This window comes from Cornus florida, unplaced genomic scaffold, assembly GCF_030987335.1.
Source record: "Cornus florida cultivar Cherokee Brave unplaced genomic scaffold, ASM3098733v1 CherokeeBrave_3.0.0_Hap2_Chr05, whole genome shotgun sequence".
Taxonomy (NCBI): domain Eukaryota; kingdom Viridiplantae; phylum Streptophyta; class Magnoliopsida; order Cornales; family Cornaceae; genus Cornus; species Cornus florida.
In genome coordinates, this window is record NW_026775575.1 from 1,674,352 (window position 1) to 1,746,440 (window position 72,089).

General features: G+C 36.6%; 2 protein-coding genes across 4 annotated transcripts; one reads left to right on the plus strand and one right to left on the minus strand.

The window, feature by feature from the left end:
• Positions 1 to 25,373: 25,373 nt before the first annotated feature.
• LOC132306066 (uncharacterized) lies at positions 25,374 to 41,624 on the minus strand. 3 transcript variants are annotated; one of them, XM_059803264.1, is made up of 5 exons: positions 41,197 to 41,622; positions 40,952 to 41,017; positions 40,446 to 40,652; positions 40,288 to 40,359; positions 25,374 to 25,618 (listed from the first exon to the last, which is right to left on the minus strand). In XM_059803264.1, exons 2-5 carry the CDS (start codon positions 40,994 to 40,996, stop codon positions 25,589 to 25,591), a joined length of 354 nt encoding a protein of 117 aa, XP_059659247.1. In that variant the 5' UTR covers positions 40,997 to 41,017; positions 41,197 to 41,622; the 3' UTR covers positions 25,374 to 25,588. The 3 variants fall into 3 exon arrangements, with proteins under 3 accessions (XP_059659247.1, XP_059659246.1, XP_059659245.1); XM_059803263.1 differs by lacking the exon at positions 25,374 to 25,618 and having other exon boundaries at positions 39,981 to 40,359; positions 40,952 to 41,011; positions 41,197 to 41,624; XM_059803262.1 differs by lacking the exon at positions 25,374 to 25,618 and having other exon boundaries at positions 39,981 to 40,359; positions 41,197 to 41,624.
• Positions 38,056 to 38,810, plus strand: LOC132306065 (uncharacterized). The gene has a single exon (XM_059803260.1). The coding sequence runs from the start codon at positions 38,066 to 38,068 to the stop codon at positions 38,672 to 38,674; it is 609 nt and encodes a 202-aa protein (XP_059659243.1). The 5' UTR covers positions 38,056 to 38,065; the 3' UTR covers positions 38,675 to 38,810.
• Positions 41,625 to 72,089: the final 30,465 nt, after the last annotated feature.

A 72,089-nucleotide genomic window follows, 5' to 3' on the forward strand; every position in this document is an offset into this window, starting at 1 on the left:
TCAGTTCATGGTTTCGCGTTCCTTCAATTGATCTTTAGACTTCAGGATTTGTCCTTCAGTGCGTTGTGAGTTGTCCTTTGATTTGACCTTTTGTTTGGTCATTATTCTGTTCTCTCTGGTGTGTTCCTAATTTCGGGGACGAAATTCCTTTAAGGAGGGTAGGTTGTAACGACCCGGTCATTTACCTTCCTTTCCTTTTTCTGGAAATTTTACGAATGAATTTTTTTTGTTTAATTTTCTTTTCTGAGCTCTGTTTCATGTCGCTTAGTGTCATCTCGAGTACTCAGAATTGGTTCCTGAGACTCTTTTCCGTGGATTGACAACTTTATTTAAGGACCGAGTCATTTTCACATTTTTCTTTTTTTGACACTATGCGCTATTTCGTCCTTTTCCCTATTCTGTCTTATCTCCTTTTGTCAATTTTTGGCACAACCTCACTTCTCATGCTCGAAGTTGGTTTTTGACTTCACGTGTCTTCATCTTAAGTGGTTTTCACGAAATACGTATCTTTACTTTTGCAAGAAAGTACTCTGGTTGCTCCCGGTGTCCATAGGGGCATGGATGCAAAGTTCTTTGAAATTATTTTCTTTTCTTGGGGTGTTTTTCGTAAATATCTTTTCAAGATACTTTATTTCAGGGATTTTTAAGAAAATATTTTTGGAAGATATTTTTATTTTGGGCCATAAATGCAGTTTTCACTTTTTGGAGGGGCCATTGTGCAATTAATGAAAGTTATTGCAAAATGTCTTGTTTTGAGCCTGGATCCTCATACGGGATTCATTTTCATATTTGGTTGAGTTGTGTACTCTTGGAATTTCCTCCTGATCGACGTTTTCCAGCTTCAGGGTTTCTGGCCCCGGTTTGCGCCAAACTTGTTTTGGGCATAACTTTCGGCTCAAGACTCGGTTTTTGACACTGTTTCTTCCGTTGTTCATATTTTATGATTTTGAATATTTTTTATTCACAAAGTTTTGCCATTTGAGCGCGTCTGCTCAAATTTTACTTTTTTGGACCCGACGGGGCCCGTTCGGGGCACTCTTTGTGATTTCTATAAAAGGGGGGTGAGATATTTCATTTTTCATCTTCTCCCCTCTTCTTGCATGACCTGGAGCTCCCATGGCGGCCCAAGGGGTGCTGCCATCTTCTCTCTCCTCTTTTGGTTCACTTTTCCTTGATGGAAAGTCTTCGGCCTTAACGTTTCGTGTTCCCCTCGCCGTGCTCTACCTTTCCCCCTTATTAGAATTCAGTTTTCACCATTTCTTGAGTTCGGTTTTGAGGTCAAGTAATGATTTTGATGGGGCTTTCATGGGGGTTATGTTCACGACGTTGTCCCCGACAAAACCTAGTAGTTTCGTCGGATTCGGAGCCGTTCCATTTTGGTGGGCCTTTGGGATTTTCATCTCAAATTGAGGTAGGAGATGTTCTAGGTTTAAATTCTTGTTATATAGCATGCTTGTGATGCTTATACAACTTAATTGCATGATTAAATATAAAATCTAGAGATTTTATTATTTATTTTTCTTGCACGGGATCTAATTTTCCCGGTTGCTCATGACTTGGTTTAAACATATAGTATGATTATATATTGCCCCTTGATATGCTCATTGTCGTGTATTAAAATTGGAACATTTGAATAAGTAATAAAGATTTTATTTAATATTTATCTTAGGTGAAAGATTAATTCGCATGGCCTTAACTAGCTTGAAATCAATATGTTTTAGCATATTAAATTAGGCCTTAGCATGCTCTTCAACATAGTTGAATTTGAAAGTAATTGGAGGTGTTTTGAAAATTAGTAATTATTAATTAATTTGATTAATTAATTTGCCCCGAGTGCACTATTCACTCTATTTGAATTCCGACTTGATATTCTTGATCTATATGCCATACAGCTTCACATATATTTGATTTAGAATATTCGGTGAGGTTTTGAAACCTTTCATTTAATTAATTTCCTTGTTTTAGATTTAATCCTCATGGTGATATACAACTTGGAATTGAATTGTGGCATGCTAGAAAATTAAGCTTTGGAGTGACTGTTCACATATATTAAATTGGGATTAATTGCATGAGAATTGCAACCTTTATTTTATATTTAACTTTACTGAAAGTTTAATTTACATAGGTGTAACTTGCATGAAATAAGCTTGTAATGTGATATTACATTAGTTCTTGGCATGTTCTCTAAGATATGTTAAATTGAGAGCATTTAGTTAAGTTTGAAAATCTAGAGATTTTAATTAAAAGAATTAATTAAAATCTATTTTGTGGTCCCATTAGCTGAATTAAGGTTTTAACTTATATTTGTATTGGCCATGACTTGTTTACTAGTATATATTAATTGTGGACCATTTGAAATTGTTTTAGAACCTTGGTAATTAAATTAGCATGATTTAATTAAAGTTCTACTTTGTTGTTCCAACAGCCTAATTGAGTTTTAGAATGGATATAGGTGATGAACTTGCCATGCCCTTTAACATGTATTCAATTGAGGTTAATTGAAATTGAATCGGAAATCTAGAGAATTTAATTGTGTTTATCTATTTAAAGTCTATCAATTTGGTCCATGATCTAATTGTGTTTTAGAAGTGGTTTCTATATTCAAATCATGGACTTAGACTTGTTGTATATTCATTTGGTTATGTTTTGAACATTGGATAACATAGTTGCTATATTTGTATTCATAAGAATATGTTTTCCTTATTGAATATATTGTTGCCTTGTGTAATGATTTGCACAGTTCGTGTTTAACATCTTTCATACATAGCGTGTAACGAATCGCACACTAAAGATTCGACATTCATCATATCATATTAGTTGTGGATTTAGAGCATATATTGTATAGGTTTCCAAATTTGGTTGTGCTTTGTAGATAGTTAATTATCTTGCATATTCCTGTTGATATATGTGTTGTTGCACCACTTGTTGATTTTTGAAACTTGGGGATGTCGTTGTTTGACTATGGCTAGGACGTGGTTCTAGTACGGGGATAATCCCTCTATATGGTCTAGTGCGCACATAGGGAGGTTACCCATGGGCTAGTAACCCTAAAGTAACTATGTTGTCGGTCTGATTCGGCGTGACGTCCGAGTATCCACTTTGTTTGATTTCGTATTTCATTTCAAGTTAATAACAAGATGATATTGTAACTTGTTGTTCCTTATTTGATTTCCTATTTTTAGCTTAAGATGTAGCTTTGTGAAAGCAAGCTTCATGTGTTGTATTGGAAGTTCTATTGTTGGTTAAATTGCATCGATATCATAATTTGTGTTTTGATGTTCAAATGTAGTTTAGGAATGACCTGATAGATTCATTTTGAACATAAACGTTAGGTGGCATGACCCACACTTGTTGTTTTCGTATTTTGGATTTCAAGTTGAAGACTTTGAGAATCTATACCTTGTTACCTTGTGTAACATGTTTCCATGTTGTTTGAATTGCATGAACAATGTGATTATGATATAAATGATTTAGGTAGCTTAGGATGCTCCCTAGGTCTCATCTTGACATAGACGTTAGGTGGCATGAGCCCCTTTAACATGTTTCACCATAAGGTGATAAAATTGTAAAATGCTAGGTCGATGCATGCTCATCTCCTACGAGTAGCTTTATGTTACTCAACCCTATGATACTGGGGCATATTTCAGGTACAGGACTCAGGATTTGAAGATTCCATTGCTCCTTGGATGGCTTACAGTTTCTAAGTTTCTATTTTATGCAAGTGTTAGGATAAGATGCCTCTTTGTAGCCCTATTTGTTTAAACTTGTATTCGTTGATTCATATATGTAAAGTGTACATAAGTGCACTCTTTTCAATGTATTTAACGTGTATGAGGTGAGGCCGGAGGCCAATGACATGTATCTCGTTTTCTATGCACTTTTGTTTTCAAAGTTTATTATGAAAATACTGGAAAATGTTAAGTCATTACTTTATAACTTTCGCATCGGGTGTTGGAATTTCATATCTTTTCTGCCCGGACTCAGAATCAAACGATTCTTGAGTCTAATTTTGTTCATTTTTCGTTGTCCTTCCAATGGTGTGCATGGTGGCACCCTTTTCAGTGAGAAATGACCATTTTGCCCTTAGTTCATCTCTTTTTGGGTTGGGCATTCTTGCTTCATTTGCTTCGCTCATTTGAGTTCCGTGGCTTCATGGAGAGTCATTTTGGGGCCTTAGGGATGACGTACATCTCTTGAGGTCATTTGGCTTCTTAAGCTTCCGCATTTCGGGTTCGTTATCGGGTCAACTTCTGGTTCATCACTAACGCACCGGGTTGAGAAATCCGGGTCGTTACAAGTGACCTCGCTAGTCCAAGTAAATAGGATTAAGAAGCTCTACGGTCTCTACTATGCCTATTTGTACACTACCCTATAGGGTTTCAGTCTATGCCCATTAACTTCCCATGATTCTCTACTCTTAAAATTTTGCAACTCTACCGCACTATGAGGCGCAACAGAAGTAACCATGTGTCGACCCTCCTAACGTGACCTAAGTTTTCCAGGAAAAAGTTTTAGTCGTGTATTAAACAACCGAACTCTTTGCCCAAGCTCAAAAGTTTTATGTAACATGTGCCTGTCTTGGAATGCCTTAGTCTAGGATTTATAGATCTTAGCACTCTCGTAAGCATCATTACACAATTCTTCGAGTTCAAAAAGTTGAAGCTTCCGATTAGAGCCAGTTGAGTTCAAATCAAAGTTGAGCTTTTTTATGGCCCAAAGAGCTTTGTGCTCTAATTCTACCAGAAGATGATAACCTTTACCGTAGATAAGATGATACAGTGACATGCCAATCGGAGTATTAAAAGCTATTTGGTAAGCCCACAAAGCAATGTTCAGTTTCAAGGACCAATCTTTACGATCTGGCTTAACCGTTTTCTCAAGAATGTTATTAATCTCATGATTGGATATTTCAACTTTGCCACTTGTTTGGGGATGATAAGGAGTGGTAACTTTATAAATTATGGAGTATTTGAATAACAATGTATAGAAATACCTGTCGCAGAAGTAAGCACCTCCAACACTAATAATAGTTCGTGGCATACCAAACAGACTAAAAATGTACGTTTGAATGAACTTAGCCACAACTGCCTGATCTGCGGTTTTAGTAGCCACTACCTTAACCCATTTAGAAACATAATCAACATCTGCAAAAATGTACTCATAACCATGCGAAGGAGGAAAATGACCCATGAAATCAATACCCCGGACATCAAAAACCTCAATTATTAAGATCGGAGTTAAAGGCATCATGTTCCTTTTAGAAATCAACCCTAACTGCTGAAATCGCACACACGATCTACAGAACATGTATGAATCCCTAAAGAGTGACGGCCAAAAGAAACCGCACTGAAGAACTTTTATAGTAGTTTTCTTTGCACTGAAGTGACCTCCACAAGTAAGAGTGTGACAGAAGGTCAGAATACTATGAAACTCATTCTCGGGAAAAAAACCTACGAATGATTTGGTCTGCACAATATTTAAAGAGTTAGAGGTTTTCCCAAAAGTACATTCAAATTTGGGAGAAGAATCAATCTTCATCCTGCTTTGACTAATGTGAAGGAATTTTGCCAATTACAAGATAATTCACAATATCAGCAAACCAAGGCAAATTCTTATAAGTTGCTCATCCAGAAATGAATCACGAATTGGAAGTGAAGTTGAGGTATCCTCAACTAGAATTCTAGAAATATGGTCAGCCACCACATTCTCTAACCCTTTCTTATCCCAGATTTCGTAATTAAACTTTTGAAGCAAAAGGATCCATCGAATTAGACAGGGTTTGGTTTCCTTTTTAGATAAAAGAATTTTCAAGGTAGAATGATCAGAATAGACCACTACCTTGGATCCTAATAGATAAGATCTGAATTTACCCAAGGTAAAGACAACTGTAAGCAACTCTTTCTCAGTAGTGGTGTAATTCAATTGTGCATCTAGAGTTTTGCTCACATAGTAGATAACATGAGGAAGTTTATCTACTCGTTGTCCTAGGAGAGCACCCATGGCATAATCGGATACGTCACGCACGATCTTGAATGGAAAAGCCCAGTTTGGAGGATTCATGATAGGAGCAGGAGAAAGAAGAGAACGAAGCTAATGAAAAGCTTCAAGGCACAATTCATCAAAGACAAAAAGAGTGTCCTTTGCAAGTAGATTACAATAAGGATGTGGGATTTTGCTGAAATCTTTGATGAAACGTCGATAAAACTGGGTGGGCCCAAGAAATGATCGCACTCCCCTTATGGAGGTAGAAGGAGGCAATTTAGAGATTAAATCTACTTTGGCTCTATCAACTTCAATACCTCATTCTAAAATGACATTGATAAGTGCTTAAATGTTGCACATTTTAGCCCGAAGCTAAGGTATTTTAGTCCCTTTATCTATCTTTATTTTCCCATTTTAGTTCTAATTTGTATTTTTGTCAATTTCAGGTCAATAAGGTTCAAATGGGCTAAAAACAGTCTATTATAGCCTTTTAGGAGTCAAGCAAATGCATTGAGAAAATCCAAAAAAAGACAAAAAAAATGCCAAGATGGAAGTTATGATCGATCGAAAATCTGAGCGATCGATTGTAGGCAACGTCATCGTTCGTAGCCACATCAGCAAGTGGATAGTGTTAGTCCTAAGGTTCCCTAAGCAGTGTTTCCCTATTTCATATCAAAAACCTATTTTTCAGTGGCTTCAAAGGGTTTACTGTAATGACCTGGTCATTTTCATTTCTTTCCCTTTCTTCAAATTTTGCGGATAAATTTTTTTCATCGTCTTTTCCTTTTCGGGTTCGATTTCCCGCCTCTTAGTGTCGTCTCGAGTGCTCGAAAATGGTTTCTGAGACTCTTTCCTTTGGATTGACAACTTCCTTTGAGGACCGAGTCATTTCCACATTTTTTTTTTTTTACACTATTCATTTTTTTCGTCTTTTCCTTATTTCGTCCTCTTCTCGTTTTTCACTTTTACTTGCATAACCTCATTTTTTGCGCTCAGATTTGATTCCGGTTCTGCATACGTCCATGATATTTAAATTCCATGACATCTACATTTTTACTTTTGTAGAAATGCATATTAAATGCTTACTTTCTTTGTAAAAGTCAAGAAAATAAGACTTTTTGTAATTATCCAGAACTTGAGGGGTTTTTGGGTAATTAAGTAAAGTAATTATTTTTCGTCTTAGGGACCATTTTGTAAATTAATTTGGAAGATATTTTCAAAAAGGACCTTTTGTAATTTTTGAAAAAGATGACAAGTGTCACATTCCTATAGTGCCACTTGTTGATTTTGTGGTGGAACCACTTAGAGGCTTAATCTCATGACACATGGAGGGTGGAGATTCACCCACTTGTTGTCCTAGGATTGGTGCACTTGTTGGCATGGATGGTTGACAAATGTAGGTTCAATATTAAGTCTTGAAAGTTTACATAGGATGGTGACAAGTGTAGACTTGAGATTAAGCCTAGGAATGAACCATAGATTCATGACAAGTGTAGGTTCATCATTTAGTCTTGCATTGTGTGTGTGTGAGAAGTAGTGTAGGAGCACATAGTGAGTGGAGGATTTCTAGCCCTTCCACTCACCATTTTATGCTTTATCATTTTCATTTTCACTTGTCTTCAAAAACCATAACCTAGTCACCATTGGAGAAAAGCTTGGTTAATAGCTTTCTTCTTCATTTTGGCCTCCGTCCACTCACCTTAGTGATAAGTGCTTAAATGTTGCACATTTCAGCACCTAAGCTAAGGTATTTCAGTCTTTGCATCTATCTTAATTTTATATTTTAGTCCTAATTTATGTTTATGTGTATTTCAGGGCAATAAAGTTAAAATGAGCTAAGAACAGTCCAATTAAGCCATTTTGGAGTTAAGCAAAGATTTTCAGACAATGGCACAAAGCGGTCAATTTCGGGCCTTTGATGATGTTCCCAAAGATGGAGAAGCAAACCAAATAGCCCGGGGCAAAAATGGAGCTGAATAAGGCTTAAAGGAATTTGTCAACTCTGGGGGGATCGATCCCCAGGGTGGGGGATCGATCCCCCAGGACTTAGCAACATTACAGTTTTTATTTAATTTTTGGGCTCATTTTGGGAACTGTTGGGCTTTAATGAGATTGTTACTTAAGGCCCAGTGAGCCATTAGATTAGGGTTAGTTTTAGTTTTTATTTAGGTAAAGATTATTAGAGAAAAAAAAAAAGAGAGTTATTTTATTTTTTTTTCTGTATCGTAGTATCGTTTTTTCTCTCTGGAAAAACACGCGAAGAAAGGGAAAAAGGAAGAACAGGCTAGGGTTTGGAAGAAAAGTTCAGAGAAGATGAAGCAGATGATGGGGATTGTCCTATCTTCGACTCCATCAACCATGAGTGGCTGATTCTTCTACTTAGGGTTGGATAAACCCTAAGCATGTAACCTATTCTCTCTCTCTTTTCATACTTTTTGGGGATTAATTTATGTAATTAGTGTATAGTCTTGAATATTATGAATTAAATTCTTCCAATTGATTATCTGTATTAATCTCATATTGTCTTATGTGCGGTTGATTGATAAACAAATTTTACACACGAATTCTTTGTTAATTGATTCTTGTGATGGCTATGCATGGTATTGCTTAGTTGTAATTATGTTTCAAATTGATGAAAAATGCTTACATTTGATGGATGGTACTACATGTTTAGGTTAATTTGTTGTTTAATTAGTTTTAAATTCATGTTTAATTAGTTTAATTTAAGTTTAATTAATTTAATTGCAATTCAATTATTAGGTAAGTAGACCATCCATACTTATGTTTGAATTCCATACTTTTTGTCACAATTGCATTATCTTCTAGATTAATGTGTGTTAAATTTGTAACTTGGATTGATAAATCATGCTTTGAATGGGTGAATTGCACTACACTTAGTTTAATTGTCATTAGGTAGTTGATTCATGCTTGAAATTGATGGTTTACACTTTTCATTGCTCTTGTTAGCCACATATAGATTACATAGTATTATTTCCCCAATTAGTTGAAAGTGAGTGAGTTAGGGAATGTGCTTAATGGTGAATCCTACACCCTATGTCTCTTTCCAATCTCTTAAACTCTATTTCTTTATTGCAATCATTTAGTTTAAAATTAGTTTTAATCACAAACAAAACCCTTTTGGCAATCACAGAAGCACTAAAGTATAATTCAATTCTGGAAAACCTATAATTGTTTAGATCTCTTGGGACGATCCCTGCTCACTTCATACTCCATAGTATAAGTGTTTAGTGGTTTTATAAATTTTAAAATATGGTGCCCACTTGACATTATTTCTAAACCTAAAGTGTTGTGCATTATTTTGTGCACACGCTCGGTCGCACCATAGTTTTGGCGCCGTTGCCGGGGATCTAACGGTTTTAAATAATTGAATTAGACATTAGTTCTTTGTTGATTGTTTACTTTTAAGTCATTTTAATTTTTATTTTCTCATTTAATATGCAATTAGGTATTTGATACAAGAAAGGTGAACATTGGAGCTTAAAGCAATCATTGGAATTTGAAATTGCTTAAGGACCTTTGTAAGCAATTCTTACCCTAATTGTCCATTTTTCTATGCTTGCGAGATAGTCCTTGTTGAGGCTTTCATAATGCTTAAATATTTTATCCAAGCATAGGTCCTTGTCGAGGCCATTACTTTCATTGTTATATGCATGAGCCATTGTCGAGGCAATTATTTTATGGTTTTTGGACTGTGAATGTGAATGGAGCTCTTATTTGATCCAAGTTTGGGGGAAAATTTTACCCTTTATCCTTATGCATCTCCATCATATCATGATCCTTATGAGAGTGAGTCCAATGCATTTCATGAATCATCATCATATAATGGACTTGATCACTCTTATGACTACTACCCTCCCCCACCATTTTATGAGTAACCATCTCCATTAACTTACTCTCCCGGATTTGAAAATAAAATGTTAGCTCTAATTGATGAACTTAATGAAAGGAAACAACTTATTAATTCTCATTCTCATAGGCTAGCCATACTAAAAGCTCAAGTGGAGGAAATTGCAAGTACTCTTTCTCGTCAAGAGGAAGAGGAAGAAGAGGCAAGTCAATTAATGACTAATCAAAGTGAGCAAAACATGATAATAGAAGAGGGTGAGGCAAGTAAGTTAGTGACTAATCCAATAGAGCATAAATTGAATTATGAGGACATTCCTTGTAATCTTGAACATGAGGAAATTGATACCTTAGAGAGTGAGGAGTTGTTGACCACTATAGAGGTAGGAGAGGAAAAGGAGGAACTTGTAAAAGAGAACCTTCCTTTTATTATCTCCAACGACCCTCTTGAGGCGTGCCTTTTGAAAATGTATGAAGGATGTGGTTTTGACATCGAAAACTCCACATATGAAGTGAACTTTCTAATGAACTCCATAGGTAACTTGGAAAGTGAAGAGATGGTGATCATTGAAGAAGAGAAAATGGATGAAAAGAGTGCGTTCCCTAATAATTCAATTGAGTCTTTGAAAGGCGTTGCCTTGCCAAGTTCAAGACTGCCCATTATTGATTTCATTTTCAAGACCATTGATGAAAGGAAACAAATTGCATCTTACATCATTTCTTTTCAAGTCATTCTTTTGGGAGATGAATTTGTTGTTATGAGAGAGGATCCACTTGGGAAAATAGACAAACGGATTAATGAGGATGTCTCATATCCGGTTTTTGATACTTTTGATTAGCATGTTGCCTCAACGTCTTGCTAGAGACGTTAAACATTAGTATTTTTTTGTAGAGTTTCACAACTTTATTTCTCCCTTATTTCTTTTTGTTTTTCATTTGCATTTTTATTTCTTTGTATTTTTATTTTGCTTATACATACTTTGTTGTAGTTTTTTTAAAAAAATAATAATAATAAATAAATAAATAAATAAAAATTTTGCCTATCAGGTGTCGGGCAATCATTCACCCGGCATTGGGCGGCCATCGCCCAGTGAAAAAAAAAAAAAAAAAAAAAAAAAAAAAAAAAAAATTCAAACATCAAAAATATGTTACTAATATGCCCTTATGCTTGGTGATACATGTTTCATCTTTTATCTAGGGTTTCATCTCATATCTCTTTGCAGCATGTTATATATTGTTTTGGACTGTGGGTATTGCTTATCCCATATGCTATTTGATGTGAGTTTGCTAGTATGGTTATACAACTAGGTTTTTGCATCCAAGTTTGGGGGAGACATCTTTCCTACTGGATCACTGCTGGACTTCATAATCGTTGCCATCACGGTATACTCTTTTCATCATTTTACATTGTTCCCATTGCACATTGAGGACAATGTACAGTTTAAGTTTGGGGGTAAGGTCATCATGCTTCACTCTATTTTAAGTTAAGCTTTAAATGCATGATGAGATTTGAGATGTGTTTGGCAATGATTTCGAACTTTTGAAGCATAGTGCCTTTAAAAAACAAGTTGTTAGAGTCTAATACTTCTTGTATGCTCTAGGATGCCATTTAGGGGTAAATTTTAATTTTTGACATCATGTTTGCTTTTGTGGTACACATCATCTTGTTGGTTGAAAATGCTTTGAGAGTTGATTCTAGAATTCTACATTTGCACTTGCGCACACTAGCATTCAATTTGTGGGGTACATGCTTAGTTGATTATTGTTTTGGTTTGTTCCAATTGAACTAGTATGCTTTGAAAGCTTTCATTCTTGATAAAATGACCTTGCAAAGGAAAGAAAAGAAATAAAATAAAATAAAAAAAAAAAAAAACTGCATTCTTTCAACATGTCAACTGATTAAAAAGGAAGACAAGGGAAGAATGTAAGATGTATGATTAGTTTGAGTTCGTAGCCTAGCCATTCCGAGTCATTACGCCCTTAGGAGTGTCTTTACACTTAACGCCCTAAGACCATCTGGTTTGGGAGTCGTTGGCTCAACGCTTGTTACATGGGGTGATTAGAGAGCTTAAGGAACTTGGACATTGCACATGGTCATACATAAAAATAAAAAATGAAATCAATAAAAAAAAAAAAAAAAAAAAAAAAAAAAGAATGTTTGATTAAATAACAAGGTTCATTCAATGTCTTGATGTTTGGTACTATATCTGCATGCTAGTTTGAGGGTAAGGCTATGCCATTACTTTGATTTGCTAGGATAGCAACACATTTTGATGCCGGTTCACTTAAAAGGATGATATAATTGATTCAATTTGCATGATTAATTGATTGATGCGTGGAGGACCGTTTTTGCTTACATGATGTTGAAATATTGAGAATAGCTTAGAAATGGCAGAAATTTGCATACTTGAGGTAGTCTACTTTCAACACTTGTTTAATATGTGTCGTTACTTCTCAAGTAAGAAAGAGCTGTGGATATTTGTGGGTACCATTTCTGTAAACCCTCACGAGACTTCACTCGTCCACTAGGGGTAACCTAGGGGTTTAAAAGGCTTGTTGCATATGCTAAATGCAACCGTGATCCCTACGAAAGTGGTGTTATCTTTATTTGCTTTATTAGTTCATAATCGTATATATGTTTGTTTCATTTCCATGCTGTAGTTTATTGCTAGGGACTAGCAATATCTAAGTTTGGGGGCGTGATAAGTGCTTAAATGTTGCACATTTCAGCACCTAAGCTAAGGTATTTCAGTCTTTGCATCTATCTTAATTTTATATTTTAGTCCTAATTTATGTTTATGTGTATTTCAGGGCAATAAAGTTAAAATGAGCTAAGAACAGTCCAATTAAGCCATTTTGGAGTTAAGCAAAGATTTTCAGACAATGGCACAAAGCGGTCAATTTCGGGCCTTTGATGATGTTCCCAAAGATGGAGAAGCAAACCAAATAGCCCGGGGCAAAAATGGAGCTGAATAAGGCTTAAAGGAATTTGTCAACTCTGGGGGGATCGATCCCCAGGGTGGGGGATCGATCCCCCAGGACTTAGCAACATTACAGTTTTTATTTAATTTTTGGGCTCATTTTGGGAACTGTTGGGCTTTAATGAGATTGTTACTTAAGGCCCAGTGAGCCATTAGATTAGGGTTAGTTTTAGTTTTTATTTAGGTAAAGATTATTAGAGAAAAGAAAAAAGAGAGTTATTTTATTTTTTTTTCTGTATCGTAGTATCGTTTTTTCTCTCTGGAAAAACACGCGAAGAAAGGGAAAAAGGAAGAACGGGCTAGGGTTTGGAAGAAAAGTTCAGAGAAGATGAAGCAGATGATGGGGATTGTCCTGTCTTCGACTCCATCAACCATGAGTGGCTGATTCTTCTACTTAGGGTTGGATAAACCCTAAGCATGTAACCTATTCTCTCTCTCTTTTCATACTTTTTGGGGATTAATTTATGTAATTAGTGTATAGTCTTGAATATTATGAATTAAATTCTTCCAATTGATTATCTGTATTAATCTCATATTGTCTTATGTGCGGTTGATTGATAAACAAATTTTACACACGAATTCTTTGTTAATTGATTCTTGTGATGGCTATGCATGGTATTGCTTAGTTGTAATTGTGTTTCAAATTGATGAAAAATGCTTACATTTGATGGATGGTACTACATGTTTAGGTTAATTTGTTGTTTAATTAGTTTTAAATTCATGTTTAATTAGTTTAATTTAAGTTTAATTAATTTAATTGCAATTCAATTATTAGGTAAGTAGACCATCCATACTTATGTTTGAATTCCATACTTTTTGTCACAATTGCATTATCTTCTAGATTAATGTGTGTTAAATTTGTAACTTGGATTGATAAATCATGCTTTGAATGGGTGAATTGCACTACACTTAGTTTAATTGTCATTAGGTAGTTGATTCATGCTTGAAATTGATGGTTTACACTTTTCATTGCTCTTGTTAGCCACATATAGATTACATAGTATTATTTTCCCAATTAGTTGAAAGTGAGTGAGTTAGGGAATGTGCTTAGTGGTGAATCCTACACCCTATGTCTCTTTCCAATCTCTTAAACTCTATTTCTTTCTTGCAATCATTTAGTTTAAAATTAGTTTTAATCACAAACAAAACCCTTTTGGCAATCACAGAAGCACTAAAGTATAATTCAATTCTGGAAAACCTATAATTGTTTAGATCTCTTGGGACGATCCCTGCTCACTTCATACTCCATAGTATAAGTGTTTAGTGGTTTTATAAATTTTAAAATATGGTGCCCACTTGACATTATTTCTAAACCTAAAGTGTTGTGCATTATTTTGTGCACACGCTCGGTCGCACCACTTAGACATAAAACCTTGGAAGACAAAAGCTTTCTCTCACTCCCCTCTTCATTAACCCTAAACTTGTTTTCCATTTTGAGCTTGGTTGCTTGGATTATAGAGATTCAATTCTCTATTGAGGTAGGGGGTGTTATCATTTATCTTCCAAGTGATTTTATTTGTTCCTATAGTGATATCTAAGTTATATGTTTGTCTTGTATTAAAATGAGAAATAAATGATTAATTGTAACTTGTATTTAATTCACTTTAGAATTGATAAATAACATGACCATGGCTTGATTCATAACTTATGTTAATTTGAGGTCATTTAGAGTTGTTTTAAAATCTAGTGGGATTAATGAATTAATTTAATTAATTTTTATTTATATGCTCCTATGACTTAAATCAAGTTTTGAAGTGATTTATATAATAACCATGACATGTACTACAACATATATTAAATTTGGGGCATTGGATAAGAATTGAAAATTTTATTCAATATTTATCTTTTGTGAAAGTTTTAATTCACATGGTGATAGCAAGCATGAAATAATGATGTAATGTGATATTTGGATAGGCCTTGGCATGTTCTCTAACATAGATTAAATTGAGGGCATTTGGAATTGTTTAAAAATCTAGAGGGAATTAATTAATTAGTTTGATTAATTTTGTTTTAAGTATTTTAATTACTTAACTTGTCATTTGATATTATATATGTGATGACCATGACATGTCCTTCAATATATATTAAATTGAGGTTATTTGGGGTTAACTTGGAATTTAGAGAATTTAACTATTTATGTTTAATTAAATTCTATTTTATTACTCCATGGATTTAATTGCATTTTGGAAGTTGTTTTTATATTTAAATCATGGATTTGGATTTGGTATGTGTTCACTTGATTACTTTTGAGCATTGGATAGCATAGTTGTTACTTTTATATTCATGAGAATATGTTTTTCCTTATTAAATATATTGTTGCTATGTGTAAGGAATTGCACACTTTGTATTTGACATCTTTCATGCAATAGTAGTTGTAGACTTTGAGCATGTATTGTATAAGTTTCCAAAATTGAATTGTGCTTGGTAAATAGTTGATATATTGTATATGCATGTTGATATATATACGTTGTTGCACTATTTGTTGATTTTGAAAACTTGGGGATGTCGTTGTTTGGCTACGGCTAGGACTTGGTTCTAGTACGGGGGATTGTCCCACTATATAGTCTAGTGCGCACATAGGGAGGTTACCCATGGGCTAGTAACCCTAAAGTAACCACATTGTCGGTTTGATCCGGCGTGACGTCCAAGTAACCATTTTGGTTTGATATCGCATTTAAATTCCAAGTTGTTAACTTTGAGAAATTACATCTCATTGTGTTATGTTGAAAGTTCTATTATCACTCGATAGCATGAATTAAATGGTACTGGATTATAACTTGCTACAAAGATAAACCCATGTATTCCCTACATAAACTTGTTTACTAACCCCTAAGTTAATGGGTGTTTTACATGTAAAAAAGCCTTAGTGTGGGATGCACAGCATTCTTAGACTTACTAGAGTTTTTGAAGTATTTTGATGACATAGAATATGCATATGTTAGCATATCTTATCCTACTTTTGCTTACTTTGATAAAATTGTACTTATTGTCTAAGTTATGTAATGTGCACTTAAGTGCACCTTTTGACACTCTTAAAATGTAGTTGTAATGAGGCCAAGGGCCAAAGACACTTATGTGAAATGTATGCTAACTTTGAACTTCATTGTTGCCTATGGAAGATATGTGGATTAATGCATTGAAGGGTTCTATTTTGCATATGACATGCCATGAGGCCATAGGCTATTGCAACACATCTATTTTATCACATTACATATGCTTGCATTCTCACTTTGGCAAACAACACCATCCTTGATGAAACAAAGACTCTAAGTAGCATTTTTAGGGAGTTTTACCCTATTCTGTTCTAGGGGCATTTCGGGTATTTCATAATGCATTTTTTCCATTTTTCCATACAAATCACATAGAAAACTCAATTTTGATGGGGGTTTCTTCTTTGTGTTTTTCCAGAAAATGCTATCTTGGCCCTCAAAAATCTATTTTTTTCCGAAAAATCATTGCTGCCAGGTTTTTGCCGACTTTAGTGCAAATATACTTGGTACTATTCATCGACTTTTTTTTGAAAAGCGTGACGACCGATCCGAAACTTCCGAGGGTCTTGTGGGTGTATTTTAAGATTGTATATTCATTTTAGGCAATTTAAAAACCTTCCGAAGCCCCATTTCCTTTCTTTGGGCAGTAGCTTGGAACGATTTTTGACCTCTAGACCTGATTTTCTTGAGGGTATTTTGGACATTTTACAATGCATTTTTTTTGTTTCCGTTCGCGATCGGGGTAGGAAACTTGATTTTAGGGGGGGTTTCTTCTTTGAGTTTTTCCAGAAAAGTTCGTTTAGATACCCGTTTTTACTCTCAGTTGCAGCAGTAGTAGGTTGATGACACTGTAGCTGTCACGGCCTTCGTCGGGCCACCGCGATGTCGATTTTGTTTTTGACCTTTCTTCCTCATCCGGACTCCAAATCAAGTGAATTTTTTTTTTTAAATTGATTAATTTTTCATTGTCTTTCGAACGGTGTGCTCGGTTGCGACCAGATATTTCTGGATAATTACCAGTTTACTCTTTTTGCTTTATTGCTCGTTTTTCTTTGTTTTGTCGTTTCTCCTTCGTCCGGAATCCGAATAATGAAATTCTTGAGTCCATCATGATTAGTTTTTCACTTTCTTCCCAGTGGTGTGCTCGATAGCACTTGAATCCCTTTTTTTGCAAAATGACCATTTTACCCCTAGGTTCCTTTTTGTTCGTTTTTGAAACGACACTTCCGCATTTGTTTTCCTTTGGGTTCCATGACCTCATTAAGGGTCACATTGGTGTCTTAAAGACACATTGTATCTCTAGAGACCGTTGTTTCACCTTTCTTTTCCGTATTTCGGATCTGTTATCGGGTCATCTTTTGGTCATCACTGACGCACCGGGTTTACAAAACTTGGGCCATCACAAGTGGTATCAAAGCTCCTAGGTTTGAATACCTTGGATAACGGGTTTTGGGTGCATATCATACTTGTGTTGCCATGCTCTATTTGTTTATATACTTTATGATAATATGTTTATGTGCCTAGGTGGTATATGTAGCATATCATTTGGTTAAAGCATGATTTTATTCTAGTATAAGAAGCATGACGTATGATGTATGCTAGGTTAGATTTGTATATGCATATTGTTTTGCGTATTTGATAGGACTTGGGATTAGTCACGGATGTTTGACTCGAGGTTGGGTTGTTTGGTGAGTTTGCACTTAGTGCAATGTTTGGTGTGTTTTGTTTTTGTTTAGGCACTCTTCTTAGATGTTGTTAGCAATTGTCAGTTTGGTTTCATGGTAGTTTAGGTCGTTATTGACCTAGCGTTGGCTTTGGATAGGTGGATGGTCACCTTTTGTTTAGGTTCTCGTGGGGTGAGCCATTAGGCGTAGCCGTAGTGTTGGATTTGTTGGTTTTGGGCCATAATGAAGTTGTGGACCTCTTAGGATCCTTAGTTGTTTAGGAAGTTTCCTCTAAGATTGCAATTTTCGTGGGCGAGTATGTCTGTGGGCGGGTGCTTGGCACTGTTATGCTACCGTATTAGCTAGCTACGAGTGCAATTCTGATGGGATCAACATTCGTTTTTGTTCTGATAGACGTAGACCTTTTGGTCAGTGTTTGATGGTTGTTTTAGGGACGATTCTTGAGATTGATTTCGTTGTTGATGGTATGGCTATAGTTGCCATTTACTTTGAGTTCTCCTTGCAGGATGACACTTTTATGGTCGAGTCGATTGATCAATGTTTTGGGTTAGTGAGAGCATTGCATTGTTAGTGTCACTCATAGTGTCACCTTTAGATTTAGAGATAGATTGTTAGAGTCTTACCATTGTGGTGAGGGATCACGTTTGTTTTGAGACAGGTTGTTGTCATAGTGGTTTTTGGAGTCAGATTATAGCTAGGACTTGTTTTCCTTTTACCTAGACACTCTAAGACACGATGTCCATAGGATTCATTGTTGCATCATCTTATCTTTTACAGTTTCGTTTACTACCATGTTAGTAGTATGATTTATGTTATTGTGATGCATGAGTAGGTGGAGGTCTATCCACATTTGTTTTCTTGTTGTATGACATTAGCATGCCTTATTTACATGCTTAGAGATGCCATATTGTTACTATGCTTTAATAATATGCTTTTGCGTTACTTGGAGACATGCTGCATGTACCTTTGATTTTATCTATGTGAATAGATTTGCTTACTTGGTAGTTGCATTCCTTGTCATATGCATGACTTTCATGTTTAGTTTTCCCTTTTGTTTCCTCCGGTCACACTTAGTGCGTATGTAGGTTTTTGTAATGTATCTATTGTGAGATTCCTTGTGGAGGAGTTTTCACATTTGTTTTGTTTTGAGCTGTCCGCTTCCCTAAGGTGGGAAGAACGCTCCATTTTCGTGTTCGTTGTGTTAACACTCATTGGGGGATAGGGTTCCTCCTCATTTTCTTGGTTGTCTCTTCTCTTCGTCGCCTCGTGCACAGTTTTGGGGTTGGTTGGTCTGTGAGGATCACCATGGTTGTCTTGAGTCCTTGGTGAGGGTTTGGTGGATTTTGGTCGACTTACTTCCAAGTAGGGGGTGAAGTCTTTAACCTTGTTGTCTTTTGTTTCAAAGGTGGTGTCGTGGTGTTGTCCTTCTTAGGACTAGTGGTTTTCTTTCTTTCATGTCTTCCCTTGGGGAGTTTTTACCGTGTCTGTTGATGGAGTTATGGTGCTCAGGGTGAGTTGATTTGTGTGAGATCATTTTACGAGGACTTGGGTCCATATTATTGAGGATCTTTTTGATTCATGAGGGGAGCTTGATGCTCTTTTGAGGATGTATTTTGGAGACTTGTTTTGATTTTGGAGACCTGGATGTGGTTGACCCTTAGGAGAGGTTTTGAAGGATCGCGGTTGGATTTGGCTTGTTTGTGAAGTTTTCTCGTCCTAGTTATAGCTAGGCATCATTTTAAGGAATTGTAATTCCAATGATTGGGTATGGATTGAAATTGAGGAATTTTGATTTAGCCTGTTATTGCCAAGCACGGTTTTGAGAGACTCTTTTTTTTATGACCATGGTTGTCAGAATTTTGATGTGTATGCCACGTGGTGGACTTGTTTTTCGAGGACTTAGTTATCCATGATAAGGATGTGGATCTAATGTTTGATTTCGGTGTAGTTTTGTAGTTGATCTGTTTCAGGGAGATATGTGGGACTTTCGATGAAATATCTTGTATTGAGGTTCGTTTTGATTCATGGTGGTGTTGATTTATCTGGCAGGCTTTGGATTTTTTTATTGATCTAGTTAATAGGAGTGTTTTGAGACATTGGAGTTGTTGGTTTTGTTGTATTGAGGATTTAAGACCTTAAGCATAGCGGTGCCTATGACATTGTTGTCAGAGTTTTGAGATTAGCTACCCCAACTCTCACACGATGCCTGGTTTCCGTAGTGCATTTGGTGATGATCTTTTCCCGACATTAATGTCATTTGTATCGAGAGGTTTCACGGGTAGACCTAGTGGGAGGCAGGTCATGAATTAGTACCCAGTACCGTCATGCTACCTTACTAACGAGTAAGTGTGGGCGGGTTATGGTCGCTATTCGTACTACCACATTGTCTTTGTTTTGTACCCTGATTTGATACGTGGTTATCTTGGAGTTCTTTTGGTGGTTGTTTTTAGATCGGAATGGTGGTTCATCAGGAGGAATGCTTATGGTTGTTATCTTCCGTTCCTTTGTCAAACCTTGGGTTCTTTGTGTGTGACTTTTGACTTATCGTGTGACCGTGTGGTCAATTTCCTTTTGAGAGGTTGTCCTGTCGTAAACACGTGGGTGCGAATGACATTGGTTTGTACGTTGTCTTTCAGCTTTGGGATTGCTTTTGTAGCACGTTGTGTGGGCTACTCGGGGATATACTCCGTAGTTATCCTGGTTTCACCTTTAGTTTTTTGGGGCTGGATATCGGGGACGAAATCCCTTTAGGGTGGGAAGGTTGTAATGACCCGGTCATTTTCATTTCTTTCCCTTTCTTCAAATTTTGCGGATAAATTTTTTTCATTGTCTTTTCCTTTTCGGGTTCGATTTCCCGCCTCTTAGTGTCGTCTCGAGTGCTCGAAAAAGGTTTCTGATACTCTTTCCTTTGGATTGACAACTTTCTTTGAGGACCGAGTCATTTCCACATTTTTTTATTGTTTTGACACTATTCATTTTTTTCGTTTTTTCCTTATTTCGTCCTCTTCTCGTTTTTCACTTTTACTTGCATAACCTCATTTTTTGCGCTCGGATTTGATTCTAGTTCTGTATACGTCCATGATATTTAAATTCCATGACATCTACATTTTTACTTTTGTAGAAATGCATATTAAATGCTTACTTTCTTTGTAAAAGCCATGAAAATAAGACTTTTTGTAATTATCCATAACTTGAGGGGTTTTTGGGTAATTAAGTAAAGTAATTAATTTTCGTCTTCGGGACCATTTCGTAAATTAATTTGGAAGATATTTTCAAAAAGGACCTTTTTGCAATTTTTGAAAAATGTGACAAGTGTCACATTCCTATGCTGCCACTTGTTGATTTTGTGGTGGAACCACTTGGAGGCTTAATCTCATGACACATGAAGGGTGGAGATTCACCCACTTGTTGGCATGGATGGTTAACAAATGTAGGTTCAATATTAAGTCTTAGAAGTTTTTATAGGATGGTGACAAATGTAGGCTTGAGATTAAGCCTAGGAATGAACCATAGATTCATGACAAGTGTAGGTTCACCATTTAGTCTTGCATTGTGTGTGTTTGAGAGGTAGTGTAAGAGCACATAGTGAGTGGAGGATTTCTAGCCCTTCCACTCACCATTTTATACTTTATCATTTTCATTTTCACTTGTCTTCAAGAACCAGAACCTAGTCACTATTGGAGAAAAGCTTGGTTAATAGCTTTCTTCATCATTTTGGCCTCCTTCCACTCACCTTAGACATAAAACCTTGGAAGACAAAAGCTTCCTCTCACTCCCCTCTTCATTAACCCTAAACTTGTTTTCCATTTTGAGCTTGGTTGCTTGGATTATAGAGATTCAATTCTCTATTGAGGTAGGGGGTGTTATCATTTATCTTCCAAGTGATTTTATTTGTTCCTATAGCGATATCTAAGTTATATGTTTGTCTTGTATTAAAATGAGAAATAAATGATTAATTGTAACTTGTATGTAATTCACTTTAGTGTTGATAAATAACATGACCATGGCTTGATTCATAACTTATGTTAACTTGAGGTCATTTAGAGTTGTTTTAAAATCTAGTGGGATTAATGAATTAATTTAATTAATTTTTATTTATATGCTCCTATGACTTAAATCAAGTTTTGAAGTGATTTATATAATAACCATGACATGTACTACAACATAATGCACATGGTGATAGCAAGCATGAAATCATGATGTAATGTGATATTTGGATAGGCCTAAGCATGTTCTCTAACATAGACTAAATTGAGGACATTTGGAATTGTTTAAAAATCTAGAGGGAATTAATTAATTAGTTTGATTAATTTTGTTTTAAGTGTTTTAATCACTTAACTTGTCATTTGATGTTATATATGTGATGACCATGACATGTCCTTCAATATATATTAAATTGAGGTTATTTGGGGTTAACTTGGAATTTAGAGAATTTAACTATTTATGTTTAATTAAATTCTATTTTATTACTGCATGGATTTAATTGCATTTTGGAAGTTGTTTTTATATTTAAATCATGGATTTGGATTTGGTGTATGTTCACTTGATTACTTTTAAGCATTGGATAACATAGTTGTTACTTTTATATTCATGAGAATATGTTCTTCCTTATTGAATATATTGTTACTATGTGTAAGGAATTGCACACTTTGTATTTGACATCTTTCATGCCATAGTAGTTGTAGATTTTGAGCATGTATTGTATAAGTTTCCAAAATTGGATTGTGCTTGGTAAATAGTTGATTTCGTGTATATGCATGTTGATATATATACGTTGTTACACAATTTGTTGATTTTGGAAACTTGGGGATGTCGTTGTTTGGTTACGGCTAGGAGTTGGTTCTAATACGGGGGATTGTCCCTCTATATAGTCTAGTGCGCACATAAGGAGGTTAGCCATGGGCTAGTAACCCTAAAGTAACTACATTGTTGATTTGATCCGGCGTGACGTCCAAGTAACCACTTTGGTTTGATATCGCATTTAAATTCCAAGTTGTTAACTTTGTGAAATTACATCCCATTGTGTTATGTTGAAAGTTCTATTGTATCTTGATAGCATGAATTAAATGTTATTGGATTATAACTTGGTACAAAGATAAACCCATGCATTCCCTACGAGTAAACTTGTTTACTCACCCCTAAGTTAATGGGTGTTTTGCAGGTAAAGAAGCCTTAATGTGGGATGCACAGCATTCTTAGACTTACTAGAGTTCTTGAAGTATTTTGATGACATAGAATATGCATATGTTAGCATATCTTGTCCTACTTTTGCTTACTTTGATAAAACTTATACTTATTGTCTAAGTTATGTAATATGCACTTAAGTGCACCTTTTGACACTCTTAGAATGTAGTTATAATGAGGCCAAGGGCCAAAGACACTTATATGAAATGTATACTAACTTTGAACTTCATTGTTGCCTATAGAAGATATGTGGATTAATGCATTGAAGGGTTCTATTTTGCATATGACATGCCATGAGGCCATAGGCCATTGCAACACATCTATTTTTTCACATTACATATGCTTGCATTCTCACTTTGGCAAACAACACCATCCTTGATGAAACAAAGACTCTAAGTAGCATTTTTAGGGAGTTTTACCCTATTCTGTTTTGGGGGCATTTTGGGTATTTTAAAATGCATCTTTTTTCATTTTTCCTTGCGTGTCACATAGAAAACTCAATTTTGAGAGGGGTTTCTTCTTTGTGTTTTTCCAGAAAATCTATCCTGGCACTTAAGAGCACCTTTTGACACTCTTAGAATGTAGTTGTAATGAGGCCAATGGCCAAAGACACTTATATGAAATGTATACTAACTTTGAACTTCATTGTTGCCTATGGAAGATATGTGGATTAATGTATTGAAGGGTTCTATACTTGGTACTCTTCATCGACTTTTTTTTTAAAAGCGTGACGACCGATCCAAAACTTTCGGGGGTCTTGTGGGTATATTTTAGGATTGCATTTTCAATTTAGGCAATTTAAAAACCTTCCGAAGCCCCATTTCCTTTCTTTGGGCAGTAGCTTGGAACGATTTTTGACCTCTAGACCTGATTTTCTTGAGGGTATTTTGGATATTTTACAATGCATTTTTTTGTTTCCGTTCATGAACAAGGTAGGAAACTTGATTTTAGGGGGGGTTTCTTCTTTGAGTTTTTTCAGAAAAGTCCGTTTAGATGCCTGTTTTTACTCTCAGTTACAGCAGTAGTGGGTTGATGACACTGTAGTTGTCACGGCCTTCGTCGGACCACCGCAACGTCGATTTTGTTTTTGACCTTTCTCCCTCATCCGGACTCTAAATCAAGTGAATTTTTTTTTAAAATTGATTAATTTTTCATTGTCTATCCAACGGTGTACTCGGTTACATCCAGATATTTCTGGATAATTACCACTTTACCCTTTTAGCTTTATTGCTCGTTTTTCTTTGTTTTGTCGTTTCTCCTTCGTCCGGAATCCGAATAATGAAATTCTTGAGTCCATCATGATTAGTTTTTAATTGTCTTCCCAGTGGTGTGCTCGATAGCACTTGAATCCATTTTTTTGCAAAATGACCATTTTACCCCTAGGTTCCTTTTTGTCCGTTTTTGAAACAACACTTCCGCATTTGTTTTCCTTTGGGTTCCATGACCTCATTGAGGCTCACATTGGTGTCTTAGAGACGCATTGTATCTCTAGAGACCGTTGTTTCACCTTTCTCTTCCGCATTTCGGATCCGTTATCGGGTCATTTTTTGGTCATCACTGACGCACCGGGTTTACAAAACTTGGGCCGTCACATTTACTCTTTTTCATTATTGTTTAAAATAAGATATAAAGGCAGTATGGTCATCTCCTTTCTAGCGTCATATTCTCCTCATTAGCCTTACTGTGTGTATCTCAATGTTATTACCTGTTTTAGCTAAATTTGCTGAGTTAATTATGGTTCAGTTATTGAAAAGTTACTACTAAAGAATACAGCCTCAGGTCTATCATAGTGCTGAGAAGAGTGAAATCTGTTTTGAGGGCATTATGGTCTTTTTCAGCTATACTCAAGAATATGACACATTTCAGTGGTCCTAGAGAGTTGTTATATACAAGAATATTACATTTCTTGGAGGCTAAGTCTGTTGGAAAATGCAAATTACAGCAGTGTATTGTGTGTGTATGATTTCTAGTGTGCAAGGTGACAAAATAGCTGAAGTGGCTTGCTGTGATTGGTTCTCTCTCCTGAAAATATCTGAATTATGCTCTATCAATGATAGGCTGAAGGTGACAAGTGTATGCTCTAGGTGTATGCTTCGTGTACTCAGCATTACTATAAATATGTTGTTATAAAGCTTTTAGGGTTTCAAGCCTTTTGAGAATTGTTAAAAAGTGTGCTGCAGCTAGTATTCTCTCAAGAGCATAGAATCAACTTGTTTTTCTAAGTGTTTTAATGAAGATTAATGCTAGGAAAACTCACTGATTCAAGCCTTGTTACTGTATTAGCTGTAGAGCAAGAAAAATGACTTTTTACCACGGTGGAAAAGGCTTTCTACCATGATTTTGAGTCGTGATAGAAAGTCGAGACTTTCTACCACGGTTCCGCACCGTCGTAGAAAGTCGACTTTCTACCACAGTTCCGCACCGTGGTAGAAATTATATTTTCTACCACGGTTTTTCACCATGGTAGAAAGTCTATTTTCTACCACAGTGCAAAACCGCGGTAGAAAGAAAGATTTTCTACCACGGTACAAAACCGTGGTAGAAAGTGTTATATAATTTTTTTAAAAAATAATAGTGTAGCCCTTATAAAAGCTTTTTTTTTTTTTTTTTTTTACCTACTATTAGCCTTATAAGAACCCTGTAAGCAAATCCTAAATAAATAAAAAATAACATCATAACCAAAATAATTTACAACTCAGCAATAACATCATATATATATATATATATAACCAATTCCAAATCATTGTTTTATACAAAAATTAATCATATACAAATTTCAAAGAAGTTCATGATCCACACCTTATATATTTAGTTAACCAAAATAAAACAAAAATTCTTCATATCTTCTTGCAACTTCTTCAGATGCTATACAAAAAATATAGTGGCAACAAAAAAAGTAACGTCAACCGCAACCCGCAATCCTAACATTAACCTGCAAAGATGTAATAGTTGAAGTAAGAGAATTAATGTGAAGCAAGTTATAAAGTTGCCAAAATTAAACTAAGCAAAGCAAGCATTATAATAAAGGTACTTTGAAAGATCTACTCTTCGTATTAACTCTAGTAAAGCAAGTATTAACATGGTCTTAACTCAAGCAAAGCAAGTTCAGTGTGTCAAGCTAAAACTACTACCAAGCTAAGGTTTCTTCTTCTTTATTTTTTTATTAGTATTTTTTTAAATTGACCAAAATGGCAAAATCAAAGGCTTTATATGTATCTAGAATTTCATAAGAAATTCTGTGTAATTACCATTTTGGTGTTACAAAAATGGAAGCAAAGGAAGATGCTCGTTTTATCAGCTTCATGTAGTGAGTATGTTGTTCCTAGGAAGCTTTTCTTCCAAGTGGAGTCTTTGGCACCACCTCAATTGTCTTAAGGTGGAGCTAGCCTTGTTTAGTGTACACTAGAATGTATATGTAATTTACAAGCTATTGAAATTATGACAAGGTATTCTCTCTCTTGAGTTGCTACTTAATTTTCATATATACTCTCAAAGTAATGTTTTAGCTAAGTTTATTTATCAAAATTATTTCTCCTAAATATGTTATAGGTAAGTTTAGAGATGGGCATCTTTTATGGACTATCACTACAGTGGTTATATAAGTGAAGCACTCCTTCCTTTGTGTAATGACCCGGTCATTTTCTTCATTTTCCCTTTTTCCTCAAATTTTGTGGATAAATTTTTTCCGTTGTCTTTTCTTTTCTGTGGATGGTTTTTCGTCGCTTAGTGTCATCTCGAGTGCTCAGAATTAGTTTCTGAGACTCTTTCATGTGAATTTACAACTTCCTTTAAGGACCGAGTCATCTTCGCATTTTTCGTTTTTGGACACTATGCGCTATTTCGTCTTTTCCCTATTCTGTCATTTTTCCTATTTCGTCTTATCTCCATTTGTCAGTTTTTGGCACAACCTCAATTCTTGTGCTCGGAGTTGGTTTTTGACTTCACGTATCCTTATCGTGAGTGGTTTCTACGAAATACGTATCTTTACTTTTGCAAGAAAGTACTCTGATTGCTCCCACTGCCCATAGGGGCATGGATGCATAAATCTTTGGAATTAATTTCATTTCTTGGGGTGTTTTTCATAAATATCTTTTGAAGATATTTTATTTCAGGAGCATCTAAGAAAATATCTTTTGGAAGATATTTTCATTCTAGGGCAGTTTCGCAGTTAACCCTTTTTGTAGGGGCCATTGTGCAATTAACGAAAGTTATTGCAAAATGTCTCATCTGGATCCTGGATCCTCCTACGGGATTCATTTTTACTTTTTGTTGACTTGTAAATTCATAGAATTCCGTTCTGGTCATTTTTCTCCAGTTTTAGAGTTTCTGAACCCGGTTGCTGCAGAACTTGTTCAGGACATAACTTTCTGCTCGGGACTTGGTTTTCGACGCTGTTTCTTCTGTTATTCATATTTTTTCATTTTGAATCTTTTTTGTTCACGAAATTTTTCCGTTTGAGCGCGTTTACTCAAAATTCATTTTTCCGGACCCGGCGGGGCACTTTTTGTGATTTACTATAAATAGGTGCCTTAAAAAAGAAAAATCAGATTTTCTTCTTCTTCCTCCTCTCCTTGCACAACCAAAGGCAATCATGGATGCCCATGGAGCTGCCATCTTCTCTCTCTTCCTTTAACCTACTTTTTCTAAGTGAAAATCCTTCGGCCTTTGCATTTGTTGCTCGCCTTGTCATGCTCTACCATTACCCCTTATTAGAAACCATTTCTGACCAAATTTTGAGTTTGGGATTTAGGCTAAGTTTGGATTTTCGTGGGGCTTCCTGGAGATTCATATAGATCGTGTTGTCCCCGGCAAAACCTAAGAGTTTCGTCGGATTCGGAGCCGTTTCGTTTTGATGGCTTTTGAGATTTTAATCTCAAATTGAGGTAGGGGGTGTCTTAGGATTATATTTGTGTTGTATTGAGGATTATATATGCTTATACAACTTGTATGCATGTTTTGTATAAATCTTGGAATTTAATTTTAATTGCATGAATAATGTGACTATGCTAGAAATGATCTAGGTAGCTTAGGATGATCCCTAAGTCTCACTTGACATAGACGTTAGGTGGCATGAGCCCCTTTAACATGTTTCACCCTAAGGTAATAAAACTGTAAAATGCTAGGTTGATGCATGCTCATCTCCTACGAGTAGCTTTATGTTACTCACCCCTACGTTACTAGGGTATATTTCAGGTTCAGGACTGAAGACTTGAAGATTTCATTACCTTGGATCGTTTGGTAGCTTTATGTATCAAACTTGTATTCTTTGATTCTACGTATGTAAAGTGTACATAAGTACACTCCTTTTAATGCATTTGACATGTAAGACATGAGGCCAAGGGCCAAGCAAGTTTATATTTGCACTTGTATTCAATTGGTGCCATATTTTGCTTGAAAATGTATTTTTATCAACTATGGAGGCTTTGTATGCTAAAACTTGTTAATGGAATGTAAAAAGGCTTTAGGACATGTTGGTACATCTATTTTATCATATTGCATGCACTTGCATACTCACTTTGGCAAACAACACCATCCTTAATGAAACAAAAATTCTAAGTAGCATTTTTAGGGAATTTTACCCTATTCTGTTCTAGGGGCATTTCGGGTATTTCAAAATGTGTTTTTTTCATTTTTCCTTGCGAGTCACGTAGAAAACTCAATTTTGAGTGGGTTTCTTTTTTGTGTTTTTCCAGAAAATGCTATCTTGGCCTTCAAAAATTCATATTTGTCCGAAAAATCCTTACTGCCAGGTTTTGCAGATTTTTAGTGCAAATGTACTTGGTACTATTCATCGACTTTTTTTTGAAAAGTGTGATGACCGATCCGAAACTTTCGGGGGCCTTGTGAGTGTATTTTAAAATTGCGTTTTCAATTTAGGCAATTTAAAAACCTTCCGAAGCCCTATCTCCTTTCTTTGGGCAGCAGTTCGAAGAAATTTTTACCCCCTTGACCAGATTTTCTTGGGGGCATTCTGGGCATTTTATAATGCAATTTTTTTCTTTCCGTCCGCGATTGGGGTAGGAAACTTGCTTTTAGGAGGGGTTTCTTCTTTGAGTTTTTTCAGAAAAGTCCGTTTAGATGCCCGTTTTTACTCTCAGTTACAGCAGTAGTGGGTTGACGGCACTGTAGCTGTCACGGCCTTCGTCGGGCCGCCGCGACGTCGATTTTGTTTTTGACCTTTATCCCTAATCCAGACTCCAAATCAAGTGAATTTTTTTTAAAATTGATTAATTTTTCATTGGCTATCCAATGGTGTGCTCGGTTGCACCCAGATATTTCTGGATAATTACCAGTTTACCCTTTTTAGCTTTATTACTCGTTTTTCTTTGTTCTGTCGTTTCTCTTTCGTCCGGAATCTGAATAATAAAATTCTTGAGTCCATCATGATTAGTTTTTCATTTTCTTCCCAGTGGTGTGCTCGATAGCACTTGAATCCACTTTTTGGCAAAATGACCATTTTGCCCCTAGGTTCCTTTTTATCCGTTTTTGAAACGACACTTCCGCATTTGTTTTCTTTTGGGTTCCATGACCTCCTTGAGGGTCACATTGGTGTCTTAGAGACGCATTGTATCTCTAGAGACCGTTGTTTCACCTTTTGCTTTTGCATTTCGGATCTGTTATTGGGTCATCTTTTGGTCATCACTAACACACCAGGTTTACAAAACTTGGGCAGTCACAAGTGGTATCAGAGCTCCCAGGTTTGAATACCTTGGGACGACGGGTTTTGGGTGCATATCACATTTCTGTTGCTTTGTTTTACGTACTTATATGCTTCATGATAACATGTTTTGGTTTGATAACATGTTTAGGTGCTTATGTGCTATACGTGGTATGCTATCTGTTTAACTTATTTTGATTCCAATATAAAGAGCATGACATATGATGTATGCTAGATTTGATTCGCATATACATAACTGTGTTGCATATTTCACATGACACGGGATTGGTCATTGAGGCATGAGTTGAGGTTGATGGTGATTGTAGTCACAGTTGTATTGTAGTTTAGGTTGTTGTTGGCCTAGAGTTGGTTTTGAGGTAGGTGGAGAGACACCTTTGGTTTAGGCTCTCGTGGGGTGATTCATTAGGCATAACCGTAGTACTGGATTTGTTGATTTTAGGCCATGGTTAGGTTTTGGACGTTTTGGGATCCTTGGTTGTTTTGGAAGGTTCCTCTGAGATTGTAATTTTCATGGGCGGGTACGTTGTGGGTGGGTGCATGGCACTGTCATGCTACCGTACTGGCAAGCTACAAGTACAGTTCGGATGAAATCAGCGTTGGGTTTTGTTCCGACAGGTGTAGTCATTTTGGTCAGTGATTGATGGTCATTTTGATGATGATTTTTGGAAATCATTTTGATTGTTCGATTGTATGGCTAAAGTGGCCATTTCATTTAAGTTCTCCTTGCGTGATAATACTTTTGGGATCAAGTTGATTGATTGATGTTTAGGGTTGGTAAGAGCATTGCACTGTTAGTGTCACTTAGAGTGTCACCTTTAGACTGGAAATGGATTGTTAGAGTCTTACCATCGTGGTAAGGGCTCATGTTTGTTTTGAGAAAGGTTGTTGTTGCGTTGGTTTTTGGAGACAGTTATGGCTAGGGCCGATCATTCTTTCTACCTAGACACTCTAGGACACGATGTCCATAGGGTTCATTGTTTCATCACTTTTGTTTTCTACAGTTTCATTTACTACCATGTTAGTAGTATGATTTATATTATTGCGATGCATGAGTAGGTGGAGGTCTATCCACATTTGCTTTCTTGTTATGTGGCTTTAGCATGCCTTCTTTATATACTTAGAGATGCCATGTTGTTACTGCATTTTTGTGACATGACTTTTGCGTTTACGTGGAGACGTGCCGCATGTACCTTTCGTTTTATCTATGTGAGTAGATTTATTTATTTGGTAATTGCATTCCTTGTCATATGCATGACTTCCGTGTTTGATTCTCCTTTCTGTTTCCCTCAGTCGTATGTAGTGTGTCCGATTTTGTTGTGAGATTCCTTATAGAGGAGTTGTCACATTTGTTTGGTCTTGAGCTGTCCATTTCTTTAAGGTGGGAAGTGGGAGAATGGGATTCCTCTTCTTTCTTGGTTCGTGGTTGGGACTTCACAAGGAGTGAGTCTCTTCTCTTCGTCGCCTTGTGCACAGTTTTGGGATTGGTTAGTCCGTGAGGATCATCATTGTCATTTTGAGTCTTTAGCGAGGATTTGATGGATTTTGGTCGACTTACTTTCATGTAGGGAGTGAAGTCTTTAACCTTGTTGTCATTCATTTCAAAGGTGGAGTCGTGGTGTTATCCTTCTTAGGACTGGTGGTTTCCTTTCCTTCGTGTCTTTCCATGGGGAGTTTTGCCATGGTTGTTGAAGGAGTTGTGGTGCTCAGAGTGAGTTGATTGGTGTGAGATCATTTTACGGGGACTTGCATCCATATCATTGAGGATTTATTTAATTCGTGAGGTGAACTCGCTACTCTTTTGAGAATGTCCTTTGGAGACTTGTTTGTTTTTTTTGGAGACCTAGATGTGGTTGACTCTTAGAAGAAGTTGTGAAAGATCGCCGTTGGATTTGGCTTGTTTATGGAGTTTTCTCGTCCTAGTTATGGCTAGGCATAGTTTTGAGGAATTGTAGTTCCAGTGATTGATTGTGAATTGAAATTAAAGGATTTTGATTTAGCTTGGCGATTCCAAGCACGATTTTAAGAGATTCGTTTTGTGACTTTGGTTGTCAGGACTTGATGTGTGTACCACTTAGTGGACTTGTATTTCGAGGATTTGGTCATCCGTAGTAGGGATTTTGATCCGATGTTTGATTTCAGTGTGGTTTCGTAGTTGATCGGTTTCAGGATGATATCTGGGATTTCGGAGATGATGTTTTGCTTGTTAGACTTTGGACTCTTGATTGAGGTTGTTAATAGGAGTATTTTGAGGCGTTGGAGTTGTTGGTTTTGTTATATTGAGGACTTAGAACCTTAAGTTTAGCGGTGCCTATGACATTGTTGTCAGAGTTTTGGGATTAGCTACCCCAACTCTCACAAGATGCCTGTTTCCCGTAGTGCTTTTGGTAATGATGATTCATGACATTGATGTCATTTGTATCGAGAGGTTTCATAAGTAGACCTAGTGGGGGGTAGGTTATGAATTAGTGCATTATACTGTCATGCTACCTTACTAACGAGTAAGTGTGGGCAGCTTCTGGTCGCTATTCGTACTGCCACGTTGTCCTTGTTTTGTACTTTGATTTGATCTGTGATGATCTTGGAGTTCTTTTTGGGTTGTTTTTGGATCTGTATGATGGTTCATCAGAAGAAATGCTTACAGTTGTTGTCTTCCGTTCCTTTGTCTGGCGTTACGTTCTGTGAGTGACCTTTGACTTGTCGTGTGGCCGTGCGGTCATTTTTCTTTTGAGAGGTTGTCCAGTCCTAAGCACGTGGGTGCAAATGTCATTGGCTTGAGCGTTGTCTTTCAGCCTTGGGGTTGTTTTCGTTGTATGTTGTTTGGGGTACTCGGAGATGTACTCTGTAGTTATCCTAGTTTTGCCTTTTGTTTTGTTGGGGCTGGATTTCGGACGAAATCCCTTTAAGGTGGGAAGGTTGTAATGACCCGGTCATTTTCTTTCTTTTCCCTTTTTCCTCAAATTTTGTGGATAAATTTTTTCCGTTGTCTTTTCTTTTCTGTGGATGGTTTTTCGTCGCTTAGTGTCATCTCGAGTGCTCAGAATTAGTTTCTAAGACTCTTTCATGTGAATTGACAACTTCCTTTGAAGACCAAATCATTTTCGCATTTTTCATTTTTGGACACTATGCGCTATTTCGTCTTTTCCCTATTCTGTCATTTTTCCTATTTCGTCTTATCTCCGTTTGTCAGTTTTTGGCACAACCTCACTTCTTGTGCTCGGGGTTGGTTTTTCACTTCACGTATTCTTATCGTGAGTGGTTTCCACAAAATACGTATCTTTACTTTTGCAAGAAAATACTCTGATTGCTCCCGGTGCCCATAGGCGCATGGATGCATAAATCTTTGGAATAAATTTCATTTCTTGGTGTTTTTCATAAATATCTTTTAAAGATATTTTATTTTAGGGGCATCTAAGAAAATATCTTTTGGAAGATATTTTCATTCTGGGGCAGTTTCGCAGTTAACCCTTTTTGTAGGGGCCATTGTGCAATTAAGGAAAGTTATTGCAAAATGTCACGTCTGGAGCTTGGATCCTCGTACGGTTTTCATTTTCACTTTTTGTTGACTTGTAAATTCATAAAATTCCGTTCTGGTCGTTTTTCTCCAGTTTCAAAGTTTCTGGACCCGGTTGTCGCCGAACTTGTTCGGGGCATAACTTTCTGCTCGGGACTTAGTTATCGACGTTGTTTCTTCCGTTGTTCATATTTTCTCATTTTGAATCTTTTTTTTTTCACGAAATTTTTCCGTTTGAGCACGTTTGCACAAAATGAACTTTTTCGGACCCGACGGGGCCCTTTCGGGGCACTTTTTGTGATTTACTATAAATAGGTGCCTTAAAGAAAAAAAAATCAGATTTTCTTCTTCTTCCTCCTCTCCTTGCACGACCAAAGGCAGCCATGGATGCCCATGGAGCTGCCATCTTCTCTCTCCTCTAACCTACTTTTCCTAAGTGAAAATCCTTCGGCCTTTGCATTTGTTACTCGCCTCGTCGTGCTCTACCATTACCCCTTATTAGAAACCATTTTTGACCAAATTTTGAGTTTGGGATTTAGGCCAATTTTGGATTTTCATGGGGCTTCTTGGAGATTCATATAGATCGTGTTGTCCCCAACAAAACCTAGGAGTTTCGTCGGATTCGGAGCCGTTTCGTTTTGATAGCTTTTGAGATTTTCATCTCAAATTAAGGTAGGGAGTGTCTTAGGATTATATTTGTGTTGTATTGATGATTATATATACTTATACAACTTGTATGCATGTTTTGTATAAATCTTGGAATTTAATTTTTATTAATTTCTTTGTAAAGGATTTAATACTCAAGGATATGTATGGCTTGGAATTGAATTGTAACATGTTAGGAAATTATACTTGGATATGTCGGTTAACATATATTAAATTTGGCTCATTTGATTAAAAATTACAATTTTTATTTAATATTTATCTTTAGTGAAAGTTTAATTCATATGGTTGTATCAAGCATGAAATCAAGTTGTAATGTGGTATTTAAATAGGCCTTGGCATGTTCTCTAACATAGATTAAATTGAGGACATTTGGTTTTGTTTAAAAATTTAGAGGAAATTAATTAATTAGCTTGATTAATTTTGTTTTAAGTGCTTTAATCACTTAAATTGTCATTTGATGTTATATATGTGATGACCATGACATGTCCTTCAATATATATTAAATTAAGGTTATTTGGGATTAACTTGAAATTTAGAGAATTTAACTATTTACGTCTAATTAAATTCTATTTTATTACTCCGTTGATTTAATTGCATTTTGAAAGTTGTTTTTATATTTAAATCATGGATTTGGATTTGGTGTATGTTCACTTGATTACTTTTGAGTATTGGATAACATAGTTGTTATTTTTATATTTATGAGAATATTTTTTTCCTTATTGAATATATTGTTGTTATGTGTAAGGAATTGCACACTTTGTATTTGACATCTTTCATGCCATAGTAGTTGTAGACTTTGAGCATGTATTGTATATGTTTCCAAAATTTGGGTTGTGCTTAGTAAATGGTTGATATCTTATATATACATGTTGATATATATACGTTGTTGCACAATTTGTTGATTTTAGAAACTTGAGGATGTCGTTGTTGGTTACGTCTAGGACTTGGTTCTAGTACGGGGGATTATCCCTCTATATAGTCTAGAACGCACATATGGAGGTTACCCATGGGCTAGTAACCCTAAAGTAACTATGTTGTCAGTCTAATCCGGCGTGACGTCCGTGTATCCACTTTGTTTGATTTCGTATTTCATTTCAAGTTGATAACTAGATGATATCGTAACATGTGCTTCCTTATTTGATTTCCTATTTTGAGCTTAAGATGTAACTTTGTGAAAGCATGCTTTGTGCGTTGTATTAGAAGTTTCATTGTCGGTTAAATTGCATTGATATCATGAATTGTATTTTAATGTTCAAATGTAGTTTAGGAATGTTCCTATAGATTCATTATGAATATAGACGTTAGGTGGCATGACCCACTCTTGTTGTTTTTGTATTTTGGATTTCAAGTTGAAGACTTTGAGAATCTATATCTAGTTGCTTTGTATAACATGTTTCCATGTTATTTGAATTGCATGAACAATGTGACTATGCTAGAAATGATCTAGGTAGCTTAGGATGATCCCTGAGTCTCACTTGACATAGACGTTAGGTGGCATGAGCCCCTTTAACATATTTCACCCTAAGGTGATAAAACTGTAAAACGCTAGGTCAATGCATGCTCATCTCCTACGAGTAGCTTTATGTTACTCACCCCTACGTTACTGAGGTATATTTCAGGTACAGGACTCAAGATTTGAAGATTTCATTAGCTTGGATGGTTTGGTAGCTTTATGTATCAAACTTTTATTCTTTGATTCTACGTATGTAAAGTGTATATAAGTACACTCCTTTTAATGCATTTGACATGTAACACATGAGGCCAGAGGCCAAGGGCCAAGCAAGTTTATATTTGGACTTGTATTCAATTGGTGCAATATTTTGCTTGAAAATGTACTTTTATCAACTATGGAGGCTTTGTATGCTAAAACTTGTTAATTGTATGTAAAGAAGCTTTAGGACATGTTGGTACATCTATTTTATCATATTACATGCACTTGCATACTTACTTTGGCAAACAACACTATCCTTGATGAAACAAAAACTCTAAGTAGCATTTTTAGGGAGTTTTACCATATTCTGTTCCAGGGGCATTTCGGGTATTTCAAAATGTGTTTTTTTCATTTTTCCTTGAGAGTCACATAGAAAACTCAATTTTGAGGGAGGTTTCTTCTTTGTGTTTTTCAAGAAAATGCCATCTTGGCCCTCAAAAATCCATATTTGTCCGAAAAATCCTTACTGCCAGGTTTTGCAGATTTTTAGTGCAAATGTACTTGGTACTATTTATCGACTTTTTTTTGAAAAGTGTGACGACCGATCCGAAACTTCCGGGGGTCTTGTGGGTGTATTTTAATATTGCATTTTCAATTTAGGCAATTCAAAAACCTCCCGAAACCCTATTTCCTTTCTTTGGGCAGCAGCTCGGAGAAATTTTTACCCCCTTGACCAGATTTTCTTAGGGGCATTCTGGACATTTTACAATGTATTTTTTTTTTTTATTTCTGTCCATAATTGGGGTAGGAAACTTGATTTTAGAGAGGGTTTCTTCTTCGAGTTTTTCCAGAAAAGTCCATTTAGATGCCCGTTTTTACTCTCAGTTACAACAGTAGTGGGTTGACGGCACTATAGCTGTCACGGCCTTCGTTGGGCCGCCATGACGTTGATTTTGTTTTTGACCTTTCTCCCTCATCCATACTCCAAATCAAGTGATTTTTTTTTTAAATTGATTAATTTTTCATTATCTATCCAATGGTGTGCTCGGTTGCACCCAGATATTTATGGATAATTACCAGTTTACCCCTTTTAACTTTATTGCTCGTTTTTCTTTATTTTGTCGTTTCTCCTTTGTCCGGAATCCGAATAATAAAATTCTTGAGTCCATCATGATTAGTTTTTCATTGTCTTCCCAGTGGTGTGCTCGATAGCACTTGAATCCACTTTTTTGCAAAATGACCATTTTGCCCCTAGGTTCCTTTTTGTCCGTTTTTGAAACGACACTTTCGCATTTGTTTTCCTTTGGGTTCCATGACCTCATTGAGGATCACATTGGTGTCTTAGAGACGAATTGTATCTCTGGAGACCGTTGTTTCACCTTTCGCTTCCACATTTCGTATCTGTTATCGGGTCATCTTTTGGTCATCATTGACGCACCGTATTTACAAAACTTGGGCCGTCACACTTTGCTTGCATTATCAACAGCTTTAGAATGAATGGAATCCTTTTGTCAAGGACATACTAAAGTCATAATAAGGTTGAACTGTTATTAGAATATGGAATAGGTAGCATTTGATCTAACTCTCTATGTATGTATGTATATACAAGAAAGAGGCTTGGCATGGATAATGCTCATACCTTATTTATCAGTTCCTTTAAAATTGTTTTTTGGGCAATAATCATTCACTTACATGACCCTACTACTATAAATTTTTGAAAGAAATTTTATCAGCATCATAACTGGGAGGTAACTTTGGATTGCTACATAAAAACTTGTTTACTGTAAATGAGTACAATGGATGAATTAGCAACATTTTTCTCATTTATGAATTTTACAAGCATCCTACACAGACTTCAACCATCAAACTTTTATTTTAAAAGATGAAAAGTTACCATTACTACTAGATTGCAAGATTCATATAAAGTTTTTATCTACTATGTCATAATTCGAAAGTAGTACAGATATTACTACTACCAAGGCATAATTGCTTCAGTAAAGAGATACCTTACAAAGGAAAGTGAAGTAGTAGGGAAAAATAGAAAGAAGATAAAATGGAATCTTTACCTTTTGTTCAACACTCATCTTGTTGAATGCGTCTTTTACTACCTAGTAAGCTTCTTGCTATTTTTCTTTTTTCTTTTTTTTTTGGTGCTTGTTACTTGGACAATGTTACTATATAACTAGCATTATAAAACTTTGCATATTATGTATGATTTATTTTTAATCTTTTGTGATTTATTATTGCATGATATGGGTTGCACGCGATATGTTTGAATGAATGCCCGTTTCAAAATGTTTTTTCAACTTTAACTGTTTGCCAATGTTCTTATAAATTGGGAAAGCGGCTTAGATCAAGAAGTATTTTGGGTGTTACAATTTCTTACTTTGCAATTGTCATTTGTGCTAGTTAACAATGAAAAAGAAAAAAGTGGAATTCTAGTTGATCACACCAAGACCAGAAGTGGGTTTTGTTGTATTTGTTGATGCATTAACTACTGGATAGCCAAAATTTCATTCTTGATTTTTCTTTTTTTTCCATTTCGAGAGGTTAGGAGAAGGAGTCATTGCTTGGTGCAATGATCTGGATAACAAACGATATGATGTGAAAGCAAAAAATTATGCAAAATAATTTTAACAGTTATGTTCATCTCCTAACATCTCGCGTCAGCGAGATCAGCACCAAGTAATGGCCTTTCTTGTGAGGGTTTTGGGAGGAGAGGAGTGTTGTTTATGCCTTCTTTATTCCCTTTTTCAGGTAAGATTCCTCTCAAATCATTACGGCGAAGTGAAGGAAGACCTCTCAGCTACACAGAATGCTAAAACTACATGATTAAAACGCCACTTTCTAGCCATCGTCATTTAATTACTTTATGTTCTCACTAGTGAACAAAACCATGAAGTTCATTGCACTCTTCAGAACCACTAGTGTACGTCCTACTCTTCCTGAAATAACTGGGCCTTTGCAATTCCTTTCCTTTCAACCTGACTTTGTTCCAAGAGATCCCAAGGCCAAGCCTAAAAGTTCCAAATATCCACCCGTCTATGATCCATATGGCCCTAAAACTCCACCTTCTGAAAATATAATTCTGCTTGCCGAAAGAATTGCTTCCCTACTCCCTGAAGAACGTGTTCAGATCGGTCCCACTCTCAGAGATACACTTAGGCATCCGAAGATGCAACCAATTTCAGTTGATGGCATGGACTTGGGTCCCCTGGGAGGGATAAATACTGAATCTACAAAGGCTGAAGAGAAGAAGGCTGAGAAAACTGCATTTGATATGAAGTTAGGGAAATTTGATGCTGCTGCAAAAATCAAGGTAATCAAAGAGGTCAGGGCTTTTACGAGCCTGGGATTGAAGGAAGCCAAGGACCTGGTTGAAAAGGTACCTGTTTTGCTCAAACATGGAGTGGCCAAAGAGGAGGCAAATGCTGTGATAGAGAAGATGAAGGCTGCTGGGGGAGTTGCTATGATGGAATGAAATTTGTTGCTTGTTTTGTAGTTTTTGTTTTGTTCCAACGAGTTATTTCATTGTTGGAAAGTGGTATTTCTCAATATTCTACTTCCAGACATTTGATTTAGAGTAGAGCTATTAACCAGAAAATGATGTTTGCTTCTCAACGTCTTCTTTCCAAATCTAGCCTTTTCAAAATATAAGATTGGTCTTCATATTTAGGGAATGATTTGTTAAATGTGCCAAAAAATAATAATAAGATTCAATTTGTTTGAACGTATGTATCACATTTAGCGATTATGTAGGATTTTTTTTTTTTTTTCTTTCTATCATATGAATCAAGGAATATCTTAGTTTTATTTGTGTTTTTTCATAATACAAATATATTTTTTTCGGTAGGTTAATTATACATCCCTATTTGTTTCGTTGGGGACTCGAATCCTCAACTTTTGTATTTAAAAGGAGGAGCTAAGTCTTTATATATGTTCTATTTTTTATTTATTTTTTTTATTTTAATTTTTTTTTTCACGTTAATTAGGATATGGTTATATAGTTCAAATACAATATAAAAAATTTCACACAGCTTTTTAATGATACATGTCACAAAAATGTATCATATGTCTATTGTAAGTCCATCTGTCTCTAGTATTTTTTTTTGTTTTGGTAAGGGCCATTTGTCTCTAGTTGCTAGTGCTTGTATTATTCTACTTGTTGCCATGTGTTATTGCTTGACTATAACAGATTGTGTTCCTCCCTCCTCTAATAGAGCTTGTTTGGACATGCTTTTATCTTAATACAACTTACTTAACTTACCAAAAATAAAGAAATAAACATTGTCTAATCAACATATAATGTCAACAGAAAGGAGAATCAGTAATTTAAGAAGAACAATTGCATATATGTTATGGTTCCTTAGGTTCTTTTGTTTACCATGCCTAAACGAAATGATCGGCACATGTTCTAGGTTCACTGAGAAAATTATACAATACGAGTTTTTGTGTATGATTATATAGACCTTGTGGTGGTGCTACTGATCACCACCATATCACTCTTCTGTTCGTGGTGGTGATTCCTTTGGTCCTATGTATCCCTTGCAGATTACATCTGTTAAATTGTGCATTCAGGCTATCTTACTACCATCATGTCTATTAGCATTGTTTTAGATAGCAGAAATTGTCATTTGGATCAGTTTTAAAGATGTTTTGGAGTTCAGTTTCCTTCTTTTGATTTGCATACAAATGTGACTATAGCACTCTTTTTTCAAGGTAATTAATCCACCTCTTTTTTTTCTTACATCAATCATATGCATATAATATGAATAACAACTAATACATAAAAAAAATTTAAGTTGCCAACTTGCATTAACTCCTTAAACAACATATCAACAATTTCTCCTCCACAACAATCAATCAAAACCTCCACATACGATGATCCCATACTCCCATGCTTTCAATATTTTAAAACAAGAAATAAAAATGACCTCCACACGGGCTGATGTACCAATAAGGTAATAAAGTTCAAGATACACCACAAAATTGGTCACTTAAAGGCATGTGACCCCCCTGAGTATGAATATAAAAAGCATTAAAAATGTGCAATCATAAAAGAATTTTATCAAACATAAAGACCATATAACTTACAAATTTTGATGTACTTGATAGGCCATGCAATTGATGCTCCCGTTGTTGTCTTTTCCCAGTCCTTTTGGAAGACTACATTTCAAGTACATGCAAATCAATTAAAGAAAATATAACACCAAAATAAACCCTAAGTGGAGATAATTAAATGAAAAACGAACCCTGAATTCTTCAATAGTTGAGCCCCTATACAGCTGCACAACCCAATTCACCCATTTGACATATCTCACCCTTTCAGCCTCAACAACTTCCTCGTCCATTGTCCAATATATTTCACTAATCATTTCTGGGGCATCAAAATCAAGACGAGAGTAATGTGTCCACAGATACCTCCATCGACTTGATAGGACACTAGTAGCCGTTACTTCCTTGAAGGTCAAAAAAGAAAGTATGAGAACAAGAATGCCATCTGGCATCCGGTCTTCTAAATAATAGTCACCCTAGCTTGTCACACAATTTGTACGAGGGGGAAAAAAAAATAGTTGCACAATCACCCATTCAATTTATTTCAGTATTACAAATTGATAATAAACATTATTTAAGCAGATTGGCCAACTAAATCTGTTTCTATATAAGGTATCATTTTAAACCTTTGCTTGTTTGAGAAAAGATGTATAGTAAAAATTCTAGACTTCATATAGGAAGTAGTTTAGAGTTTAAAATTCACCTTTTGTTTATCATTTTCAAGAGCAAGTTGGACCCCTTTTGTCATTGAATTTGATGATGCCTTTTGCTTTTTTGTATCCAGAATTCAATCAAATACGTACAAGCAGTCAAAAAAGGGAATGGGTTAGAACATTATACAAAATGATTTGCACTAAAAATTTCACTTAATAGGATTTAGTTTGCAAAACAAGAATTACAGAAATTTATTAATTGATTTAGAAAAAAAAAAAAAAACCCAATACATACAAGTTAGCAGTTGCAGAGAGAGGGCTTGAGAGTTGAGAGACAGCGCGCGGATCAGAGGCTGAAGCTTGCGAACGGCCAACCCAAACTGGAACAACGGGCGATGGAAGCTGAAGGATATGGGTTTTGATATTTTGAACAATCTCTTCATCGACACTACGCCACAACTCCCGCTTTTGGGTGGCCGATATGGATTCGGTTGTGCAACCTCGCCGGAGACGCTTGAGGGTTTGCGGTGGATCTGGAATTTGTGGGTGGGTGATTCAAAATCATCATCATCGTCGTTATTCAAAATCATATCTGATATGCCGATATGGGTTCTGATTCTTGTAGATTTTGTACTTTGCAGTTGTAGAGGCAGAGAGAGGGCCGAGTTGAGAATGATACTAGAGATGGAGGCGATTGGGGAGGTTGAAATGATTTTCCCTGAAATATTGTATGTGTGTGGACACGTGTGAGTAAATATATTTTTGTATATAAAATATATATTTTTAAATTTTTTTTAAGAAACTGACAGGAATAAAACCCGCGTAGGAGCGGGTGAAACTAAATTACTACCACGGTTTTCTATTAACCGTGGTAGAAAGAGGGATGGAAGGAAGTGAAATAAATTCATTTTCTACCACAGTTATTTTAGAACCGTGATAAAAAGTATTTTACCACGGTTCTAAAATAACCGTGGTAGAAAGAAGCATCTAAATTATATTAAAATAATTCACCTTTTACCATGGTTATTTTATAATCGTGGTAAAAGAATATACTTTCCACCATGGTTATTTTAGAACCGTGGTAAAAGAATATACTTTCTACCACGGTTTTTGATTAACCGTGGTAGAAAGGGCCTTGTACCACGGTTTTTTAAAAAATCGTGGTAAAAAAAGTGTGGTAAAAAACTGTTTTTCTCGTAGTGAGATGTTGTTGCTGTTATTTTTACTACTACAAGGGCTGGACTGAGTAGTGTTTTTGAGTTCCAAGGTGTTGTGGTCTATTCTAAGGGTTGACACAAGTATAATTCATCTTTTTACACTTGCTAAGTATAAAGTTTTATTGAAAACATGCTGAAATTAAATTTGGACAGTGAATTCACCTATTACGCTTATTTATTGGTTTATTCATGGATTCAAGCACTGATTGACTATACCTTGCTATTTTATGAGTTTTGAATCTACTAGCAAGTATATTTTGACGAATCAAGACCGTTAAAGTTGGCATTATGATAAAAAATTGGTTAGCTGTGATTTTCAGTATTCAAATCCTAAGACTTAAGTTGTGTTTTGCTGAAACAAAGGCTATAATGGACTTTGTGATATTCTCATGCTATACTTCATTGTTTAAAGCTATGATCATGAGTACTACAGTGAACAAATATTATATAAGGTACTGTTGAGTTGATCTCAAGAGAAAATTCCCCTTTTAACCCTCAAACCCTAACTGTAGTAGATTGAGGTTTTAAGGTTGTATCTTTGAGTTTTGAGCTGTTTAAACCATTTGAATTGTAGGAAGGACTTGTTAATATTGTTTTACATCTACTATGGTATATTTGGTGAGCTTTAAGAGCTTGTTTGGTCCAGGCAAGGTTGCCGAGGACAGGGGGGTGTGTTTACACTGTTTTGAGCTAGTGTGTGAGTAGAGTGTGTGAAAACTAGTGTCTACTTCTATGACAAGGGTGTGTGTAGAGAGTGAGACAACTGAGTGTGTAACAACTTACTTTATAACTAGTGGATGATTGAATTGGCATAAGCCAAGAACCAAGGTTTTCCCTAATTGAGAGGGTTTCCTTATAAATACTGTCGCATTGCCTATTGCTTACTTATTTTGATTGTTGTGAAGTTTATATAAGAAAAGGTTTTGACCAATTTACCCCCCTCTTGGTCTAACAATTGGAATAAGAGCTTTGGTCTGCTGTATAAGGTTCTAGTAAGCCTACAGTTGATCTTAGCAATGGATGAAAGCCAAGTTGCATACAAAGCTCCAGGGTTCAGTGGTGTGAACTATGATTTATGGAAAATCAGAATGGAAGCATTCTTAATGTCTCACTTTTTTAATGTTTGGCATGCTGCTGTGCATGGTATTGTGATTCTTAGTCATGATAATCCCTCTGAAGCTGATAAAATTGTTGTAGCTAATGATGGTAAAGCCAAACATGTCCTTTATTGTACTTTAAAGCAGCAAGAGTTTACTAGAGTCAAGAATTGCAAGACAGCTAAAGAAATGTGGGACTCTTTTTAGGCTGCTCATGAAGGAAGTACTGTTATTAAAGAAAACAAGATTCAGCTCTATAAAGTTCAATATGAAGCTTGTACGATGGAGGAAAGGGAAACTGTGGCTCAATATTTGTTTAGGATCAATGACATTGTCAATAACATGAAATCCCTTGGTGAAGACATTAAAGACTCTGATGTTTGCAAGAAGATACTTAAGTCTCTTACACCTAGATTCAATGCAAAGGTTACAATTCTTGAGGATAAAGACTTATCTTAAATAAAGATTGATGATCTACAAGCTTCTCTTACAGCCTATGAAATGAGAATTGGATTTCTAACTGTTCAAAGAAGAGAAGCTGCACTTAAAGCCAAAGAAGTTGTAGAAGAATCTGAACCAAAGTCTAAAGAAGAGGATCTTGAAGAGGATGAAGTGGCCTTTCTGTCAAAGAAGTTCAAAAAATTTAAGTTTAAGAAGAGAATTCAATCCCAAAATCTAACTTGTTATGGATGTGGCAAGCCTGGCCATTATGTCTCGAGTTGTCTAACTTCAAAAGGGCAAAACCAAAGGAAGAAAGAAGGGGGAAACTTCAAGGGAAGATTTGGAAGGAATGCTCTTATTTTAGATTGGGATTCAGTTTCAGAATAAGACAAACTTGAAGAATGAAAAGAAAATGAGTGTTTGTTTATGGTTATTCTTGAAATACCACAGACAACAACTAAAGTTGAAGAAGATAGTTAGACAGTGACTCAGAGATTGAAGAAATACTTAAAGAATGTGAGAGACTTGCTGTGAAGTGCAATTAACAAAAGTCTCAGCTGAAAGCCCTCAGTTCTGAATTGCAGAAATCCAAACAACTTCTTGTTAAACACTTCAATCTTAAGTTGTCAACCTTGTGTTCAGTTTCTCTTATCTTCTTAACTCTAATGAAGTCTCAATCCTATACTGAATGGTCTATAAAAAGATGTAGAGAAGAACTCTCATTGATTCTTAAAGAAAGGTCTATGAATATGGCTGAGATTTTGAAGTAATCTACAAAGCAAATTTAGAAGACTGGAATTGGTTACATCTGTGACACAGTAACCAAAGTTAAACAAAACCACTATGTGTTTGTTAAGGACACCACTGGTGAGGTGTATGCAAAGTTTCCAACTGTAAAACCATTGAGATTAACGTATGATATACTTAACAACACCTACAATAGCTTAAGGTTGAATGGAAGTGATTTTGTTACATAATCCATCAGAAACTTCGAAGTTACCAAGATGTATGTGAAGCAATCTTACTTGACTCAAGTTTTGAAGGTCAAAAGCAAAAGATCTCTTGTGAAGTCCAAGATGATGTGGATGCCTAAGAAGATGAATGCAGTGAGTATGTTGGTGTATATAGCCTTCAAGGCAGGTAACTCTTATAACAAATGATATGCTGACAGTGGCAGCTCTAGACACATAATAGGTGATGGTTCCAAGTTTGTTTCTCTGAAGAATTTTGAGGGTGGGAATGTGATCTTTAGAGATAATCAAAAAGCAAAAATTATAGGCATTGGCACTATAAGCAAAACTGCAGAACTGCCTGATATTAAAGAAGTTCTACTTGTTGAAGGCCTTAAACATAATCTCTTAAGTGTCAGCCAATTGTGTGACAATGGAAAGAAGGTGTGCTTTGACAAAGAAAAATGCAATGTGGTTGACATTAAATCTGAAAAGGTTCTATTCTAAGCTTGTAGATCCTCTGGAAATGAAGAAGCTACTCAATGCAATTTAACCACATTTGATGAATCTATACTATGGCACAAGAGATTAGGTCATCTTCATTCAAGAAATCTATCCAAAATCCTGAAGCTAAAAGCTGTGAAAGGCTTACCTGATCAAAACTTCAGTAACAATTATATTTGTAAAGCCTATCAATAGGGAAAACAAACTAAAGTTTCAATCCCCTCCAAATAAATCAACACTTCCAAAGCACTTGATTTGATACACATGGATCTCTGTAGCCCTACTAGAACTACTAGTATTGGTGGAAGTAAATACTTTATGCTTCTCATTAATGATTTCAGCAGAATAATGTGGGTTTACTTCTTGAAAGAAAAAGCTGAAGCTATTTCTAACTTTATCAAGTTTGTAAATCTAGGTGAAAATGAAAAGGGTTACACTGTGAAAAAGCTCAGGTGTGACCTTGGCTCTGAATTTACAATAAGAGATTTTGAAAGCTATTGTGATGTAAAGGGTATCAAGAAAGAGTTTTTAGTTGTAGCTACTCCTCAACAAAATGAGGTTGTACAAAGAAAGAATAGGTCTGTTTAGGAAATTAGGAGAAGTATGTTGCTTGAAAAGGTCTTGCTAAGGGATTTTGGGCAGAAGCTGTAAGCACTGCAGTGTAAATTATCAACAGGGTGCTTCTCAGACCAAATTCAACTAAAACTCCTTATGATTTATGGTATGGAAGGCCTGCAACAGTTCATTACTTCAAGGTGTTTGGCAGCAGTTGTTTTATTCTCAATCATATAGACAACTTGGGAAATTTGACTGCAAAAGCTGATGAAGGAATATTCTTGGGATACTTTATCAAAAGCAAGGCTTTCAGATATTACAATCTCAGATCTTCCAAAGTTGTTGAATTAATTCATGCTAAATTTGATGAAAGTCCTTAGTCCAGTATCAATGACGATTGTTGTTCTATACCAGGATCAATAGAAGCCAGCCTCTCTTCTTTAATTCAAGGTCTAAATGAAACCATTCAATCCACTTCATGGTCTGATAATGTAACGACCCGATCATTTGCCTTCCTTTCCTTTTTCCTGAAATTTTACGAATGAATTTTTTTCGTTTAATTTTCTTTTCTGAGCTCTGTTTCATGTCGCTTAGTGTCATCTCAAGTACTCAGAATTGGTTTCTGAGACTCTTTCATGTGAATTGACAACTTCCTTTGAGGACCGAGTCATTTTCGCATTTTTCGTTTTTCGGACACTATGCGCTATTTCGTCTTTTCCCTATTCTGTCATTTTCCTATTTCGTCTTATCTCCGTTTGTCAGTTTTTGGCACAACCTCACTTCTCATGCTCGGAGTTGGTTTTTGACTTCACGTGCCTTCATCTTGAGTGGTTTCCTCGAAATACGTATCTTTACTTTTGCAAGAAGGTACTCTGGTTGCTCCCGGTGTCCACAGGGGCATAGATGCACAATTCTTCAGAATCTTTTTCATTTCTTGGGGTGTTTTTCATAAATATCTTTTGAAGATATTTTATTTCAGGGGCATCTAAGAAAAAAGATATTTTCATTCTGGGGCAATTTCGCAATTAACTCTTTTTGTAGGGGCCATTGTGCAACTAACGAATGTTATTGTAAAAATGTCTCGTCTGGAGCCTGGATCCTCGTACGGGATTCATTTTCACTTTTCGTTGACTCATAAATTCATAGAATTTCCTTCTGGTCATTTTTATCCAGTTTCAGAATTTCTGGACCCGGTTGCTGCCGAACTTGTTCGGGGCATAACTTTCTGCTCGGGACTCAGTTTTTGACGCCGTTTCTTTCATTATTCATATTTTCTTATTTTAAATCTTTTTTTTCATAGAGTTTTTCCGTTTGAGCGTGTTTGCTCAAAATCAACTTTTCCGGACCTGGTGGGGCCCTTTCGGGGCTCTTTTTGCGATCTCTATAAATTTGTTGCCCTAATTTTTAAAATCAGATTTTTAGACCTTCTTCCTCCTCTTGGCTGGCAGCCATGGGAGCCCAAGTGGCTGCCTTCACTCTTTCTTCTCCTCCACTTGATTTCATTAGTAGAAATCCTTCGGCCTTAACATTTGTTGTTCGCCTCGTCGTGCTCTACCATTAACCCTTATTAGAAACCATTTTTGGCCAAGTTTTGAGTTTGGGTTTGAGGCCAAGTTTGGATTTTCATGGGGCTTCTTGGGGATTCATATAGATCGTGTTGTCCCCGACAAAACTCTTCGGTTTCGGCGGATTCGGAACACTTTTTTTTCGGTGGGCCTTTGAGGTTTTCTTCTCAAATTGAGGTAGGAGGTGTTATAGGTTTAATTCTTGTTATATAACATGCTATTGATGCTTATACAACTTGATTGCATGCTTAAATATGAAATCTAGAGATTTTATTATTTAATTTTCTTGTATTGGATTTGATTTTCCCAGTTGCTTCTGACTTGTTTTAAACATGTAGCATGGTAATATAATACTATATAATATGGTCATTGACATATATTAAATTGAGGGAATTTGAACAAGTATTAAAGATTTTATATAATATTTATCTTAGGTGAAAGATTAATTCACATGGCCTTAACTAGCTTAAAATCAATATGTGTTAGCATATTAAATTAGGCCTTAGCATGCTCTCCAACATAGTTGAATTTGAAAGAGATTGGAGGCGTTTTGAAAGTTAGTAATTATTAATTAATTTAATTAATTAATTTACCCCGAGTGCACTATTCACTCTATTTGAATTCCGACTTGATATTCTTGATTTACATGCCATATAGCTTCACATATATTTGGTTTAGAATATTCGGTTAGGTTTTGAAACCTTTTATTTAATTAAATTCCATGTTTAAGATTTAATCCTCATGGTGATATATAACTTGGAATTGTATTGTGGCGTGCTAGAAAATTAAGCTTAGGTATAGTTGTTCACATATATTAAATTGGGATTAATTGCATAAGAATTGCAAGTTTTAATTTATATTTAACTTTAGTGAAAGTTTAATTCACATGGTCTTAAATTGAATGAAATAAACTTGTAATGTGATATTACATTAGTTCTTGGTATGTTTTTCAACATAGGTTAATTTGAGAGCATTTGGTTAAGTTTGAAAATCAAGAGATTTTAATAAAAAGAATTAATTAAAATCAATTTTGTGGTCCCATTAGCTTAATTAAGGTTGTCACTTGATATTTGTATTGGCCATGACTTGTTTACTAGTATATATTAATTTGGGACTATTAGAAGTTATTTTAGAACCTTGGGATTTAAATTAACATGATTTAATTAAAGTTCTACCTTGTTGTTGTATTTAAACTTATGAGCTTATGTTTTCAATATTGAATATATTGTTATCTTGCGTAATGATTTGCACACTTCATATTTAATATCATTCATGCATAGCGTGTAACGAATCGCACACTGAAGATTCGACATTCATCCTGGCATATTAGTTGTGGACTTAGAGCATGTATTGTATAGGTTTCCAAAATTGGTTGTGCTTGGTAGATAGTTGATTATCTTGCATATTCCTGTTGATATATGCGTTGTTGCACAACTTGTTGATTTTGGAAACTTGGGGATGTCGTTGTTTGACTATGGCTAGGACATGGTTCTAATACGGGGATAGTCCCTCTATATAGTCTAGTGTGCACATAGGGAGGTTGCCCATGGGCTAGTAACCCTAAAGTAACTATGTTGTCTGTCTGATCCAGCGTGACGTCCGAGTATCCACTTTGTTTGATTTCGCATTTTATTTTCAAGTTGATAACTAGATGATGTTGTAACTTATTGCTTCTTATTTGTAGTTCCATTTTAAGTTACAGGATATTAACTTTGCGAAATTGTGCTTTATGCATTGCATTGGAAGTTACAATGTTGGTTGAATTGCATCGATATTGAAAATCGTGTTTTGAAGTTCTAATAAAGCTTAGGATTGATCCTATTGATTCATTTATAACATACACGTTAGGTGGCAAGAACCACTACTGTTATTTTGTGCTTTAGATTCTAAGTTGATGTCTTTGAGAACTTAAACCTTGTTGCATTGTAGAACATGCTTTTTTGTTGTTGAATTGCATGGATAATGTGATTCTTGTTAACTTGTATTCAAATATACTTTTGTCATGTTGTATGGATTACTCTAGACCTAGTTCAATTCTGTTGAAAATGCAATTCATATTAATCTATGTTCAAGCATTCTTCTTGTCGTCTTCTTTGGATTATCCCCACCATGATTCGTTTCATACATGTATGTATATCATGATTCTTGTTGCTTAGACACTAAGGTAGCTTAGGATGCTCCCCAAGTCTCACTTAGACATAGATGTTAGGTGGCATGAGCCCCTTTAACATGTTTCACCTTAAGGTGATAAATTTGTAAAATGCTAGGTCGATGCATGCTCATCTCCTACGAGTAGCTTTATGTTACTCACCACTACGATACTGGGGCATATTTCAGTTACGAAGACTTGGTTCGTGAAGCCTAGCATTCCTTGGATGTCGTGTAGCTTTCAAGTTTCCATTTCATGCAAATGTTAGCAGGAAATGTAATTTTGTAGACTTATATGTCAAATTTGTATTATTTGATTCCATGTATGTAATGTGTACATAAGTGCACTCCTTTCAATGTATTTGACATGTATGAGATGAGGTTAGAGGCCAATGACATGTGTATTGTATTCTATACAGCTTTTTAACTTCATGAAATATTATGAAAACCTTGAAAAATCGCAAGTCATTGTTTCACCATGGTTGCATCGGGTGTGGGAATTCCATTTTCATTCTTTCCTAGGGTCTTATTAATCTTGTATGAAGTGTGGCCAAGGGCCAAACGGTCATTTGACTCCATTTTACATTTTTAGATTCCATGTTTTCCATTCCAAGTCCATTTTTGTCTTTTTGCCCGTTGGGGGGTCGGATTTTGTATCGGCTATATTTTTAAGCCATGGACATTGTAGCGTGTCTATATAGGGAAGTTACGTTTGCGTGTAAAGTCGTTTCCGGGCAAAACCTCATCGTTTGTGTTTTGAGCCTCCTACGATTTCATTTTGTGTTTTTGTTGCATATTCTGATCTAGGGGCATTCTAGACTTTTTAATTCAGTTTTATTTCCTTTTTTCAACATGGTTGAATAGAAAACATGATTTTAGGGGTGATTTCTTTTTCGTATTTTACCAGAAAATGTCATCTTGATGCTGGAAATTGATCGCAAAGTTCAGCTTTCTGTTTTTTTTAGGAGCTTTTTGGACCTCCATGACCAGATTTCATGGAGGGGCATTTCAGGCATTCTACATTGCATTTTTTTTTTGAATTCTCTCGTAAATCACGTAGAAAGCTCAATTTTGAGGGGGGTTTCTTCTTTGTATTTTTCCAGAAAAATTTATCTACTAGCCCGTTTTTACTCTCTGTTCTGGCTATTTCTGGAAAAAAATGCTTGTAGTAGCTTTTTGGGTCTATCTTAACCTAGGTTGTTCAAGGGGCATTTGAGGGACTTTACATCATATTTTTTTGGTGCCTTCTATATAGTCGGGTAGAAAACGTGATTTTAAGGGGGGTTTCTTCTTTGTGTTTTTCCAGAAAAACTCGTTTAAGTGTCCGTTTTTTGCCTCGGTTCTGGAAAAAAAATTTAATTGGTGCTTGCTGTTAAAACACTATTCCTGCCCAGATTTCTTACCCGGAAAATAAGTCTAATTTTTTTGAGACTTTGAGGCTTCATATCTTCTTCGTCCCGACTCCAAATCAAGTGATTTTTGAGTCTAAGTTTATTAGTTTTTGCTTGTCTATCCAAAGGTATTCACGGTTGCATCCAATTCTATCTGAAAAGACTATTTTACCCTTTGTAAAGTACCCTTGCCGCACTGATTTTAAACTCAAAGGTTAGTTTTTTTGAAACTTTGACGTCTCATATCTTCTTCATCCGGACTCCGAATTAAGTGATTCTTGAGTCTGGATTTATTAATTTTTCCCGGTCTATCTAACGGTATACTCAATTGCATCCAATTTTGTCTGAAAAGACCTTTTTACCCCTTGCGAAGTACCCTTGCTGTATTAATTCCAAACCCAAAAATATGATTTTTATGAAACTTTGGAGTTTCATATCTTCTTCATCCGGACTCCGAGTTAAGTGATTCTTGGGTCTAATTTGATTAAATTTTTGTTGTCTTTCTAGTGGTGTGCTCAGTAGCACCCGATTTTATATTTTCAGAAATAACCATTTTGTCCTTGGGGGCCTGTTCGATCTTTTTCTGATCATTCGTTCCCGCATTAGTTCTTATTGAGTTCCACAACCTCATGGAAGGTCACTTTGACTTCTTAGAGTCTTGTTTTCTATTTTCGCTTCAACATTCGGATCCGTTATCAGGTCAACCTTCGGTTCATCACAGGACACACTGGCCTAAAAACCAGGGTCGTCACAGGTGGTATCAGAGCGTCCGGGTTCGAATACCTAGGACGACGGGTTTTGGGTGCATATCATACTCATGTTGTTTTGCTTTGATATGTCATTTGTATCTTGATAACATGCCTTGTTTGATAATATGTCTTGTACGATAATATGTTCATAGGCTTAGGTGTTTTGAAACATCTATTATTTGTTAAGCATACTTTATGTGTATATGTGCTTCTTGATAAAATGTTTTGATTTGATAACATGTCTGTTTGTTTATGTGGCACCTTGAGTAGATAGTCTATTGTTATGATGCATGCTAGTTGTTTACTTTTATGTCTGGTTTTGGCATTGTCTCTTAGGATTTGTCGTATCTCTTGGATGCATTCTTGTTTCACGAGTTTCCTCTTTGGATAGGGGAAATTCATTTTGTAAGGATCCATGTCGGGAACCTTCTTGTCTGTTCTGTCAATTGATGCGAGTAAGGCTCATGTGAGTGTAGAATCGCAATTCTTGTCTGGTGGAGTGAGACGTGGGCCAGGGAGGCACCGTTTCATTTCCTTTTCCTTCGTGACTTCTAGATCTAAGGCCTTAAGCGTAATGGTGCCAGTGTCATTGTTGTAAGAGTTTTGGGATTAGCTACCCCAACTCTCGCAAGTGCCTGGTTCCAGTAGTGCTTTTGGTAATGATCATTTCTGACATTGATGTTATTTGTATAAAAAATTTCCCTTCTGGGGCAGGATATGAACTAGTGCCTTATACTGTCATGCTACCTTTATTGACGAGCAAGTGTGGGCGGTTTCTGGTCGCTGTTCGTACTGTCTTATCACTCCTTTCTTCATCGCGTTTTGACGTTTCATTTTCTTGGGATTCTCTCGGTAGTTGACGTTGAGTTAACGTGCCTGTTCGTATGAGGTGTTGTCTCGGTTCATGGTTTCGCGTTCCTTCAGTTGATCTTTAGACTTCAGGATTTATCCTTCAGTGCTTATGAGCTGTCTTTTGATTTGACCTTTTGTTCGGTCATTATTCTGTTCTCTTTGGTATGTTCTTAATTTCGGGGACGAAATTCCTTTAAGGAGGGTAGGTTGTAACGACCCGGTCATTTACCTTCCTTTCCTTTTTCCTGAAATTTTACGAATGAATTTTTTTCGTTTAATTTTCTTTTCTAAGCTCTGTTTCGTGTCGCTTAGTGTCATCTCGAGTGCTCAGAATTGGTTTCTGAGATTCTTTCATGTGAATTGACGACTTCCTTTGAGGATCGAGTCATTTTCGCATTTTTCGTATTTCGGACAGTATGCGCTATTTCGTCTTTTCCCTATTCTGTCATTTTCCCTATTTCGTCTTATCTCCGTTTGTTAGTTTTTGGCACAACCTCACTTCTCATGCTCGGCGTTGGTTTTTGACTTCACGTGCCTTCATCTTGAGTGGTTTCCTCGAAATACGTATCTTTACTTTTGCAAGAAGGTACTCTGGTTGCTCCTAGTGTCCATAGGGGCATAGATGCACAATTCTTCAGAATCTTTTTCATTTCTTGGGGTGTTTTTTGTAAATATCTTTTGAAGCTATTTTATTTCAGGGGCATCTAAGAAAATATCTTTTGGAAGATATTTTCATTCTGGGGCAATTTCGCAGTTAACCCTTTTTGTAGGGACCATTGTTTAATTAACTAAAGTTATTGCAAAAATGTCTCGTCTGGAGCTTGGATCCTTGTACGGGATTCATTTTCACTTTTCATTGACTCGTAAATTCATAGAATTTCCTTCTGGTCATTTTTCTCCATTTTCAGAGTTTATGGACCCGGTTGCCGCCGAACTTGTTCGAGGCATAACTTTCTGCTCGGGACTTAGTTTTTGACGTCGTTTCTTCCGTTGTTTATATTTTCTTATTTTAAATCTTTTTTGTTCATAGAGTTTTTCCATTTGAACGCGTTTACTCAAAATTCACTTTTTCGGACCTAGCGGGGGGTCCTTTCGGGGCACTTTTTGAGATTTTTATAAATTTGTTGCCCTAATTTTTAAAATCAGATTTTCAGACCTTCTTCCTCCTCTTGGCTCGAAGCCATGGGAGCCTAAGGGGCTGCCTTCACCCTTTCTTCTCCTCCACTTGATTTCCTTGGTAGAAATCCTTCGGTCTTAGCATTTGCTGTTCGCCTCGTCGTGCTCTACCATTAACCCTTATTAGAAACCATTTTTGGCCAAGTTTTGAGTTTAGGTTTGAGGTGAACTTGTTCGGGGCATAACTTTCTGCTTGGGACTCAGTTTTTGACGCCGTTTCTTCTGTTATTCATATTTTCTTATTTTAGATCTTTTTTGTTCACAGAGTTTTGCCATTTGAGCATGTTTGCTTAAAATCCACATTTCTGGACCCGGCGGGGCCCTTTCTGGGCAGTTTTTGAGACTAACTATAAATAGGATGCCCTAAAGTGAAAAATCAGATTTTCACTCTTCTTCTCCACCTCTTGGCCGGCAGCCATGGAAACTCCTTGGCTGCCACCCTTTGACCTTCTCCTCCACTTTATTTTCTAAGTGAAATCTCTTTGGCCTTTACGTTTATCGCTCCCCTTGACGTGCTCTACCATTCCCCCTAATTAGAATCCATTTCCGACGATTTTTCGAGTTCGGGTTTGGGGTCAAGTTGAGATTTTGATGGGGCTTCTTGCGGATTCTTGTTCCCGGGGTAGTCCCCGACAAAACCTCTCAGTATTGTCGGATTCGGAGCACTTTCGTTTCGGTGGGGATTTGAGATTTTCATCTCAAATTGAGGTAGGGGATGTTCTAGGTTTAAATTCTTGTTATATAGCATGCTTGTGATGCTTATACTACTTGTTTGCATGATTAAATATAAAATCTAGAGATTTTATTAATTATTTTTCTTTTACGGGATCTAATTTTCCCGGTTGCTCATGACTTGGTTTAAACATGTAGCATGATTTTATATTGCCCCTTGATATGCTCATTGTCGTGTGTTAAAATTGGAACATTTGAATAAGTATTAAAGATTTTATTTAATATTTATCTTAGGTGAAAGATTAATTCATATGGCCTTAACTAGTTTGAAATTAATATGTGTTAACATATTATATTAGGCCTTAGCATGCTCTTCAACATAGTTGAATTTGAAAGTAATTGGAGGTGTTTTGAAAATTAGTAATTATTAATTAATTTGATTAATTAATTTGCCCTGATTGCACTATTCACTCTATTTAAATTCCGACTTGATATTCTTGACTTACATGCCATATAGCTTCACATATATTTGATTTAGAAAATTCGGTTAGGTTTTCAAACCTTTCATTTAATTAAATTCCTTGTTTAAGATTAAATCCTCATGGTGATATACAATTTGGAATTGAATTGTGGCATGCTAGAAAATTAAGCTTAGGTATAGTTGTTCACATATATTAAATTGGGATTAATTGCAACTTTTATTTTATATCTAATTTTAGTGAAAGTTTAATTTACAAAGGTGTAACTTGCATGAAATAAGCTTCTAATGTGATATTACATTAGTCCTTGGCATGTTCTCTAAGATATGTTAAATTGAGAGCATTTGGTTTAGTTTGAAAATCTAGAGATTTTAATTAAAAGAATTAATTAAAATCTATTTTGTGGTCCCATTAGCTTAATTAAGATTTTAACTTGATATTTGAATTAGCCATAACTTGTTTACTAGTATATATTAATTGTGGACCATTTGAAGTTGCTTTAGAAACTTGGTAATTAAATTAGCATTATTTAATTAGAGTTCTACTTTGTTGTTCTAATAACCTAATTGAGTTTTAGAATAGATATAGGTGATGACCATGCCATGTTCTTTAATATGTATTAATTTGAGGTTATTTGGAATTGAATTAGAATCTAGGGAATTTAATTATTTTTATTTATTTAAATTCTATCGAATTGAGCAATGGATTTAATTGTGTTTGAAAGTCGTTTCTATATCAAAATCCTGGACATGGACTTGTTGTATATTCATTTGGTTATGTTTTGAGCATTGGATAACATAGTTGCTATGAGAATATGTTTATGAGAATATGTTTTCCTTATTGAATATATTGTTGCCTTGTGGAATGATTTGCAAATTTCGTATTTAACATCATTCATGCATAGCGTGTAACGAATCACACACAGAAGATTCGACATTCATCACATCATATTAGTTATGGACTTAGAGCATGTATAATTTGGTTGTGCTTGGTAGATAGTTGATTATCTTGCATATTCCTGTTGATATATGCGTTGTTGCACAACTTGTTGATTTTGGAAACTTGGGGATGTCGTTGTTTGGCTATAGCTAGGACGTGGTTCTAGTACGTGGGATAGTCCCTCTATATAGTCTAGTGTGCACATAGGGAGGTTACCCATGGGCTAGTAACCCTAAAGTAACTATGTTGTCGGTCTGATCTGGCGTGACGTCCGAGTACCCACTTTGTTTGATTTCACATTTCATTTTCAAGTTGATAACTAGATGATATTGTAACTTGTTGTTTCTTATTTGTCATTTCATTTTAAGTTACAGGATGTTAACTTTACGAAATTGTGCTTTATGCGTTGTATTGGAAGTTCCAATGTTCGTTAAATTGCATCGATATTGAAAATCGTGTTTTGATATTCTAATAAAGCTTAGGATTGATCCTATTGATTCATTTATAACATAGACGTTAGGTGGCATGAACCACTACTGTTATTTTGTGCTTTAGATTCTAAGTTCATGGCTTTGAGAACTTAAACCTTGTTGCATTGTATAACATGCTCTTTTGTTGTTGAATTGTATGGATAATGTGATTCTTGTTAACTTGTATTCAAATATGCTTTTGTCATATTGTATGGATTACTCTAGACCTAGTTCAATTGTATTGAAAATGCAATTCATGTTAATCTATGCTCAAGCATTCTTCTTGTCGTGTTCTTTGGATTATCCCAACCATGATTCATTTCATACACGTATGTATATCATGATTCTTGTTACTTAGACTCTAAGGTAGCTTAGGATGCTCCCCGAGTCTCACTTGGACATAGACGTTAGGTGGCATGAGCCCCTTTAACATGTTTCACCTTAAGGTGATAAATTTGTAAAATGCTAGGTCGATGCATGCTCATCTCCTACGAGTAGCTTTATGTTACTCACTCCTTCGATACTGGGGCATATTTCAGGTACGAAGACTTAGTTCGTGACGCCTAGCATTCCTTGGATGTTGTGTAGCTTTCAAGTTTCCATTTCATGCAAATGTCAGCATGAAATGTCATTTTGTAGACTTATATGTCAAAATATATATATTTGATTCCATGTATGTAATGTGTACTTAAGTACACTTCTTTCAATGTATTTGATATGTGTGAGATGAGGCCGGAGGCCAATGACCATTATATTGTATTCTATGTATTTTTTAACTTCATGAAATATTGTGAAAATCTTAAAAAATCGCAAGTCATTGCTTCACAATGGTTGCATTAGGTGTGGTAATTCCATTTTCATTTATTCATAGGGTCTTATTAATCATGTTTGAAGTGTGACCAATGGCCAAACGGTTATTTGATCCCATTTTGTATTTTTGGATTCCGAGTTTTCATTCCAAGTTCCATTTTTGCCTTATTTTTAAGTCGTGGACCATTGTAGTACATCCAAATACGTAAGTTACGTTTGCGTGCATGGTTGTTTTCGGGCAAAACCTTATCGTTTGTGTTTTGAGCCTCTTGTGAATTCATTTCGCTTTTTTTTTGCATATTCTGATCTAGGGGTAGTACAGACTTTTCAAGGTGGTTTTATTTTCTTCTTTTGACATGGTCGCTTAGAAAACGTGATTTTGGGGGGGGGGGGGGTTTCTTTTTCGTGTTTTTCCAGAAAATGTCGTCTTGGTTCCGAAAATCGATCGCAAAGTTCAGCTTTTCTATTTTTTTTTTAGCAGCTTTTTGGACCTCCATGACCAGATTTCATGGAGGGGCATTTCGGGCATTCCACATTTCATTTTTTTTTAATTCTCTCGTTTTTCATGTAGAAAATTCAATTTTGAGGGGGGTTTCTTCTTTGTGTTTTTCTAGAAAAATTCATCTTCTAACCCGTTTTTGCTCTCAGTTGCAGACAGTCACTGTAGCAACTTTTAACCCTCTTGTTCAGTTCTGATCTAGGGGTATTTTGAGAATTTCACAGTGAGCTTTTTTCGATTCTGTCCACGTTATTGGGTACAAAACTCGATTTTAGGAGGGGTTTCTTCTTCGTGTTTTTCCAGAAAAACTCGTCTTGACCTCCGTTTCAAGCCTCAGTTCTGGGCAGATAAAAAAAAAAATGTAGTAGCAGCTAAGGGCTGCCACCAGCCATGTCTTTGGGCGCCGGCATGTGCGCCGGCATGTGCGCCGGTGGGCTCATGTATGGGCGCCATGGCTTTCATCGGGCCACCGCGACGTCTCAACTTTAAACCCTTGTCTCTCCCTCATCCGGATTCCAAATCGAGTGAATTTTTTTTAAACTTGACTAATTTTTCGCTGTCTTTCCAACGGTGTGCTCGGTTGCACCCGGATCTTCCTGGATAATTATCAGTTTACCCTTTTAGCCTTAAGTGCTCATTTTTCTTCGTCAGGCCGTTTCTCTTTTATCCGGACTCCGAATCATGCGATTCTTAAGTCCATCTTGATTAGTTTTTCGTTATCCTTCCAGTGGTGTGCTCGGTGGCACCCGAATCTATAGTTTTCAAAAATGACTATTTTGCCCCTGGGGGCTTATTTGTCATATTTTCTATCTTTTGCTTCCGCATCAGTTCTTGTTGAATTCCACGACCTCATGGAAGGTCACTTTGACTTCTTAGAGTCTTGTTTTCTGTTTTCGCTTCCGCATTCAGATCCGTTATCGGATCATCCTTACGGTTCATCACAGGACACGCTGGCCTAAAAACCAGGGTCGTCACACTTTCTATGTTAACAGAATGGTTAATGGTAGAAGAAGACGGGACAATCAGAGAAACAGGCAACGGAGGGAAGCGGCCGGTAGGCAGCGTCAGGAGGGTGAGGGTCAGTTCTATGAGGAGCATGAGGAAGTTCAGCAGACTCGGGATCAGGGAGGAGATCTAGAGTTTCCTCCTCACCTCAATAACCTTATTACTCGGGCTATAGAAGCAGGGGTAACCGCTGCACTTCGGAATCAGCCTCAAGTACAGCTGGCACCATTACCAGCACCAGTTGTTCAAACTGATACTTGGGAGAAGGCCAGGAGTTCTTTCATAAAGGGGAGTCCACCTGAGTTCACAAGCTCCACCGATGCGAGAGCAGCTCATTAGTAGAAACAGGATATCAAGCAACATCTTCATTTGGTTCATTGCACGGAGGTTCAGAAGTAGATGCTTGGTACCTTCAAGCTAGTTGGGGATACACTACAGTGGTGGGAGTCAGTTACCACCGTAGAGGAGAAGATGGCATTGACTTACGATCAGTTCAGTACACGCTTTGATGAAAAGTATTTCCCTTATGCAATCAGGGCAGCCATGAAGACTGAGTTTCTTAATCTACAACAGGGGAACATGACTGTAGCGGAGTATGAGCAGCAGTTCACACGCTTGTCTCTTTTTGCACCGGAGAAGGTGGATACATAGGAGAAGAAGCGCAATAGTTTCGTTAAGGGACTGATATGGTCTATCAAGAGAGCTATTACAGGTAGTCCAACTTATACTACACATGCTCAGGTGGTAGACACCGCTCTACAGCAGTATCAGTTGACAGTGGACTTCAGACAGGCTAAGGGTGAGAAGCAGGGTGACCGAGACTCTGCTAATCAGTCAGTTGAGAAAGGGAATGGGAGCGGACGCCGACAGAATGACAGGGGCAAATTCTAGGGACAAATTCCAGGGACATTAGCCTTGGAAGAAGCACAAGGGTGGTTCAGATGCTCAGCAGAATGGGGCTCCTATTCAGAGGTAGCAGAATGGGGGACCACAGGCAGGACAGGGTCAGCCACCGGCTGACCAACAGAGGAGGCCATTTGGTACTTTCTAGGGTAGTTGTTACACTTATGGAGAGTATGGTCAGAATTCTAGGCAATGTCCTAGAGCAGGACAGGGTCAGCATATGCAGTAGGGACAGAGGGCACCATTACCTTTACCCGCTCCACAGATTCCACGCATTCAGGGACAGACCTTCTCGACTTTACCAGCACCGCTGCAGTTTCAGGGATAGGCGCAGCAGCAATTGCACTATGGTAGGGTGTACAACCCCATGCCACAGGATGTTCGGGCACCTCAGGCTGTTGAGGGTAAGTTTCCTATTCATGGTTTGCATAGACATGTTTTATTTGATACGGGTGCTACACACTCATTTGTAGCTAGGACTTTCGTTGCTTTGTCTGGGATGAGGACGAGGGTATGCACTAAACCTCAGGGTATTTCTACACTATTGGGCGATACAGCCATTTTATATGAGAGTGATGGGCCTGTGACACTAGATATTGGTAGACTCAGATTTCTAGCTAATCTATTGGTCCTGGACATGCACACTTATGACGTAATACTTGGGATGGATTGGTTATCGCATTACTATGCCCAAGTTGATTGTTATGATAGGTCAGTTGTTTTCACCATACCTGGTCAGGACATGTACGTCGTCGCTATGCCGCGTTCTAAGGGGGTCACTAGCACCTATTTGTTTCATATGGAGGAGGAGGGGACTGCTGTATTATTGGATAACATACCAATTGTACAGGATTACCAGGATGTATTTCAGGAGATTCCAGGGTTACCGCCTAGTCGCAAAATCGACTTGTGATAGACTTAGCTCCAGGCACTACGCCTATTGCTAGGGCACCGTATAGGATGGCACCAGTGGAGATGCGTGAGTTAAGGGATCATATTTAGCAGCTACTCAGCCAGGGTTTCATTCGTAGGAGTACTTCACCCTGGGAGCACCGGTTTTATTTTTGAAGAAGAATGATGGTTCGCTCCGCATGTGTATAGATTACAGGGAGTTGAACAAGGTTACTATTCGTAACAAGTATCATTTGCCCAGGATTGATGACTTGTTTGATCAGTTGAAGGGAGCTACTTATTTGTCTAAGATTGATCTGCGGTCTGGATATCATCAACTTCGGGTTCAGGAACAGGATGTTCTGAGGACAGCGTTTCTCACTAGATATGGATCTTATGAGTTTCGGGTGATGTCGTTCGGGTTGACTAATGCACCAGCGGTTTTCATGGATTTAATGAACAGAGTCTTCAGGGCTTACTTGGATCAATTTGTTATTGTCTTCATAAATTAGAGTTTGATTTACTCGAGGTCAGAGGACGATCATCCTAGACATCTTCGGATAGTCTTACAGAAGCTTCGTGAGCACTAGTTGTATGCCACGTTTGAGAAATGTGAATTTTGGCAGCGGGAAGTGAAATTTCTGGGTCACATGGTATTAGAAAAGGGAATAGCGGTGGATCCAGCCAAGGTTTTAGCGGTGGTGGAGTGGGGACAGCCTACATCACCTATCGAGATTCGGAGTTTTCTCGGTTTGGCAGGTTATTACAGGAGGTTCATCCAGGGGTTCTCAAAGATATTGGGACCACTCACTCATCTGACTAAGAAGTGTGTATGTTTGTGTGGGATGAACATTGTCAGAAAGCTTTTGATGAACTCAAGACTAAGTTGACTTCTGTACCGGTTCTGTCTACGCCACAGAGCAGGATAGAGTATCTTGTCTACACAGATGCTTCTTTGCAAGGTCTTGGGTGTGTTTTGATGTAGGAGGAACGCCCAATTTTGTATGGATCTCATAAGCTTAAGCCTCATGAGCTTAATTATCCAACACATGATTTGGAGTTGGCAGCGGTGGTCTTTGCCTTACGTATTTGGAGGCATTATCTGTTGGGTGAATCCTTCAAATTAAATAGTGATCACAAGAATCTGCAGTACTTGTTCACTCAGTGAGAGCTGAATATGAGACAACGCCGATGGTTGGAGTCTGTGAAAGACTATCATTTCTCTATCCAATATCATCTAGGGAAAGCGAATGTGCTGGCAGATGCACTCAGTCGTCGACCTGTTGGTAGTCTTTCTGCTATATTTACTATTGAGTGGGATGTGGATGAGTTATCGGATGCTTTTATGGCTTGCATGGTAGTTACACCTTCTATCATTCACAAGGTTTTGAAGGCACAACTCCCAAATCAGCAGTGCATGGATAAAGTTACAGAGATAGCTTCCAGTGAGGTCCCATTTTACTATATTGGGGCTGATGGAGGTTTGAGATACAATGGACGGTTAGTGGTACCTTCTACTGATGAGTTGAGGAAGGATGTGATGACTGAGATGCACCACTCTGAGTTTTCTATTCATCCAAGAGGCGATAAGATGTATCAGGATATGAAGCGACAGTTTTGGTGGGCAAGTATAAAGAGGGACATTGCACTTTTTGTTTCGCAGTGTAGTACTTGTCAGATTGTTAAGATTGATCATCAGAGGCTACCAGGAGCTCTACAGCCACTACCGATACCGAAGTGGAAATGGGAGAGTATTTCTATGGATTTTGTGGAAGGATTGCCCAATTCTTTCACGGGTTATAATTCTATTTGGGTCATCGTGGATAGATTGACCAAATCAGCTCATTTCCTGCCTATTCGCACTGATTTCACTTCGGAGCAGTTGGCGAGGCTTTACATTTCGGAGATTGTGAAGCTATATGGTATTCTGTTGTCTATTATATCGGACAGGGATTCTAACTTTGTATCTGCATTTTGGAAGAGTTTTTAGCAGGCTTTGGGTACAGAATTGCATCTTAACACTACTTATCATCCTTAGATTGACAGACAAACTGAGAGGGTGAATCAAATCATGGAAGAAGGTAAGGGCGAATTCCGAGGACGGAATTACTTTTATTAGGGGAGAAGAATGTAATACCCCTAATTTTAAAAGAATAGTCTCGGTATTTTTTTAAAAATTATTTTAATTGCATTTAATTATTTAGTTGATTTTTTGGTTAATTGTTTACTTGTTTAATTAATTTAATTATTTGTTTAAATGTGTTAATTGATTTATTTGTTTAAATGAAATTGTGTGTGATGATGTGTATTTGTTTAGGAATTTAATTATTTTATATTTATTTTTTTTATATTTTTAAGGAATTGGATATGAATTGTGGTAATGGACCAACCAATTGGGCTTCATGGACTACTTGGATAAGGGATTTGATGTGTATGGATAATTATCCATGGATGGTTGGATATGTATATATAATAAATATATATATATATATATATATATATATATATATAATAAATATATATATATAAGGAAAGTTCTTTAGTAATAATCTGATGTGTATATTTATATGTTATACATAAAAAGGATTACACATAGATTGTATGTAAAATATATTTTAATTACCTTTTTAGTATTTAAATTTTATTTTATTTTATTTTATTTTTATTTTATTTTAGTTTGTCTTGGAATGGAAAAAGGATTAGGGCTATTTTAGTTGCCTATAAATATATAACTATAGAGTTGTGAAAGATGTTAGAAAATATATCACGTACTATATTTTAGAGAGAAAAAGAAGGAAGAGGAAGGAAGAGAAAAAGGAAGAAGGAAGTTACGGTTTCTATTAAATCCCTAAAGGCAAGTTTTAATTCTTCTCTTCTCCTTTGATTCATACCCTATGCATACTAGATTAATTCTAGGGTTTCATTTTTAATAATTAATTAGATCTAATTACATGAATTGATTTGAGAATCATAAGTCATATGTTTTAGTAATGATTTTGTAATGAACTTGTATGTTTAATAAATTAATTTTACAAAGTTAGAATAATTTAGTTTTCCTGAAAGAAGCACGCCGAACGAGGTGAAATTGGTTGTGGCGTGAATTAGTTTTTTCCTTCATGGTGACAGAATTGTGTTTCCTAGAAGAGCACACCGAACGAGGCGCAATAAGTCTCTGGCATGAATTGTTGTTTTCCATTGTGAAGTTTGTAATCAGATTAGGTTTTTGGTTCTAAAGTGAGGAATAATTGAAGCAATGATGATATAATGATTGTATTAAAGTAATTAATGATGGAAGTAATGATTGGTACTATGATTGATATAATAATTAATATAATGATTGTTATTATGATTGATATAATGATTAAATAATGATTTATTTATTTTGTTTTGATTAAATAGTTTTGTATTAAATACTTTAATGTTAATTTGTTTAGGGTTGGAATATTAAATTAATATTTGTTATTTTTGGATTGATAAATTTATATTAAATATTTAATTAATTTAAATAGATTCATTAGGAATTTGAAATGCATTATTTTGTAAGTTTACATGCTAAGTATGAAATTTAATTAATTTTAAAAGGATAAATTAATAAAATATTTTTGGATTAAATTATTTTAATCATTTATTTAGATTTAAATTAATTTAATCAGAACATGGAGATGTACAATTCTGTTGATATGCATGTTAATTTCTTGTGATGTAAATTAAATGTATACTATTTAGAATTGATATTTTTACTCAAGTAAATGCAAAGAATGTGTTTATGATTTCTATCATATTTATTGGGATTATTAGATGTAAATATTATTTACATTATCTTTGGATTGGAAACTGTTATTTGGTTATGTTATGGATTAATGCACCATTATGTGATGGGGGCATATTAGGGACATATTAACTTACGAGTTAAGTCTTACCTATTTTTAATAAGGGAACGGATTAACCATAGTGTTAAGTCCTACTTATTCGTGTCAGGTCAACAGAATAGTTGGATGACATTTTATTAAAATAATAAGTAGATAGTTTATTTTGATGATTGGATAGGATGGATTTTACATATATAATTATACGCCATGATATGAGCTTGAGTCTCAGGATCAGTGGTTAGGGTGCGTATATTGCCAGGGACGTGTAGCTAGATATAGCGTAGTTGTGTACCCTGGTAGGTCTAGGTACTCATGCCCGCTATATGTGCGTTTTGCATGTTGCCTACTATTCAGGTTGAGACAACTCTATAGTCTAGTGAGGTTCCTCTAGTGTGTATATATCTACATATGGACTATTTAGTTATTGTTGAATTAATTAGGATGTGTACATGTATCGGGTCTCTGTTTGGGATGTAGTAGATTAGAACTTGTTTGTGGGCCTGACCCACCATTATTTTTCAGGTGTTCGTCAGCTCCAGTCTTAGAGATTGTTCGTGCCAAGCAGAGACAATCATTCACTCTTCCGACTCTGCGTAGGACTCTTCTTCATGGTTTAATTATTAGTTTTATTTCAGTTCAGTTATTTCAGTTAGGATATTATTAGGGGTCCACAATATGAATTCCCGAGTTGTGGTTTTAATTAATTACTGGTATCAGAGGATTGGAGAACTTTAGTATGGGATTTGTAATTATTATTTAGTTTTCTTTTCAGCTTATTTATTTGTTTTTAATTCATCTTGTATTCCAATGCTTGTTTAAATATTAATTGCTTGATATCCCTTGTATTCTGTGCTCGGACTTGATCACTCGTGACTCTAAAATCGAGGGGTATCACAATAACGCTTTTGGGATCAAGTTGATTGATTGTTGCTTTGGGTAGAGAGAGCATTGCACTGTTAGTGTCACTTGTAGTGTCACTTCTAGATTCAGAGTTGGATTATTAGAGTCTTACCATTGTGGTAAGGGTTCACATTTGTTTTGAGACAAGTTGTTGTCACATTGGGTTTTTGGAGACAGTTTATGGCTAGGACTGGTCTTTCCTTTTACCTAGACATTCTAGGACACGATGTCCATAGGGTTTATTATTGCATCATTTTTATCTTCTGTAGTTTCGTTTACTACCATGTTAGTAGTATAAATTATGATATTGTGATGCATGAGTAGGTGGAAGTGTGTCCACATTGCTTTCTTGTTGTGTGGCATTAGCATGCCTTATTTATATACTTAGAGATGCCATGTTGTTACTGTACTTTAGTGACATGATTTTGTGCTTACGTGGAGACGTGCTGCATGTGACCTTGATTTTATCTATGTGAGTAGATTTACCTTCTTGGTAGTTACATTTCCTTGTTATTTGCATGACTTCCATGTTTAGTTCTTCCTTATGTTCCCCTTTCGTACTCGTCATGTTGACATTTGTGGGAGAGTAGGGTTTCTTCTCTTTTCTTGGTTCGAGTAAGGGACTTCACAAGGAGTGAGTCTCTTCTCTTCATTGCGTTGTACACAGCCTTGGGGTTGGATCGTCTGTGGGGATCATCATTGTTGCCTTGAGTCCTTGGTGAGGATTTGGTTAATTTTGGTCGACTTACTTCAATGTAGGGGGTGAAGTCTTTGACCTTGTGTCTTTCATTTCAGAGACAGAGTTGTGGTGTTGTCCTTCTTAGGACTAGTGGTTCCCTTTCTCCCGTGTCTTCCCTTGGGGAGTTTTTGCCATGGTCGTTGATGGGTTGTGGTGCTCAAAGTGAGTGGATTGGTGTGAGATCATTTTTCAGGGACTTGTGTCCATATCATTGAGGATTTGTTTGATTCGTGAGGTAAGCTCGATGCTCTTTTAAGTATGTCTTTTGGAGACTTGTTTCAGTTTTGGAAATTTTGATGTGGTTGACTCTTAGGAGGAGTTTTGAAGGATCGTTGTTGGATATGGCTTGTTTGTGGAGTCGTCTCATCCTAGTTATGACTAGGTATAGTTTTGAGGAATCGTAGTTCCAGTGATTGTTTATGGATGGAAATTGAGGAATTTTGATTTAGCTTGGTGTTGCTAAGCACGGTTTTGAGAGACTCATTTTATGATTTTGATTGTTGTCAGAATTTTGATATGTGTGCCACTTGGTGGACTTGTGTTTCGAGGATCTAGTTATCCGTGATAGAGATGTGAATCCGATGTTTGACTTCAGTGTAGTCTTGTAGTTGATATGTTTTAGGGAGATATGTAGGACTTTCGATGAAATGTCTTGTAATGAGATTCATTTTGGTTTTTGGATGTTTTGACTTGTTTTTTAGGATTGGGACTCTTGATTGATGTTGTTATGGAAGTATTTTGAAACATTGGAGTTGTCAGCTTGGTTGTATTAAGGATTTAAGGCCTCAAGCGTAGCAGTACCTATGGCAGTATTGTCAGAGTTTAGGATTGGCCAAGATGGTCTAGCCGGACATCCTTGGACCATATCTCAACTCTCACAAAATGTCTGGCCTCCGTAGTGCTTTTGGTATTGATCATTTCTGGCATTGATGTCATTTGTATCGAGAGGTTTCATGGGTAGACCTAGTGGGGGCAGGTTATGAACTAGTGCCTTATACTGTCATGCTACCAAACAAGTTGTGTGTTATGGGCGAGTGCTAGTTGCCGTCGATGTTACCTTACTGACGAGTGAGGGTGGGCGGGCACTAGGTACTATCATTGCCACCACACATTTGAGTACGTCGTGGGCAGGTTCTGGTCATTATTCGTACTGTCATGTCGTCTTTGTTCAGTACCTTGATTTGATACGTGGTTATTTTGGAGTCCTTTTTGGTGGATGTTTTTGGATCCGTATGATAGTTCGTCAGGTGGGATGCTTATGGTTATAGTCTTCCATTCCTTTGTTTGACCTTCAGTTCTGTGTGTAACCTTTGACTTGTCGTGTGGCCGTGAGGTCACTTTTCTTTTGAAGAGGTTTTCCTGTTGTGAGCATGTGGGTGCGAATGACATTGGGTTGTATGTTGTCTTTCGGTTTTGGGATTTGTTTTTGTAGCATGTTGTGTGGGATACTCGGAGATTGAGATACCCCTCGGATTCGAGACACGGGTTGATCAGGCCCAGGCCCAAACCCGAGGGAATATCAACCAATTAATATTTTATAATGAATATGGAATACAAAATAAATTAAGAAATGAAATTAAAGCTGGAAGGAACTAAAAATAGAATCCGCAAAATATTATAATTATTAAAATCCATCAAACCCAAACTCCAAAACTCCATCAGTTTACAACTTGGGAATCCATCTCTAGTGGACCCCTATTAAACATTCAAACGGAAGATAGAACAACTGTAATAAACGTCCAGAAATAAAACTATAGAGAGAGCCCTACATCGTCGGAAGAGTGAATAGAGACCTCTGCTCAGCACGAACACGTTTAAGCCTGAAACTGTCGTGTACCTGAAAAATAGAAGTGGGTCAGGCCCACGCGCAAGTTCTATACTACTACAATCCAAATAGAGGCCCGATACGCATGTACATCCTAAACAATTCAACAATAGCTAATAGTCCATAAATATATATATAGTCACACTAAAGGACTCTCATTGGACTACAGGCCGGTCTCAACCTGAATAGAGGTAACATGCTAAAACGCACACGAAGTGGGCATATGTACCTATACCTAAACAGGGTACACCTCCAACCATCGTAGCCAGCTACACATCCCGATGCATATACGCTCCCTAGCCATCGGTCTTGAGGCTCAAGCTCATACCGAGGCACCATAACAGTACATATATAAAATCCATCCAAAACCCCTGATATTGCCGCTCAACAAGTAGTTGCCATGACAATACAAATCCACGGGACTTAACTTTTAGTTAATCCCATCCTTATTCCAAGTAGGTGGGTAATGGTATTGTTTTAAAAACCAAACCCATCCTTAGTATGCCACCGTCCCATACCGGTGCCTACTTTCTAATCCTCCAGTAGTCAATAATACCAATAAATCAAGTATATATCAACTAAATTCCAACATCCAACATTCAATGTTAGCAGTGATAAAATAAACATTGATAAACAGGGTCACAACAACAACATATACATGCCCAATTTAAGTTGTTCCCTTTAGTCTGATATAAAGACAGAATTAATTAAAACTTCCATTTAATACCTTACAAATGACATACAGATATGTAGGGTATGTATCACAAAATCCTAACCTCCACAGTTGATACTAACTGTGATAATGTAAGCATCAAAACAATATTCACAGTATGTATGTAGACATGCTCAAATTATAGTGTTCCACAAAACCGATCTAGTGTTAAACTCAAATCCTCCTAGTATTTAAGTTCCAACAGTTGCTATTACAGAAGTTAAGATAGCTATCATCTAGACCCATCCTTCCAATAATTTATACTAGCAGTGGTAAGGAAAAACGTGAACCACAGAACCACAATGCATCCACAAACATGCTTAGTCTAGGTTGAACAAGCATACAACACTACTGTAACTACCAGTTTCCTAGCAAAACAGATATCATTTTAGTTTGGTTTAATCTTCATTAATCCTGGAATCATTTAAGAGTGCAAAGAGTATGAAGCCTAAGGGAAAGAGTAAGGATAGAATCTTGCCTCAGAAACTTTTGTTCAAAGTTTCAACGTCGTCTTCTTAAAAAATCCCGGCGAGTTCCAAAACCCAGTTACTGTTCACGGGTACGAAACACTATTCCCGAACTCAAAATCTGATCTCCAACGTTCAGATTGTGTGACACTGAGTCATGAACCTATTCTCCAAATTTTAGCTCGATCGGACCACGGACGAAGCAGGATCGGATGTTTGATGAAATCTGGGCATAATGGAAAAAAAACCTGTGCGACCCAGTTACTGTTCACGAGTACGAATCACTATTCCTGAGGTCAAACTCTGATCTCCACCGTTCAGATTGTGTATCACTGAGTCATGAACCTCTCTTCCAAAATTTAGCTCGATCGGACCACTGACGAAACAGGATCGGAGCTTTGATCAAACCTTGGCAGAATGTGAAAAACTGCGTTTTTCCTTCTCCACTTCCACAAAACGTGTGCTTTGTTTAAAAAAACCCTACACAGACGTCTACCTTATACTTATAGAGTTTTCCTAAACCCTAGGTTCATTTAAGTCCAACTCACAATCCTAACCGGCCCATCCAATTAACGTAGAAACCTACGACGGCTATAATATAAAACCCTAATTTATACTGTAATTAAACCCTTAGTTAGATGTATTTACCTAATTACCCTATTCACCTTTAAATACTTAACAAATAATCTAATTGAATAAAATAATAATTAGTAAACCCAATTAAACCAAATAAGACACACATAAAATAAGACACACATAGAATAATTAAACCAATTACACTTAAACCATTAACGCCAATTAAATAATTAAAACACTAACACCAATTAAATAATTAAAACACTAACAAGTAATTCCAATCAAATAACTAAAAATAAATGTCATTTAAATAAATTAAATCACCACAAAAGAAAACAATTAAGCACCTAATAAAAAAAATAATGACACATAATCAAATAAAATGCACTTAAATAATAAATTAAATACCATTAAATACCAGGAATATCCTTTTTAAAATTACGGGTATTACATTCTTCCCCCCTAACAAAAGGAATTCCGTCCTCGGAATTCACTCTTACCTTCTTCCAATATTTCAGGAAACCGTGAGCGAATGACATCCTTTCGTTCCCAAGTGGACTCAGACTCATTGTGATGACTCCACTGAACACGAACCAAAGGAATAACCTTATTACGAAGAATTTGATCTCGTCGGTCGACAATACGACACGGTGGCTCTAAATAAGTTGCATCCGGCTGCAACGCAATCTCCCCAACATCGATATGCTGATACCGATCCTCATCTCGAAGAAATTTCCGCAACATGGAAACATGAAACACGTTGTGGACGCGATCCAAAGTATCCGGAAGTGCCAACTGATAAGCAACAGCTCCAATGCGATCCGTAATCATGAATGGACCAACAAATCGCGGTGACAACTTCCCTTTCTTCCCAAAGCGCATAACACCCTTCATAGGAGACACTTTGAGTAGAACCTGATCCCCAACGTGAAACTCCAAAGCCCGAGTACGACGATCAGCATAGCTCTTCTGCCTACTTTGGGCAGTACGCATGCGATCTCGAATAAGAGCAATCTTTTCAGAGGTATCCTTGATGAACTCAGGACCTAAGAATCGATTCTCTCCAACCTCCATCCAACAAACAGGTGACCGACACAGTCGACCGTACAATGCCTCAAATGGTGCCATACCAATAATCTTCTGGAAATTATTGTTATAAGCAAACTCCACAAGTGGCAAATATTCCTCCCAGTGGCCCTTGAAATCCAGAACACACGACCGAAGCATATCTTCCATAATCTGATTCACCCTCTCAGTCTGTCCGTCAGTCTGAGGATGATAAGCAGTACTAAGGTGTAACTCCGTACCTAAAGCCTGCTGAAAACTCTTCCAAAATCCAGATACAAAGCTCGAATCCCTGTCTGATATAATAGAGAATGGAATGCCATGTAGCTTCACAATCTCTGAAATGTAAAGCCTCGCCAACGGCGCCGAAGTGTAGTCAGTGGAAATAGGCAAGAAATGAGCTGACTTGGTCAACCTATCCACAATGACCCATATGGAATTATGCCCCTTGAAAGAATTTGGCAACCCTTCCACAAAATCCATAGATATGCTCTGCCATTTCCACTCCGAAATTGGTAGTGGCTGTAGAGCTCCTGGCGGCCTCTGATGATCAATCTTAACCATCTGACAAGTACTACATTGAGAAACAAAAAGAGTAATGTCCCTCTTCATACCTGCCCACCAAAATTGCCGCTTCATATCTTGATACATCTTATCGCCTCCTGGATGAACAGAGAACTCAGAGTGATGAGTCTCAGTCATCACATCCTTCCTCAAATTATCAGCAGAAGGTACCACTAACCGTCCCTTGTACCTTAAACCTCCATCAGCCCCAACATAATAGAATGGAACCTCTCCGGAAGCTATCTCTGCGACCTTGTCGACACACTGCTAATCGGTGAGTTGTGCTTGTAAAACCTTGCGAATGATGGAAGGTGTAACCACCATGCAAGCCATAAAAGCATCCGATAACTCATCCACACTCTTTAAAGCATTCCACTCAGTAGTGAATAGAGCAGAAAGACTACCAACAGGTCGGCGACTGAGTGCATCCGCCACTACATTCGCTTTCCCTAGATGGTATTGTATAGAAAAATGATAGTCTTTTACAAACTCCAACCACCTGCGCTGTCTCATATTTAGCTCCCACAGAGTGAACAAGTACTGCAGACTCTTGTGATCACTGAATAATCTGAAGGACTCACCCAACAGATAATGCCTCCAAATACGCAAGGCAAAGACCACTGCTGTCAACTCCAAATCATGTGTTGGATAATTAAGCTCATGAGGCTTAAGTTTCCGAGATCCATAAGAAATCGGTCGCTCCTCCTGCATCAATACACATCCAAGACCCTGCAATGAAGCATCCGTGTAAACAAGATACTCTATCCCGCTCTGCGGAGTAGCCAGAACCGGTGTAGAAGTCAGCTTCCTTTTCAGCTCATCAAAAGCTCGCTGACAGTGTTCATCCCACATGAACTGTACACCCTTCTTGGTCAGATGAGTGAGTGGTCCTGCAATCTTGGAGAACCCCTGGATGAATATCTTGTAATATCCTGCCAGATCGAGAAAACTCCGAATCTCAGTAGGTGATGTAGGCTGTCCCCACTCAACTACCGCTGAAACCTTGGCCGGATCCACTGCTATCCCCTTTTCTGACACCACGTGACCCAGAAATTTCACCTCCCGCTGCCAAAATTCACACTTCTCGAACTTGGCATATAACTGGTGCTCACGAAGTGTCTGCAAGATTATGCGAAGATGTCTAGCATGATCGTCCTC

Bases quoted from the DNA above. Each gene is read 5' to 3' on its own strand.
- LOC132306066 (XM_059803263.1), bottom strand. From the start codon at position 40,996: ATGACAAAAGGGGTCCAACTTGCTCTTGAAAATGATAAACAAAAG. The intron at 40,653-40,951 runs GTGAATTTTAAA...TTGACCTTCAAG, and splicing joins TTGAAAATGATAAACAAAAG to GAAGTAACGGCTACTAGTGT. The intron at 40,360-40,445 runs GTTCGTTTTTCA...CTTGAAATGTAG, and splicing joins CAACTATTGAAGAATTCAGG to TCTTCCAAAAGGACTGGGAA.
- LOC132306065 (XM_059803260.1), top strand. From the start codon at position 38,066: ATGTTCTCACTAGTGAACAAAACCATGAAGTTCATTGCACTCTTCAGA.